General features: G+C 35.0%; 1 protein-coding gene across 3 annotated transcripts; it reads left to right on the plus strand.

Annotated features, from left to right (window-relative positions):
- Window positions 1–7,938: 7,938 nt before the first annotated feature.
- LOC149556000 (MA3 DOMAIN-CONTAINING TRANSLATION REGULATORY FACTOR 4-like) lies at window positions 7,939–31,809 on the plus strand. Of its 3 annotated transcripts, none has more exons than XM_089830119.1 (5): window positions 7,939–8,063; window positions 8,157–8,402; window positions 8,536–8,832; window positions 27,819–27,913; window positions 29,624–31,809. In XM_089830119.1, the coding sequence occupies exons 3-5, from the start codon at window positions 8,607–8,609 to the stop codon at window positions 31,415–31,417; spliced, it is 2,115 nt and encodes a 704-aa protein (XP_089686245.1). In that variant the 5' UTR covers window positions 7,939–8,063; window positions 8,157–8,402; window positions 8,536–8,606; the 3' UTR covers window positions 31,418–31,809. The 3 variants fall into 3 exon arrangements, with proteins under 3 accessions (XP_089686245.1, XP_089686244.1, XP_089686242.1); XM_089830118.1 differs by having other exon boundaries at window positions 8,225–8,402; XM_089830116.1 differs by having other exon boundaries at window positions 8,314–8,402.
- Window positions 31,810–72,089: the final 40,280 nt, after the last annotated feature.

The raw sequence follows: 72,089 nt of genomic DNA on the forward strand, positions 1-72,089 counted from the left end.
CCATGGATTTGAAATCAATATACCTTAAGTCTTCCAAATTGTCTTGCAATTGAATCTTGCATGATTCAAATGGCCTGTCATACGTTTGCTTTAAAATATCCCAAGCTTCATGGGCATTAGTGCAATGAGAAATTAGAACATATAAATCTGGGTTAAGAGATATACCAATGAGGCCAAGGGCTTCCTCATTTTTAGTATTTCATGCATTTTGTTCATCTTGTGTAGCTGAGGCACCAGGAACTACAGAAGGGTCAGTAGCAACATCTAAAATATGCTTAAAACGAAATATAAATGAAAGATGAGTTTTTCAAGCATGATAGTTTGAGTTATTTAACTTGATTTCAGGAATTAAAGTTGACATGATTTAAAAATTACGTTTAAAATTTAAATAATAGATTTGAAATAAAAAAGTGAGACTTATTATCCACAAGAATGTTAAATAATTATTAAGAGATTTAGAGAGTCAAAATTAAAAACTAAAATGTTCCCTGCAAAACCACTGGTCAGATTGAAGAAACAGGAAAAATAAAAATTTGAAAAACTGAAAAAATGTGTTACACACAGAGAGCGATAAATTTTTTAATTTAACTCTATTTTCAATAAAATTTAATTTTTTTTTTCATTTTTATGTTTTCTAAATGCTGTTCAAATTTCAGCCAAACCCAGATCACGGATTGAGAGATATCATAAAAATACGAACTGCTGTCTTAAAACTTGAAAAATAAATAATATTGCACATACAGTATAATAACTTTTGCAATACTATTCTGATACAAATAAAATTTAAAGAGTTTTTTCGTTTTTATGTCTTCTAAATGCTGTTAAAATTTCAACCAAACCCAGATCATAAATTATGAGATATAAGAAAAATACGAACTGCTGTACTTTCCTTTCTAAAACAAAAAATAGAAAAAAAACTTGAATTTCAAAAAACTTAAAAAACTTGCAACAGAAATAGGGTTAGATACAATAAAAAAAATTAAAAATAAAGAATCCTTTGGCAGCAAGCCTTTCAAAGGAGGTTAGAAAAAATTAAAAAATGAAAAAACTCTTTGGCGGTAAACCTTCCAAAGAGGGTTAGAAAAAAAATTTGAAGATTAAATAAAAAACCTGCAAAAAAAATAGGAATGAATTTTTTTTTTCTTCACTTCTCCTCTCAACAAAGTTCTCCAATATGGTAACCTTCACAAAAGCTCAAAACAAGGATTAGAAGGCTTTGATACCATGTTAGAAAAAGTGATTGAAATGATAAAATATAATAAAATAAAATTGCATGAAATAATAAATTTAATCCAAGAGAGCAAGAAGAGTTTTACCATACAAATGATACAACATCAATGGAGCAATACCAAAGATAAGCAACACAAGAGACAATGATTTGATAAGGGGAAAGCAAAGAAAACCTCTTGTGAGTATTATGAATGAGGCAAAAGTCTAAGAATGAGAAAGAGAGAGAGAAGAAATGCAACAAAATAGCTCATTTACAATAGCATCAAAAACTTGATGTGAATAATAGAGACTAGATGAAAATGAGAGAGAGAAGCACCTCTTTTAAAGAGATGAGAAAGGAGTTGCATGTCTTTGCATGTGTAACTCCCATTTCTATGAATGTCACATTCATAAAAAGTGTGTGCAAAGTGTCAAGTTCCTCTTAAGGAGAAATATCTATTTTCCTTATTAAAGGAAATACAAAAAAGAGTTGTCCTCACAAGTGGACAATAGGACAAGAATGATATGTCCTTTACATGTGGACTAGAGGACAAATAAATAATACATAAGGGATACCTGGGTTTATTCCAATAAATAAATAAATACAATCAAGGAAAGATTATTAATTCTAACATAGACTATGTTGTTAGTAATATGTTGACAAGATCTACAATATGATTCCTTATGATGTTATTTGGTTTAGCTTGCATTTGAGAAAAAGTCTTTTACATCATGATAATTTTATGGATTTAATGATATATATTGTGCCATATATATTGTTCAGTATTTCAGTTGCCTGCTTTCATTGATATGTGCTCAAAATAATTGTAAAATGGTTTATTTAAATGATTCTATTTCACTTATAATTATAATATGGTTATATGTGGTGTATTAACTCACCACACCTTTGTGATGCATTTTCCCCTTGGTGTTTGTATGAATGAAACTGAGTCATGGTCACTTGCTTGCAAGATCTACATGATGTCCTACTCTCATTCAATGCTTGATGTTATGTGTATTCACATTCTTTGGATATTTATACTGTGAGTGATCATGCTTAATGTTTGCATATTTTAGTGAATAGTTAACAAGCACATTCATCAAGTGAGTTGCAAGGATTGGGTGTGTGCTTATGTCCTTGATAGTGGCATAGGAGATAGTAGCTTTGGCTTTGCATACTAAGCTAATATCGTCCTTATATGGGCATTTCACCCATGTTATATTATTATCCCTCCGGTACATGATTGTTAAATCTGAATTCATATTGTACTTGTGATAGACTAGTGAATGTTTGCACATTAGAGTTTCCATAGTTGTTGTAAATAGATTTTATTAAAATGTGGATTTAATACATTTTGGGGATTTTAACTATTCTATTTTAATTATCAACTGATTTACTAATTAAAATTATTTTATTTTATTTTATCTAGGGAAAATCTCAAATAGATTATTCAATTATTTAAATATTCTATTTTGAAAGTTACTTTTTAGAAAAGTGATTATAATGTCAAAAAGTGAGTATTATTCACACTTCTCATTTTATGCTATGAGATTTTAAGATTTTTCTCCAAAACCTTATTGAAGAAAATTGATCTTTTGCTTGTTGGGTAAAACCCAAGTGTCAAAATTGTCTGTAGAGCGACTCTTTGGATCCATGTCAAAATCACTCCACTTCATTGATGGTTTCAACTAATGCAGTGTAGTCTTTATTTATTCCATCCATTTCTTTTTTTACCATTCGTGTGAGGATAACTCTTCATATCTTTTGATCTACTTCATCTTTTTAAACGAAGTAAACTGCTTTTAGTTCGTGGGCTGAAAATGTTCCCTTACATATTTTATTTCTTTATTCCACCTAATTGTAAATATGTGAGTAATTATTGTTTGCCCATGTGGGATTTGAAGCTTGCAATGTTATGTTGTCAAATTTTTGTGAAGTGCTCAAATATGAGATTTCATTTGATAGTGTGATGTTGGATGGATTTAGACCAATAGATTTTAATTTCATCGATTTATTTGATGTTTGATTTTTGGGCTCTTTCTTCACCACATTGTTTTGTGTGCCACCCATAACTTGTTAGTTGTCATGTATGGTTTGATTTAAATTAAGATATTCATAGTATTTGATATAAAGAGTAGGATCATGAAATCAAAATAGTTAGAGGACATTCCAAATCTTTTTATATCTCGATTCAAAGGTTTCCTTTTATCACTAAAATGTTGATTTTTTTATCTTGCCAAATTTTGCTAGAAATTGATATTTTGATGCCTTGAGCTCCTTAAATGATTTTTCAATGTCAGGTGTATCTTGGTATATTCAGGGATGTTAATATCTTGTGTATATATGTTGGACCATCTTGGGATATATGCTCTTAGCAATGAGGTCAATCGAGTGCGCTTGTACACAGATTCCTCTTGCTTTAGATTTTCAATTTTTTATGCTTGCTTCACATTTTTCCTTGGCTTTGTTGATGTGTTTTTATTAGACTGCATCTCTGAGCATCATTTATCTGTAACTACTTGACAGGATCTCGAGTGACCCATACTCTTGGCTTGTGACCAATTGAGTGCTTCTCATATTTGATGGAGACTTGACTTTGAGCATTTAGTGCTATTTTTCATTTGCATTTTCCCTTATGTTGGCACACTCTATACTTGAGGTTGAGATCACATGTAATATGTAGGTATATGGTGTTTGAGACCACATCATTTAGTTGAGCTATTCTCCTATGTCAAGTTTGAGTGAGATATACTCTTGGTGCTTGAGACTAATAAAGTTACCATGTTTTGTGGCTTACGACTTTGAAAGTCTTTTATGGATGTTGCCTTATTATTTTTTTCTTATTTTTCTTAGGCTTTGTGCCTCGTTGTTGTAATGATATAAGCTTGTTTTATTTGAGAAATGGAGTTGGGTGGCTCGCTAAGGTAGGCTAGGACACAAAGGTGTCCTAGGGTGTCCCTTAGTATATCTCTTAATAACTGATAGCTAAATAAGTGAATAATATCAAAATATAATAACAATAGATTAATGTGACTTATGTGACTACCTTGTTGTCATTTGAGGATGTTGATATGGTATGTCTTTACCTTGCCATAATTTGAGGACTTTGATATGACACAATACCTTGCCATTTATGGATGTTAATATGATACAATGTAGCCTTTTCATATACAAATGTTGATATGGCTCAGTAGATCTTTCTTGTAAGAGAAGAATTACTCCAAGCCACATGGTCCCCAACATGGCATGTGATTATACTCCCACTCTCGAGTCTCCATGCTAAACCTTTGTTAGTACTTATTTGTACTTGTGGTATATTATGATTATATGGGTAACTCTTTATACTTGGATATTTGATCTCACATTGAGTGTTCTCCATGTATGATTGTATTATGTATTTGTGTACTCCATTGGACCTTGTGTGTCATATGAGTTTATGCATAGATTAGTGTGTGTTGGAGCCACTCCTTTCTTGTGTGTATGTCTTACATTTGTGGTCAAGTTACTATCTCCATGAGTACGATGAGTTGATCGGTTACCACATAGTAGGGAGGTGTTGCTAAACTATACCATTGTTGGGGATCAGTGAATAGTGACAAAATTCCTCCAACTATAGGATTTGGAACTTGTAGGATCACTCTCTCTATTGAAAAAATATTTGATGGTATACGTATTGATGTTTTATTTAACATTAATACTCATGCTTTCCTTTCCATAAATATTGATGCAATCAAGTGACTATAGCTTTGATATGTGTGTATTTGATACTCCCCATCGTGGAGCTAGCTTTCTTTTCATGTCATAAGTTGGTTTTGGAAAGCCTACTCTTTTGTTGAATGAAGAACCCTATTTGTTGCATATTTTGACAACAATGACTTCTCGTCTTAGACTATGCTTGATTATTTTGGGCGGTGACAAAAATGTTGATGTCCTAGGATGTTTTTAAGTTCTATATGGCATAGAGCTCATCAAGAGTTTTCCACTGCCTTTTCAATGAAGTCAATTGGATGCCAGATGCAAAGTCATGGCTTCTAGAGTAGGCTCTATATGAGGCTCCATACATTTTCTTACGACCCAAAATACACTTTTTTATGGAACCAAATCTTGTGTTGTATGAGACACCATACATAGTTGTATGAGACCCTCTCTTATGTCATACAAAACTTTGATTTCTTAGTATGCCATCAAGTGTCATGTCAGGGATAGTGGGCACCTCCATCCATCTCTTTAAAAACCAAACTAATGTTTTTGATACCCTCTTTCGAGTAGAGACGACCCCATTCATAATATACCTACTTTGTATTCGCTAGTGAAGCTTGTCTCCTTCCTGCATGTGGAACTCATGCTTTGGTTTATGGATGTAATGATAAATGTACCTATATGATTAACCAATGTAGGAATTGTACTTTAGACTTAAAAAACTCGACTGTTGTTGTTCATAGTGTTTTCTTCTCCCTCTTTGATAACTAGATGTTAGTTGGCTTGGCCACTTGTAATCTCTAGATGCTATTTGGATCCTTGAGAGATGATCCCAGGAATGTGTTTCTCCATTTCGAGTATCTAGTTTGTAGCTTGAGAATTTGTAGAAGTGTTAGAAATACTTCTTCTTGTGTAGGTGAACATGTGAGATATGCCATGTTCCTTGAGATTCATATCTTGCTTAGATGATCACTTATTGGACTTGGCTACTATCATGTTGTTAGGTGACTTATTATAAGAAAAAATATTTAGTCCATGTTTTATCCTTGTGTTCCAAGGATTCTCGCCCCCCTTGCATTTCAGTCCCTATTTCATTATTATCATCTAAAATCTTAGAGGAGTTTCGAAAGCATCAACGTGCAACAAAATATTATAATGCCATATTAAAATTTAAAATTGCATGAATATCTTTGATATTTATTTTATTTGTTGACTTAGTCATAGGGTTTGACCAAATGTGAACAATTTATAACCTAATAAGATTCTTAATGATATTTTTATAGCTCAAACAATGATGTGTACTTGGGTAGTCGGAATGATACTGTGGCTAAGTCTGGTAGCACAGGGAGTAATGTGGGTTCCCCGAATCCCAAAAATAAGGATCCAGAGGTCTCTTTGAACTCCTCAAAGGGTAAAGACAACAATGTGAAAGATAATATGCCTACCCTTGAAGCTGATGAGGAGAAGGGGCAAGCGATGTATTCTAATAAGGATGATAAAACAATCCTTATTACCCAAGAGCCAAATATTGCTGATACTATCTAGAAGAATGACACTGAGGAAAATAATTTAGCGGGGGAAAAGGACTTAATGCCTGAAGAGGTCCATATTGATACTGATCATCTCGAGTTGAATAGTGTTGATGAGGTGACTGGGGAGAAGAACATCAGTGGAAGGCCTATGTTCTTAATAAAGCCAAATTGAAGGCAGACACGATTTGTACGTTGATACTTGGCTCTATAATGAAATCATGGCCTTAAAGAAAAGTATTAAAGAGTTGCAGAAGAATCTGGATAATAAAAAAACCAAAAGAATTGAGCTAGAGAGTAAAGTCGGGAACATTCCTAAAAAACTGATAACGTATGAAGTTGGGTTGCGGCAATTGGTTAAGGATAGCGGCCAACATATGGACATGATCACTTCCAACCTATGTGCAACAACGATTAGCATTCTAGTAGGAGGTGCAATGCGGAAATTATTTCCCCTATGCCTTCCTAGATGACTGGTGGACCTAGTAGATAGACTAGGCTGAGCACAAAAAGGGCCATTGAAGCTGCCCTTGTCTCCAATGCTGATGGTCTCCTTCAGGATGTTGCTAATACTGCCAAAGAATTGATTAAGGCTATGGAAGAGCTAGAGTAACAAGGTAATTTCTTGGCTTTGTCTTGTTGGTTCTGGTTTCTGGTTCTGTCTCTCTATGTTGAGTGTTTTTTTAATATTATTTTTTCCTTCCAGCTAGTTTATGTTTATATGCTACTTTTTAGGTTCCAGGGCCTTGCAAAACCCGAGTTTGTTGTTACTGTAGATTCTAGGTCCTTGTAAAACCTAGTGGACTCTATCTCATTTATCTTTTTTGTTTTTGTATGGGGTTTTGGGTTCCCTCAAAACCCGTTTTTATCGTATTCCAAAACGATATTTATCAAAATTACTTTATTTTTATACATATTTTGAAAACATAGAGGAACACACATTCTTGATATCAAAATTTGAGATATTATGTATTTATAGGTTCAATTCATATTCACTTACACAATTCAGATTCAAAGACATGTAAAATTAATTCCATAATTTCTAAAATAAACTAAAACAATAAATACTAATTTTCTCAATGTCACATAAATGATTTACTCAATAATTATATCAAATTATTAATAGATCAACTACAACGTCTAATCAAATCTACATCAAGTTTATCATTATTTTATATATTTTTATAATTTTATTTTCAGAATATACTCAATCCGATAAGATAATTATATAAAGACCCTACTCCTATATTCTAATACTTATCTGTCAAATATAATTATTAACCTTGGATATTTTGGACGAATATTTTTTATTTTCTTTTTAACTCCAACAACCTACAAAAGTAATATTGTAGCATCAGGTAAAAAGTTTTTTTTTTTTTTTAAATTTTTTTTTTTTTTTTTTGGCTTTTTTCAAAAGAATTGAAATGACACAAAAGTCTTCGAAGTGGATAAAGACAAATCACTCCATTATATAATATCGCTTCGCTGTAACAAGGACGGTTTTCGTGGAATGCATCGAAGCTGCACTCTTGCCCGTAGTGGAATTTTGCATCTTTCCCTGAGTTTTGAAACGAATTTGTGTCTGGAACTAGTTTAATTGGAGAGCTCTTGCTGCAAATTACAAGGTGAATTTTGGTTGGATTTATAAGTTAGGATCCGTTATTTTTCTGCTTTTTATTGTCAATACAGATTAAATCTTTGATGCATTGTGTGTTAAGTTAACTGCAAGGACACACTGAAAATGGAATTGAATTGCGGATTGTGTTGATTTCTTTGCTATTTGAAGCTGAAATCTGAAAGGTGGAACCAGACAGAGGCACAATGCTAAGTGTTTTGCTTTGATTGTCTATTGATGATCTATATGCGGTTGATCAGGTGCTTACCTTAGACGCGGCGGACTTTGTTTCAAATCAGATTTCTATGATCGGGAAGGAAACAAATAAGCGTGGATTCGTCCTGAGCAGGTCGATATGATCCCAGCCTTCCAAATTGTTTATTTTTTCACTTTTGGCCGAAGATACCTGGATTTTTATATGAGCTTCAATTTTGTCATATGTCATTCAACTTTAATTTGTATTTTTCGGTCAATATTTGCAGATGACAGGGCAGATATAGAATATTGGTTCTGATTCAATATATTTGCCTAGTATAAAATAAAATATTGTTTAATGGCCTTCAATGATGGTTTCCTGACGGAAGAACAGCGACAGCTCTTAAGATCTGCATCCCAGGGCCGTGATTCTGCTTGTTCTTTAATATCACCCAAGTCTTCAGGATCTGAACAGGAACATCATGTAAAATATGGTGCAGGAAGTGCAAAGAATCATGGAGGGGTTCCTTCAGGAAAATATGTGAAGCGTTCCCATTCAGGAAAACTAGGCTGTCCCAAAAAGGGTATACTCTGTATAATCCTTATCTTTTATCTTTTAACTTTTTTCTTGTAAAGTTGTCAGATTTCCACAATCCAGTAGCTTCTGGTTGTCAGATTTCCACAATCCAGTAGCTTCTGGCTTTTATTGTGTATGCATTTTTTAACATCAATGTTTCCGACCACATTGGTGAGCCATCATCAGCATGTAAAAGAGTGAAAATGCATTTTCTCTCTCTTTTATATCCTCAAATATTTTTTGAAATCATCAAGTGGTTACTTTAAAATGTGTTGATACATGAGATATAAGATTGAAATTTTTATCTTCTGTTAATATGAAAAGTTTTCTAGGCAGTCATTGTTAACAACTTAATGTATTTGGATTGCATAGCTGTTGAACCAGAAGTACAAAATGAAGAGTACTGCACAAGGAAAATAAAATAAAAGACAAGCTCAATTGTTTCTTACATCTCTGACATCAATATAAACACTGTATTAGTTTAATAGTTCACCCTTCATGCTCTCTCATTCAAGTCATCATTATAGTTGCTGCGCTTCATATGAGGCTACTTTGTGTTTGATTCCTTGGTTGGGCCTATTGTGTATTGAGTAAAAGGATGAGATTTGTAATGCATAACTGCCACATGTCAAATACATCGTACACAAAATGGTGGCCCTTAACTATAGCTCAACATCATACCTGAAACCTGATGCTTTCTAAAGCTTGTACTTATTTGACAAAAGCCTTAGATATTTCCAAGTTTTTGAATAAAAAATGATATCTTACTTTGGTATGAAATTTACTTTTCAAAAAAGAAACTATTTTATGCAATTGATAAATGAGAGGTATTTTCCTCATTTCATGAGCGGTGTTTCACATGAACCTTTCTTTCACTAGAATTAATGGCCCTTTGTTTAGTACTCATTGCATCAAGGTGATGCTCACATAGGTGAAGTAGTGGGATTTCCAAGAAGTTGGTCGTCCAGTACTACTTTGACTTCCGATATGCTTAACTATAGAGTATTCCCCCAAGGTCAAGCCACCCGTAGCTTGTTACCCCATTTTTTGAAACTTTCAGCAAGTGTTGTGTACTACAAATCATTCATTATAGAGCCCCTTTAGCTCACCCATTGATAAGTAGGAGGTATTTCCTACAGTGTGTCAAAGAATGATATATGAGGTAAGATTCATGTAATATATGACGTTTAAAATTTGTCATTTTGAGTCAAATTATTGTTGCATATTTCATGAGAAATGATCACATGAATGCACCTCTCACGAGAATGAATAGTTCCCAAAACTGACAGTGATGCTTACAAGGGTGAAACATCTGTGGTCATTGCAAAAATGAATTAAACACCTATAAATCAATTATAGTTAAGGTGATGCTCACAAGGATGAAGCATTAGAGCTGATTGCTAAAGTGAATTGAATTCCTATAAACCATTACAATTTTGATATACTGCAAAAGTACTAATTAAAAGCTGCACACCTTTCAAATCCTGTCAATGTTTTTGTCAAATGTATCAAAGATCACTTCAAAGTAACTGTTTTGGATCAAAAGAAAGGCAATGTACTAGAATGCAAAATCAAAGTCAGAAATATGGGGATAGTTGTGCTGGTGGCATCTTTTAACAGTTGACTGTTGTTTTGGGCTGGTTGATGAGTTTTACCCATTAACTCATGTGTACTTGCTGGGCTGTTTTAGCTCTTCAGTTGGTGAATTAGTTGTATCAGCTTTTTTATTTGGCAAATTGCTGTCCAAGGGGGACAGCTCCCATTATATCTATGAAAAATAAATAGCTGTATAAATTTTAATCTATAGTAACATTATTGATTTGTATATATCATTAAATAGCTGTATAAATTTTAATCTATAGTAACATTATTGATTTGTATATATCATTACATAGGATGTTTTGTTTGTCAGTTATGTGCTGGCAATCTGACTTAATCCTCAATGCTTAAATTGATTATTAATTTTTGATCTAAAACAAGGATACCAGTAAGCTTGCACTAATCAAATCTAGGCGTTGTTTCATTTGTGTGTCAAGACAGGCATTGTTGAGGGAGAAGCTCTAGAAGCTACAAATCTAGAACAGATTGGGTGAACACGATAATTACCTAAAAGAATGATGTGAAAATTGTTGGAGTTGATGGTTAAACCCCAACTCCTAAAAATCAACTGCAATCAAAAGACCTATCACATCTGAAGAGAAGAAGCCATGATTGTATGTTATGCAACCTTGAGAGAGAATCTAATATTGAAATTAACTTTAGCTTGGATAGATTTCAAAGAATATAGTGAATGCTTTTACAAATATAAAAATAAAACCCTAAATCTAAATCTAGGTGGGGATAAAATAAGTAGCTTAATCTAACAATAGAAGAGCACTCCTAAGTTTAACTTCAAAGTATAATAAAGTAGCGATGGACCTAATAGAGGTTATTAATTAGATGATTATCCTAATACCCTCTCTTCAGATTAACTTAGGGAGAAACTAAAAACCTAATGATAAATGCAATAACGGATGCATGGATAAGTCTTGGCTACAGCAGTTGATGAGGTATCCATGTATATACAAGTGCAATATCTCATTAGTGGAGAAGAGGAGAAAACCAAATGGGAAAAAAACTCCTCTTCAAAAAGGAGAATACATAATTGCACCATAGAGAGAAGGGTAGGACTCAATTTGACCTCCTAAGAATTGCTTGTCACACAAGTACATAGATGGCCCTCCCATGAGAGAGAAAAAGTAGATATGATGAGAGAGAAAAAGTAGATATGAATCTGCTTATAAAGAAGTAGCTCTTATGCCAATGATGAACACCTAAAGATGAATTAAGGTCCACTACTTGCAAACATGATTTCTCCCCTTTGGAAGAAATAGATCCATTGGCGATTGACGAAGCCACTCCTATAAATTGAAAGAATCAAGAATCCAAACCCAAATGATGTTTGCCTCTAAAAATTGCCTAAATGTCCTCATGTCAAAAGGAGATAATGTCAATCTTGAAACTTTTGAAGAATAATGTAGAGCAAGCTGTTGGCAAGTATAGATGCATGGATGTTGTCATTTATAGCAACACTCTCACAAGGCAAGGTCTCATGGAGTTAAAGTTCAGTTTTGGTTTTGGTTACAGAAATTTAAGTATATTAGAAGAATATTATCAGCGGAAGCACAATTTAAGGCAGCAAGCTTCACTGAAGTTATATATATGGCCACTATTTTGGATCAGTAATATAGATTCTGTAGATGATAAAATTATGTTCCCTGGTTATAAGTTTACAGTTGGCATATGTTTTTGGATGGAAAATGTGAGGCAGGTTATTATTGCAAAGTACAGAGTATATGACAAAGAATGGGTAATTTGGCTAAGGAATTGAATTGTCCCATCAATTCAATTACTTAGCAATGTAGGGACGACTTGATAATATGTCTTGGATAAGTGTTTACACGTTTCATCATGAAGGCTGACTGGACAAAATAATTTAGATGGGTATATAAGAAGATACTTTAGATATGTGAAGTACAACTATTGTGATATGTGAGCTCTATTTATGATGGTATATTGATGTATTGATGCTTAGATGCGTTCAGATGTTGCATGGGCATGATCAGATACGAGGAACACAAAAGGACTAATCAGATATCGAAGATACCACCAAAGTCAGTTTTGGTATAGCATCTATATGTCTTGTATATCATTGTATGAGCAATGAGCTCCTTTTGTAATGCAACTCCTATCAAGGTTGAGACCTCTAACAAGGTCTAGTCCTCTAACAAGAACTGATGTGCTAAATCCATGTAATAGACTCCTAATAGAGTATTTTTGATTAGTGCATTATCTTGTGGGTACCATCCCCACCGGGGTTTTCCCTTGGCTAGGGTTTCCGTAGTTAAAAAATCACAGTGTTAAGAGTTTGATTGTGTTATGTACTTTACTTTTCAGTTATAAGCAAGCATATGGTTATGTGCTGAGATCTGTTGTTGTACAAAAAATGTTTGAATACTGATTCACACCCCCTCGCCCCCATAGTATTTTATATTTCTAACAATTGGTATCAGAGCTTAGTTACTCAGAAGAAGTTTAATAGCTTGAGCAAGATCGCAATGGACTCAACAGATTTGCAAAGGAACTATGAAGCAACACTTGAGGAATTGGATCAAGAAAATGATGAGAAGAAAAGACTGAAAGTTAGACTCAAGGATGCACAAGATTACATTAAGAAGCTTACGGATCAAATTGACGTTTCAAGAACTAAGAGGAAAGAGCTAGCCGAGTAGATCAAGGAATCAGATTTGGTTATGAAACTGAAGAAAGAAAATCAAACACTCAAGCATGAACTTGAAGTTACACCATTTAAGTTGGTCAATATATCATATGAGAGAAAATAAGAGAAAGACAAACTTGAAGCAGATCTGAAAGGTAAAATTAGTGAGTGCAAAGATCTGAACACTTAACTTACAGAGGTAAAGTTTTAACTTTATGATTCAAAGCTTAAGTACAAGGAACTCGAGAAGTATAATAATATTGAGAAATTGAACTTGTTGAGACTAAGTTACATCTTGATAAGTAATATAAAAGCCTAAGGCAAGAAGGGAGTTATGAAGTCGTGAAAGCTCACCAGGTCAGATTTCAATCAGAATATGGTGACCTTATTGTGTTTCTCAGCTGGATCATGGGCGTGGCTCAAGGTATGCAATTCGAGAATTGGATGTACTATTTTATTGATGAGATTGAAAATTGAAAGAGAAAATCTGATTGGGCTAGGATTATAAGTGAAAATTTAGAGTTGCAACTTAGGACAGTGCAAAATCAAAAGCAATTCTACATGGGATCCTATATTTTCTATCTGATTGCAAGACTATATGAACATCTTGGACTTAAGACCTTAGGAGTGATTGGTAGTGGGTTGAGGCAATGTTTGGTGCATGAGTGCTATCCACAGCTTCATTTGCACAACACCAAAGATTAAAAGATGTTTTATGACGCCTTTTCCATGAAGACGGTAAGGATATTACAAGAACAACCTGCTAGGAGGCTCTCATCGGAAGCAGAGGCAAAAGTTAAGAAGTATGGGAGTTGGTTCATCCAATTTCTGTAATTCACATATATTAGAGTAGCAGGAAGTACAATTTGCCCCAAGAGACTTCCAAGGTACCCACCTGACAAGATAATTTTGATGGAGTTGGCTAGGCAACTTGAGCATTATGACAAAATGATGAAACTTAAAGGTGAGACAGGGATTACCTTCTCATTTGGAATAGGCAATTATACTTGCCCCAATCCTGTCGCCTTTGCAGTTGCAGAGGAGTTAGAATGGTATCATCTAGGATGGTATAGAGCAAGATAGGGATTTGATCCTAATGGTCTTATCAAGGCATCTCACGAAAACACATTCAAACATATTTGTACTATACAGGATTTTTGGGCCAATGCACAGGATGACTTTCATTTGAGGAAGCTAGCTTTCTCAAGATTGTCAGTGGGCATAATGAGGGCAATCAGATTGAGAGGCCTTGATATTCCCGATCAACTGGAAGATGATGAAAATGTGCTAAGAGAAGATTATGATTCAATAGATGGAACAAAATTAGGTTCAGTGGATTGGGATGATCACCAGGATCCTTCCTTAGAGGCAGTTACAAGGATAGTTGATCTACACAGTGAGTCATGGTACAATGAGAAGTTAAGACAATTACAAAGTCAAAAGGTATGCCTTACTTATGAGAAGATGAAACCGAAGGAAGAAGGTCCAGCGGAGTCAGTCGGACAGAAAGGTGGGGGTAGTAGCTGGCAACAAAGAGTAGTTAAGAGCAAAAAGAGAAATTTGGAGGTTGAGAAAAGTAAAGAACATTAGGAGCCTCCAACAAAGAGACAAAATGCAGCACCGTCAAGGGAGAGCATAATTGAGGCTAGGAGCCGAGAGGTTAATACAATTGGACAAAGGGTCATGGTAGAGCTGAGCTCTGATTTAGAATCAAGTGGTTATAGTGATAGTATCGAGTACTCTCCTCTCTTGGAGAACCAACATGGAGATGATGTGATAATCTTCGGTGTTGTGCAAATGAAGTTGAGGATAGCACTCATGCACTAAACATTGTCCCGACCCATTGCTAATCACTCCGAAGGTCTTAAGTCTAGGATTTTCATATAGTCTCGCAATTAGATAGAAAAGATAGGATCCCGTATAGAATTGCTTTTGATTTTGCACTGTCCTAAGTTGCAACTCTAGATTTTCACTTATGATTCTAGCCCAATCAAATTTTCTCATTCCATTTTCAATTTCATCAATAAAGTAGTACATCCAGTTCTCGAATTGCATACCTTGAGCCACGCCCATGATTCGGCTGAGAAGCACAATAAGGTTGCCATACTCTAGTTTGAAATCTAACTTGGTGAGCTTTGACGACTTGGTGACTCCCTTCTTGCCTCTGTGTAACCAATTCTGCTTTAGATGAATGAAGTAGGCCTCCTGATTACCCTGAAAGAACTTGGTTGTTTGATCCATTGTTACTACTGTCATGCCTCTATGTTGGGGAATATTAAATACTTCTTCGACCACTTGTCCATTGATGTTAGCCAACACTTTCTTCCCTTCATCAAAAATGATTTACTTGGTCACAATATCAAACTTTGATGCACACTCCATTACCAATTCCAGACAAGGCAAGATAGGAGGGAAAGCCGTCGCGTGTACAATTCCGCTCTTGTACATCTTCTTTGCCATGGGGGATTGTCCTTTCTTCAATCTATCTTTCAATTGTACCATGTTCACCGTGTCAATATTAGTATCACTTATTTGCCTCACTTTCGAGAGGAAGATGGTCTTAGGCATCATGTCTTCCTTGTCTTTTCTGGTATTCGTTCTTTTTGGGTTCTTACTTGCACTAACATCTACCATTCTAAACACTTATTTTTGCCCCTTCGTTCTAAATGATATGGATTACACTTATCAATCTCCAACCTTATTTCTATCGATGGAATCCAACTTATTTCTACCTCTCCAAATCTTATCTCTACACTTATCAATCTCCAAACTTCAATCCTAGGGGTGGGACTAACACTTATTTCTGTCTCTTCATTACCGTAGAATGGACTACACTTATATCTCCCAACTTCAAACCTAGGGTGGTCTAGCTTATTTCTGCCTCTCCAAGTGTCCTATCATGAAATCTACACATATATCTCCCAACTTCAGCCTGTCAATGGAAATGATGAAGTGGTGGATGAAAAGTGCAAGAAGAATATAAAGGGAAATGAACAAAGCAAGAACAAGGAATATAATCCGCCTTTAAAACCAATCTTCACCTCTAAAAATGAATGAGATTTCTACCTTAGATCTGCCTTTACCAATGACTGGGTCTCTTCACATTTAGATCAAATTTTGGAAATTTCAATCCTTCTCCAAAATATGATGCCATAGCAAATGAATTGCTTGCAAAATCTGCTCATGCCACTGAATTTTGATCCTAAATTGCCTTGCCAATTCACCAAATAAAATCGCCAAGTTGGAAGAAGAAAACGCTGCCAAAGAAGGAAAAAATCAGACTTCAAAATTATTGCCAAACTCGTAGAAATCAGACCTCTTCACAAATTCGACCTAGGGCAGAAATCGCCCAACCAAGGAAAAATTGGATCTGCTTCTCCAAATTGCCCTAGGGCAGAAATCGCCCAACTTTAAGGGAAAAATCGCTGCCAATCAATGAAAAAATTAGACTTCAAAATTGCTTTAGCTGGAAACTTGCTCAACTTGAAGAAGAAATTTGCACATCCAAGGAGGAGGAAAAAAGGAATGAGGAAATAAGAGGAGGGGAAGCCCCTCTTATACCAAACTTTTGCCTCCAGAGTGGGCCGACTTGCCTGAAGGGAAACAAAATTTAGTCCCTTAATTAATGGCCCAAATTTAAGTTCAACATTAAAATTACTTAGCCCTATAGGGAAAGGAGCCCATTTAATTGCCAGTTTGATCCGGATTTGCAAAAATAGAAACAAGGTAAGCCTAGGAGATGCGAAAATTTTCATTTAACAATGCTTTGGTAATTAAAATATCATTAAAATCAAATCTAGCAAGCCAAAATTGATTTTCAATTCCAAATTACCAATTTCTTGTAACATTTCTAAAATCCTTTAGGCAAAATTTCAACCAAATTAATGCAATTTTGCAATTTAATTCAATTTCAATCTTGCAATGCAATTTCAAATTTTTAAAAAAATAAATCCTTTTTCTGGCATTCAAAATTCAAACTCTAATTTCAATTTCACTATCAAAAATTTTCTTTTCACAAAAGAAAATTCAAGATTTTCCAAAATGACTAAATCTAACAAATTCATTTTGAAAATGCTCAAGCTTATACAATTATTTCAAAATTTCAAAAAAAATCCATCTAAGTCCAAAATTTGCAAATTTATCTTGCTAGATATTGTTTTAACCATCGGAAAAATGTTGTTGAATTTTGTTTGGCCTAAGGACAAAATTACATGTTCCAGAAAAATCAAGTTTCGCACCAGGTGAAAAATAAGCCGAATTCCCTCTTGGCGCGAAGGCGTAAAAATTGTCAATTCAAGAAATCTCTGGACAACTCCAAATTTTGCTTAGGCAATTGAAAAATTCCCAACAATTCGCAAAAATTGCCAAGGCTTGCCTGAAAAAGGGGGTCAAAAAATTTTGGGGCGATGGTGTGAAAACCTCACAACAACATGGAGTGTGAGGAGATCCAGGAAGGCATGGTTTCAATTAGAGAAAGGTTGAGGAAGGAAAACGATAGGATTGTAAAGTTGGAGGCCGAAAACAAGTATTGGAGAGATCGCCAGCTTGTCTAACAGTTGCATCAGGCAACCCTTCCGCAAGACAACGGGAGCAACATAGAAGAGATATTGGCTCAGCTACATGAAATCAAAGATTGGATCAATGATGTAATTCAAGATGGGTGAAATTTCTTGCCTTCCTTTATCTCGACATTCAGGTCATTGGTGGCTACTAGAGACAAATTCAAAACATCTGAAGGGGAGTGGAAGGATTTCCTTCTAGTCAAGGACTTGGCCATTCCTAGGCTGCGAGCATTTATTGGGCTACTAGGGAGATATTTGGAGAGAATCAAGTTGGTGGATGAAGGAGGAGTGAGTACAGTGGAGTCTTGATATGTTGCCTTGACCATCAGATTAAGGATACTTGAAGAGATATGGAATGAGATTGCACAACATTGCCTAGGCGTTGACACTTGTATTTCAACCATGATGAACGATGTTGGGGTTGCACTTGATTTTTAAGATATCAAAGAGGAGAGCGTCAATGAGACAGAGTTTGGCTTGAGATTGGATGAGTTGGGGAAGGTTGCCATCAAGAAGTCGGTTATGTGAGAGAATATGAGAAGGATCATGAGAAGACATTGCAAGCGGTGAGCAACATGATGAATTCAGCTGAGCTCAAGATGAAGCACATGCCTTGCGCTCCCATGAAAGAAATTAACGACAGCCTAGCCAAGTTCATTGCCTTGGCTAAGAAGATGAAAGAAAATGTAGAATTATATTAGAGGATCATTTGATGTAAGTCCAAGTGGCAAATTCTCCTTTCTTCTTGGGTAGGATAGGTGTCTAATTTTGATTGGCTACCATTTTTGTGCCTTCTCATTGGTTGCCTCTTTTCCTTTTTTCATTGGTTCATTGATGAGGTGGCATCTTCTCATTGGCCAATGGGGTGGCAACCCTAGTTAGGGTTTCTAGGATTTGATCTGGATCGTTGATTTTGCCTCTTAATATTTATTGTTGGTTGTAATTTTGGCCTCTATATAAGGCCATTTGCTCTCATTTGTAAAGGGTTGAAGAAAATTGTTGCTTAAGATAATACCAAAATTGCTTCTCTTTATCATTGTTGTGACTTGCATGGTGATTAAGTGCACTTGGTGTTATTGCATGGTTTCTACTTCCAATAGTTAAAGTTAAATTTCATTAAAGTTGTTAAAGTAGATTTCATTTCAAGAAAGTTGTTTAGCAAAAGTAAGAATAGATGGATAGTTGTATGGTGATATTAGTGGATGTTGATAGGGATCTATAAACTAGGCCATTAGCATCCTAGTGGTTGGTTAGGAAGCCTTGCATGGTAATCTGCTCTTTTTCCCCTTGAATCATTGCATCTATGGAGGTAGAGCCACTAGTAAGCTTTCATTAGATTTGATCCCCGTCCATTTCCTAATCTTTCCATTCATAGGAGTAGAAGTAATGCAGCGAGTAGCGTAGTAGTTGGAATTCATTCTTGGAGAAAGTTTGAAAATTAGAAGCATTGTTGGTGGACATTCCCTCCATCATCACCATGAACATCATTTGGCGCTAGTATACATTGCAAAGCTAGATTCATCACCATCACAGCTGAAGTCCAATATCCTTGAAGGAACAACATAAGGCCGCCTAAATGATTAACCAAAAAATCACATTAATATAACTGAGTTAGTATCCATAGGTGTAAGGAACCTTGGAGTTTTTCTCATGTTCTTCATGAGTATTTACTTTTCAAGAGAGGGTTGAGTGTTTGATATTTTATATCAAATATTCAATTCCTATGTGTTATGTAGTGGTACAAAACTAACATCAACAAGCAGAAATTGCTGCATATGCTATTTGTGGCATCATACAAGTAGCATAAAACATGAAGAAAACTTGGGATATAGAGTTTGAGACTCTAAGAAGAAACTTTTTAGATGTTATGAGTATGATAAAAGCACTACAATTTTGACTTGTGTATAGTTTACTCACCTTTTCTATTGATGTCAAAGGGGTTGTTAAGGCAATGGAAAATATGTATGTAAATGAGGCTAGTACAGTAGGAAGTAAGGGGGATTATAGTTTAATCTCACATTATTAAGAATAAAATATGGGAATTTTGTTGTGGATAAAGTTTTTAATCAGTTTTGTAGTTTTGAAGTTTTGGCACTTAGTCAAATTTTCACTAAGTGTTGCTATCAATGCCAAATGGAGAGATTGCTGCCAAGTTGACAAGTATGGATGTGTGAATGTTGTCATTTATGGCAACATTCTCATAAGGTAAGGTCACATTGAGTTAAAGTTCAGTTTTGGTTTTGGTTAATAAGAAAATTACCTAAGCATATTAGAAAAATATTGTTAGCAAAAGCACAATTTAAGTCAGTGAGTTTCAGTGAAGTTATATATGGCCACAAATTCGGATAAAGGTATTATAGAGTCTATAGACGATAAAAATATGTTCGTTGTTTATAATTTTACAGTTGGCATATGTTTTGGATAGAAAATGTGAAGACTGTTTATTATTGTAGAGTACAAAGTATATGGAAAAGAACATGTAATTTGTCTAAGAAATTGATTTGTCCCATTGATTCAATTACTCGGCAATATAGGGACGACATCCTAGATGTTAACCCTTAGTTACCAAGTTTTGATGATATGTCTTTGCACACTTCATTGTGATTGCTGATTGGATGGAATAAATCATATGGGTATATAAGAAGTTATATTGGATATGTGAACTACAACTATTATGTTATGTGAGCCTTATGTATGATGGCATATTGATGGTTAGATGCAATCAAATGTTGCATGGGCATGATGAGCTGTGATGAACACGAAGGGACTAATCAAATATTGTAGATATTGGTAAAGTTAGTTTTGGTACAGTATCTATATCTCTTGTATAGAGTGTATATCATTGTATGAGTAGTGAGCTCCTTTTGTAGTACAACTCCTAATAGTGTTGAGATCTCTAACAAGGCCTAGTCCTCTAACAAGGACTGATGTACTTAATGCATGTAATATAGTCCTAACCATAGTTAATAAACTCGGTTTCAAAAATATCTCAGCAAGCTCAATCTTTTTGAAAATCTCGGAATTGCCAAAAACTGTGCAAAGAATTCAGCACTTTTATCGAATATTTGAAAATATATAATTTTTATAAATATATATTAATAAAGAATATTAAATGAATAATATAAATTAAAATATTCATTCTCTATAATGAATTTATATTTTATAAACACTCCAGAAACTTATAAATATTGTTAATAAACAATGCATATGTGTATTAGCTTTAAGAATAAATACATAGTATTAAAATTTATTATAGATATAGTTAATAATTTATAACTTTGTATAATGAAGTTATCAATATACAATATTATACTAGTTTAGTATAGTATTTATATACAATATTATAAATTTATAATACAGTATTATAAATTTACAATACCGATTCGAATAAATTAAAATCTGTATATTATAAACTTATCCATAAATTCACGATCATCAATTCATAACTTATAGTTCTATAAATTTGCAACTTAGAGCTCTATAAAGTTATATATAGTGATGTTGATGTGTATATAGGAGTATAATATGAAACAACATTAATCTTTGCCTGGGACATGAGGAGATTTGACTACTATGCATTGACTTTCCAAGTCATTCATTGGGGATGAAATTTGGCATACTTTTACAAATTTACATTACATCTCCAAAAATAATTTTAAGAACCTGTTGAAGAGCGAAACCATTATGTGTGTATCTTACAATTAGCACTCCATGTGAGGGAGGCATGTCGTCAAAATAGTTCCCGTGTCTGAATCTATGCTTCTACGTTTTCTCAGCAGTCCTCAGCAGTATGAATCTACGAATATGTCTGTCTAAATATTCCTCAGTAGTCGTGCCTTTCCTCAGTAGTCATTGTAGAAAATGAAAAAACTCTAAACATTTTTTAGAAAACTTTATTTTTTTCATGCTGACTTTAATCTGCAATTTTTTGACCCAAATATCGTAGAAAAGTGCAAATTTTTCATCCCAAATACGGTGTGATTTTAACAAAATATGGCTAGTGATTTATTTGGCAATTATATTGCCTGACAGTTTTGCTCGCGATATCTCATGATATTAGCGATATATCACCATTTTTTTAAACTATGCTCCTTACAATTTATTTTTGATTATAGCATTATCTTGTGGTACCATCCCCATAGAGGTTTCCCTAGTTAACAAACATGGTGTTATGAGTTTCATTGTGTTATGTACTTTACTTTTCAATTTACTCGTTTATTCAAGTATATGGTTATGTGCTTAAATCTATTGTTGGGCAAAACGTGTTGGAATACTGATTCACGCCCCCTCCCCCCCTCCCCATGCTAGTATTCTCTATTTCTAACACAAGCTCCTAGGGCTATGAAGATGGGTTGACAACACTTATATGCCTATCATGAAAGAGGAGATGAACGTCTTCAAGATAATCCTCAAATTTGCAATCCATGACTCTACAAGACAAGGACGATATGTCAACAATATATAGGAATCCCAAGTAGCTATGTCTAGAAATGATGAAGATGACAGGTAATAAAGATCATTTGGTTGTCAACACATAGATGATTATAATCCTCCAGATTTGCAATTTGAGATTCTACAAGTATATGAATCCCAAGTAGCTATTTTTGGATGGAGATATACTGTCTATTGCATTGAATCAATGTAGGCCATGATTGTTTTAATGTCAAGTTGATTAGGCACGATAGAAGTTAGAGATAGGGTCTCAATGTGAGGAGTAGGAACTAGGAGACAAGCCTTTGATTAATGGTAGATGCCAGACTTGTGATAAGCTCAAAATCCTTTGAAGCATCATCATCATAGGGTATACAATTTGTATGTGCAGGGCGATGAGACAATTTCCTACAAGATCCTGTGGGAATGAAGATATATGATGGTCTCCATATATCTCCCAAACTCTAGTCCACAGGGTGCGGGGACAATCAATATTCAATATAACACAAAATGTCAGGGTCAGCACTAGAACAAATTAATCCTACGGCGTGGTTGATAATAATATTTCATGTCAATCTTTCCCTTGGTTTGGCTGGTTAAAGTACGAGTTCATACAATTAAGGAAAAATATTTAGCCAATTGAGATGTGTCAAGGTCCCACTTTTCCAAGAGTCATAATTATTTTCTTGTGGGATGACAATGAAAGGATGAACATGAAAATCCATGGTAAGTCAAAGGAAAAATAATTTTGAGACCAATAACCTAAGTGCATATAAATTAGATCAAATAAATTTATCTAAAGTCCTTTCTAGGTGCCAAAATGTCCAAGTAATTGACTTGAATATGAAAACACAAAACTTTGAAAAATGTACTTGGGACAGGTTATGGGAAATACACGTGCATGGATCAAAAGAGCTTTGAGTTACCTTTCCAACACCATAAGATCTGACTTTTACTTAGAATAATAACAAAATATAAAAAAAAGACTTGCACCACTAAGAAGTGCTTGGAAGCAACTTGTTGACGATATTTTGTTTGCTTGATTGTGATTCCATACGCCCAGTGGCAGAAATAAAGTTATTGCTTTAGAGGTACATGGGGTTGAAGAGGGGGCCAAGGACAGTGTACGTGTTGATGTTACATGATGTCAGTGGATATTCATCATAATATTCTGCTTGTTGAGAAAAAATGCCTTCATTAGGAAATTAATGACCACTTGAATATGCTAGTATCCTATTGCAATATGCTTTGGGCCATTAAGGAATATTTGCCAAGATTCCTTGATAGCTAGTATTGTGTGATGAAATCTTTTGACATAATATTTAGAATGGGGAAATATTCTTTAGAGAGGTTGTTGTCATTGATTTGTTGGGTGGAATATGTTACCAGTGGAAGTTTATGAAGGTGGTGTAGTTATTAGGGTGGAGGGGATGATGTAACAGGAAAAAGGGCTGTTCCTAGCACCTGCTATATGTTACTTCCTTGTGCATGTTTTGTGGTCTTTTAATTTTTCTAGGAAAACAATAATAAAAAAGAAAAACAATAATAAAACAAGAAAATTTGAAAGTCGCACCTATTTTCAATGTGCAAATGGGATTTGCACATATTTGGCAACTATATGATTATAGGGATTTTTCCTCAAGATTTGTGTAAGCCATTTTATTTATTTTTGGCAAATTGAGATGCAATTCTTAGATTTTTGGTCCCTTTGAGTCCAACGACAATATACATTTTGCTTGAGGATGAGCCAATTTTTCTCTCAAGGCTAGATCTCTAAGGAAATGGACAAAAAGTCACAAATCTATTGCTTTGATACCATGTTTGAGTCAATAGTTAAACCATAGCTGCCATAAATCATGTGCAATCAAAATGTCTATCACATCTGGAGTGAAGAAACCGTGATTGTAGGCTATGCAATCTTGAGAAAGAAGTGATTCAAGAGAGAATCTTATATTGAGATTAACATGAATAACTTGGATAAATTACAATGAATACAATGAATGATTGTAAAAGCATAAAAATAAAACCTTAGATCTAAACCTAGGTGAGGATTAAGCTAGTGCATACAAGTGTCCTCATCCTATGTAATGAGACAGCATTACCTATAATTAGCCCAGTCTATTAATAGAAAAGGTGACTCAGTTTAGCTTAAGTTAATAAACTAACAAGCAACCTAATTAGAGATTATTAATCAGGTGATTATCCCAATTACTCGAACAAAAATACACAAATCACAGGTAACCAAAAAGGATTATTACTAAGGATCATCAGGATCTTCTTGCCAATGTTCAATGGACTAAATCTAAGTTTCTGATTCTGGTACAAATCTTGATTTAGGTTCATGGATGCATTGATTTCATTTTTTGGGTTTGTGGAGTTAAGCTTAGAATTATAATACCACAGAGTTCAAACTTTGCTTCAATATTAAATTAAAAATATCAATTTCAACAATCAACATTCAGCATTAAATGGATTTTCTAAATCACTATTATATCATCACCGTCATCATAGGAACATTTGAAGAACTGCAAGCAGTGACATGGTAATCCTCACTAAAAGTGTGCTTTCAAAATCCTAAAGTGCAATATGTTGGGAAGTGGAAGCATTTAAGTCAATTTGCTTTGACTTTATATTTGACAACTTCATGCCACTTGTGTTGTTTGTGTGAAAGGGGGCACTAGTTGGAATGCATATACACTAAGTTTTCTGTGCAATTTGTTGTGCTTTATTGTGTGGACGAAAGATTGCCTGCTACAATTTCTCTCAGATGTAAATGAACCAGAAATATATGAAGAACAAGCGGAGATAGAGCTGTACATTATAAAAATAAAAAATTCAAAATCTAAATGAAAATTAAAATAAATAAATGAAACTAAATAGATTAAAATATAAAAAAATATTAAACACGTGATAAAATTCTGATTGCAAGGGGTTGTAGGTGTTGACATTATTAGCAATGGAATAACCACCAATTGTGACTATCCTTTTTGAACTTATCATGAAGAGCCTCAATATTTTGTCATTGGAGTGTTCCAAATCAATAAACTTGCTTGTGACTACATTCTACACATTAAGACTTGGCAACAATCTACAAAATGCTTTATGTACCTTTCAACAACTTCATAATGTCTATATGTGGCTATCCTCATCAATAAAGAGGGAATCTCACAACTGTAGTATTTTGGGCTCAATGCAAAGGCAAGAAGATGTATCATGAGGGTTTCTAGGGGGGGGGAGGAGTCATTGTTTTCCATTTTCTTCAATAATTTGTAAACTTGTTTGAAGAAAGGTTTTATAGGGTTTTTCTCATTTATTGTGGTGTTCATCTTCTCAATTATTGACTCGAGCCATTATATCTCTCTTAAGCAAGCCTTGTTCATGTTAGTATAACGATTCATTCTCAAAATTGATGAAATGAGAAAGATACTCTACACAATCCCAAAAGCCATCTAGGATCATTTGCTTAGTTTTTTTTTTCCCTCCTAGTGTTGCTTTGTATTCATATGGACCAAGTTTGGCTAATGACCGTGCTAAAAAGTGCCTCTTAAATCTTCACAAGATTTCTCATGATGATTGTGGTAAAGGCAAAATGAGTCTCAATGATTTGTTAAAAAATAAAAAAATAAAAACAAATTCTAAACAAAAAGTATAATACACAATTAAAGTGAAACCAAAATATAAGATTACCACTTTATTTACCTTCAATAGCTCCAGTTTTGAAAATGCTCTACATATGCCTTGCAACATGTGGTGAAGGGCGATGAACATTTGAATCTCCTCAGCTTTTTCTTACAACTTTTTGATTGAATAAATTTTGTTCCCAATCCTTAGTGGAGTGCACAAGGTGTTCAAAGGATGTGTGAATAATGTTCTTTAACCAACAACTCAACAACTATAATTCGTTGTCTTGTCCATTATTAAATTGAACAAACGTTCTGAGCTCCCATTTTCTCAATGGCTCCAATTAGGAGATAATAGTAAATTGGCCCTTTCGCCAGCCCCTCACAATATGACTGTCAAAAAAAATACTTCTTTAGGGGTCACTGCTGCGACATTGCTCAGTAGCCAATTTTAAGCATCTTTCTACCCATCAAAAACAATAGATGAGACTATATCAATCCATGAATCCCCTATTGGTTTCAATGAATTGTCTACAAACTTGATCTCTTTGCTCAATAAGGTACCATGCACCTTCTCATAACCTGGTCTCTTTTACTCTTTTGGAGCCTCATTAATTTCTTTCACTATTTCATGCCAATGTGGTTAGGAAATGACATTGAGCCAATCCATTTGCATAAATACATCTCTTTATGTGTGAATTGGTTATTTCTCAAGTCCTTGTGTTTTCCAAAGCTCCCTCTGTTCTTTCATCTGTGGTTGGTTCTTCACTTTCAGGAATAGTAAAAAATGGGTGGCTCTTTATCACAACATTGAAATTAGATGGGGGCATAGGAGATTTAATTCTGTTTGATTTCCTTTTTGCTAGGGGATGATTTTCTCTATTGCTCGTTCATCTACTTGCTCTTGCTCCATAATGTATGTTATCACTTGCCCTGATCACATTGGTACAAGATTCTTTGTAAGAAATGCAATGCCTAGTCCGGAGATTCCACACAAATGGGATGCCACCTGACTATATGAACTTGAAATAAAACATCACATCCCTTTCAAATTCAAACATAATCTCCAACATCTAGAACTTTTTCTTATATCAACTATACTTCTCTAGAGGATAACTCAGATCTATTTTGAATTTAAGTTGATTTGTAGAGTTAGAACTAGCTGCCATTGTAACTCCCACGGTAAGAAATTTTATAAACACTGTCAATATTTTTTTCTTCAAAAACATAAAATAGATATTCATATAAATAAACTTAGCTACTTTTGAAATTTAAGCATAATGATGCTTTTATAAAAATAATGAAAGGAAAGCAAAGCAGATAATTTGTTTCATATATATCTAGGTTGCATGGGTACGTGATAGCTACTTTTTAAATTTTAAACATAATGATGCTTTTATAAAAAATTAAAAATAATGAAAGGAGAACACAGCAGAAAATTTGTTTCATATTTAATATTTATTAAACCAAATGCAAGAAAAAAACTAAAAAAAGTTGCATCTTTGCAAAAATATTCTCCTATGATCTTGACAGCTAATGAATACTTGCAAATATATAGAAGTGGTAACACAACTATTATACAAGCCCCAAGGATCAATCGTCAGCCCCCTTTGTTGAATGACAAGCAATAACGGAAATTTAGCTTATTGAAATGGCGTTTGTTACTTGCAAGAAAAATGAGCTAAAATGAGTTCGTTTTGGTTTCATTTTAGGGTGGCTAAGTCAAAACCACCCTTGGGTTCAGGTGGGTCGATATTGATGTTGATCCTCTCTGGGTTCACCCTAGACAAGCCCAACTCCCTAGATCCGTGTCCTATTTGTATCCACAAGCAGACCAGATTGGATTAAGTTTCAGCTGAATGTGTTTTGATTTTCTGATCAGTATATTAGTTCATTGTTAAAATTAACAACATTTTTTGATTGTTCTAATAATTCTTTATCTTTATGTGTAACTAGTTTCTTTTAAAACTTGGATTAGTCTTCAATTATATTTTGTTTATGTGAAGAGTAGTAAAAGGGGGAAGTCTGTTGCAACTGAATTTTGTGATGACGTTCTGATCAATGTGAAGTATTCTCTCTTCTATTCATGGTCTTATTCGGATGCTTGGTGTTATTTTGGCAGGTGGATCTGGTGGCAAAGGCACCTGGGGAGGATTACTTGACACTGCTGGTGATTTGCAGGTTGATCGTAAGGATCCAAATTATGATAGTGAAGAGGTAAACTTTTTTGTATCAGTTCTTTCTCGCTTTATCTGGCTAAATTTGTAAATACCTTTAAATCAATTTCCTCAGTCTTAAAACGATTTGAAGTCTCACATATTGTTGATAAAGGAGATAGCTGCCTTAAACAATGTGTAGCTGCATTTTCCAGTATGGTCAAAGATAACGTGTATTCACTCTGCAAAAAACCATAAAACATGTAGTCGAATGTGTATAATGCATAAGTGGAATGTATATGTTTAAGTTGCCTTATCTTTGTAGGTAATATGTTAGCTTTTTTTCTCCCATCTATCCAATTAATTGCTTAAGGCATTTTTGTGAACCATTTAGCTCTTTAATATCTTGTTCAATAATTCTGATTCACTTGGCTGGAAGTTGAATAGGCCATGTGCCGGCCTTTGGAAATTGTTCAACCAGCTTTTAAACATTTAATATTTTTTTAAAAGGCCCTTTTTATGCATCCCCATAGTTCTTAATGTTTTATCAAGTAAATATACACTTCCTCAGGGTTGTAGTGTTCTGCATTTCTAATTTTCAATGAAAAATAAATTTCCAGATAAAATTGTAGCATTTTGAGGCATTCCTGAAAACCTTATTCATCTTATTTATATTTTTAATTGAGGAGGATTTTTTACCACCTGCAAATCTTGTTGCCTCAAAGTCTCAAAGATTGTTTAGCAATCTTCCACTCTTTACGTTGTATGTTCTGATTCCATCACTTTTGTTTGTCTTCTTCATGCTCATGGAAAAGATAAGTGTTTGAGAGCTGTGGCAAAAGCTATCACCAGAAGATCTCAACATATGCAGATGAGGAACTGGAATTTTATCTTCTAAATCACTACATTTTTATTTTACTAATGCACCCCACCTGGAAATGCCTCTGAAATTAGTAAATACGCTCATAATACAAATCAAGAGTGGTGCTTTGTCTAGAAATAGATTACAAATGTTGTTGATGGTGTTATTAGTATGTTCAATTAAGTTTTCACTCTTTTTTACATTAATTTGTCTCTCATTTACTGTATGTGTTTCATGAAGTCGGAAATAGTTTATAATTCTATGGATGTCTCACCCAAATAAATTCTAGGCAGTTCCTTTTACATTTGTTAAAAACTTGAAAAACTATTGATGGCATTTTAAAATTTTGATGAATACTAAAATAATGTTATCAATAATCTGTAGTTAACTTGAATCATTAAGACTTAATCCATACGATCATTCCCATTAAGGGGCCACTTTGGGCAGGGAAATTCTCCACTCTTCAGTTCAATGTATGCTTATCCACCTGCTATCACCTTACAGGCTTACAATGTGCCTATTGGCCTTTGTTACCCATGGGGTCCACAAATCGATCTTCTCAAATCACAAATTTCACAAAGTTCTGGTTTTATCACGGCTTTAACTATCTTTTCCATAAGCTGGTTGCACAGTTTTAAGAATCTTTACTCTGGTTTCAAAAATTGTAATTTGAAGTCGGAATGACTTGGGTTTTAGTATTATTCATATTAATGATGATTGTGTCATTGACCTTTGATGCAATATTTATCATAGAATGGACATGTGGAGAGGTTTCCTCCAGGGGACCATGTGGAGAGGTTTCCTTTAGTTCATAACTGTAATGATACTGTTCCTGACTATTGCAAAGCTTCTAGTTAAGATACTACTACCCATTTGGAATCACTTACAGACAATGAATGTGTCTTGTAGGAACCTTACCGTCTGGTGGGAACAACTGTAACACAGACTCTAGAGGAATTCAAGGGCAATGTTGGGTCAATAATAAAAGAATATTTTGTTACTGATGATGTGGCTGCAGCAGCTGCTGATCTTACTGATCTTGACTGTCCAAGCTATTACCATTATTTTGTTAAAAAACTTATTTCAATGGCCATGGACAGGCACGACAGAGAAAAGGAGATGGCTGCAGTCCTCTTGTCCTCACTGTATGCAGATGTGATTGAACCTGAGCAGGTTCGCAAAGGTTACAGAAAATTGCTGGACTCGGCTGATGATTTGGCCCTGGATATCCCTGATGCAGTAGATGTTTTAGCATTATTTATTTCTCGTGCAGTGGTTGATGACATACTTCCACCTGCTTTTCTGACAAAAACATTGAAATCTCTTCCTGATGATTCAAAGGGGGTTGATGTAATTCAGAAGGCAGAAAAAAATTATTTATCTGCACCTCTCCATGCAGAAGTTATTGAACGTCGATGGGGTGGTAGTACCCACATTACTGTAGAAGAAATGAAAAAGAAAATAAGGGACTTGCTAAATGAGTACATTGAGAGTGGAGATAAGTCTGAAGCTTGTCGGTGTATAAGAGATTTGAATGTTCCTTTCTTTCATCATGAAGTTGTGAAGCAAGCTTTGATATTGGCAATGGAAAGGAGAAATGCAGAGCCTTTAATTATGGACCTCCTAAAAGAAGCAGCTGAGGAAGGTTTGATATCATCTAGTCAGATGTCTAAGGGTTTTGCTAGGCTTTCCGATACTGTTGATGATCTATCACTTGACATACTTAAGGCCAAGGACATGTTTCAGTTATTAATTTTGAAGGCAGTAGAAGAGGGTTGGCTTAGTCCAGAATCTCTTAGGTCCATTCCCAGCCAACAAAATGAAGCTGTTGAAGATAATAATGTAAGGCTTTTCAAAGAGAGAGCAGGAGCTATAATTCAAGAGTACTTTTTGTCTGATGACATCCTGGAAGTTATCAGGAGTTTGGAAGATCTTGCTGCCCCTGATTTTAATGCACTTTTTGTTAAGAAGCTCATAACATTAGCTATGGACCGGAAGAACAGAGAGAAAGAAATGGCTTCTGTTTTGCTTTCAGCTCTCTATACTGAGGTGATTCCTGTAGAGGATATTGTTAGTGGTTTTATTTTACTGCTAGAGTCTGCAGAGGACACTGCATTGGACATACCTGATGCCTTAAATGAACTAGCCCTTTTTTTGGCTAGAGCTGTCATAGATGATATTTTGGCTCCACTGAACTTGAAAGAAATAAACAACCAGCCAAAGCTAGGTTCCATTGGCAATGAAATTGTTTGCATGACTCGTTCTTTGCTATCTGCTCGCCTTGCTGGGGAGCGAATTCTGAGGTGTTGGGGTGGTGGCACTGGCTGGGCAGTTGAAGATGCAAAGGACAAAATCAGTAAGCTTTTAGAGGAATATGAAGCAGGTGGGGATCTTGCAGAAGCTCGTCATTGTATTCGAGATCTGGATATGCCATTTTTCCACCATGAGGTTGTGAAGAAAGCGTTGGTCATGGCAATGGAGAAAAAGAATGACAGGCTGTTGAATTTGCTGCAAGAGTGTTCAAGTGAAGGCTTGATTACAATCAACCAGATGGTGAAGGGTTTCACAAGAGTTGCAGACAGTCTTGATGATCTAGCCTTGGACATACCTAATGCAAGTGGAAAGTTTGAAACTTATGTTGAACAGGCAAAAGGGAATGATTGGCTGGTATCATCTTTTCCTCACAGCACAAAGTCTGAATGACCAGAAACAAATGGGGATATATCAGTATCTGCATGTTCATGATGAAGCATTTCTTTCTGGTCAGAATGGTTCACGTTGCCTTTTAGTAAAAGACAAGTGAGGTGTTGTGCATCATCATATTCTGTTGATTGATGAGTTGTATGTTTTTGTATAGGTACTTGATATTCTTAATGTGGGATCTAGGATTATAATCCTGGAGGTGGTTGTAATTTGCTAACTTCTGCATCTCCAAGATCATAAAGTTCCATTGAGGCCCAAAGAAATGGTAGCTGTAATGGAGGTGGAAGTGTTGAGAGGGTATTTTCCCCCCCTGAATTACGTGCTTTAATTGCTTGCTTCTCGTTTTGTCATTTCATTGGGTTTTTATAAATTGAGATTTTGGTAGTTGTGAAGTGGATTGATGTAAATTCATGGGGAGTCTTGCTCAGTGTTACCCAAAGATGCATTTCCAACATAATTTGACCCGTCCTGAGAACTTGGAAACTTTTGGAAACCCCTCCCCTAGCTGTCCCATAATATTAATGTTTGAATATTGATAATTTGTTTGACTTCCACTCTCATGTGAACTCTCAATTTAATTTATTTAACACAAACATTATATGTTAAGGTTCTACAATGTATAAAGCATGCTTTATCCAGGTTTTCGTACGAATATTTCAAAATTTCTTATATATTTAAATATTCCTTTAATTATATATAGCTTCCCTCACTGCCATCCTTGCTGTGGGAAAACAAAATTCATCCCAGAAACCCGTTTCCCTGTCCCCCTCCCCCGTCCTGGAAACCCGGGGTAACAGAGGGTCTTGCTACATCATTTTGTTGCTTTAGCTCGCATTAGAAGTTGTCACAAAAGTTTCATTTTGAGCAGGTTTGTCCTTTTACAGTTTTATGAGTACGTTTTTCACATCATTTATGAATTGTAGAATTCAGTCTAGGAAAAACTTATTTCAACTGAAAGGCATAGAAATGGGACTATCATACAGAAAATTTTAATCAACCAGTTTTTTGTGCATGTCGACTAGTTTTTTTTCATATCTCTTTATCTGGCATCATACATCTAGTTTTTTTTAGTGCTAAATCTACTACCAGCACTTTACACATTCGACCATTTTTGTTCAGTCAGAGTGAACAATGGTTCTTAGTACCAGTTCAAGTTTGAAGAAGGGGGCCAAGAGCTTTTAGCTTCACTCTGAAATTATGCCAGTCATAAATTTAATTTCTTCTTCTGCCAGTGCAATATGTTCTTATTAGTTGAACAACCTTCGATTGGCTTGAATAACAGTGGTTCTAAATCAACTGATCATCGATTTATTTTTGAAGAAAGGTGCTGAGGGCTACTGGCTGGCTTTGGAAATCGTGGTATAGTGGTAATATTTGTCAATGCAATATCTGTTTGCTTGGTATGTGTTGTTTACATTGCATGTACTTAAAAAGTTTCGTATGGCCTGCAGCCCACCTTGCATAGAAGTGGCCCAACCTATTCAACACGAGTCATGAGAGTTTGTGAGCCCACGTGTTCAACAGAAGAGTCGTGTGGGATGTGAAATTTTGACGAGTTATGGAATGTGAAACTGTGATTTTTTACATATGCAACATGAAAGTGTGTGGGGAATTTGAGGTCAAGAGTATAAGAAAAATGAGGAATGTGAAGGGTTGTAGTCCATGGTTTTGAACCTGTAATATTGTAAAATATGGAATAGTTTTTATAAACTTGGTGTTGACATTAGAAATTGTCTTTTCTGTTGCCTTCAATTCTCTTCACATCTATCTTTTAAATTTAATTGTTCAATTTATTTAATTATTTATCTTGATTATCCATTAATGTTAATAAAATGTTCACAATTAATTACTTAACTGTTCTTCTAGGATTTAAATAAGTTCAGAAAATTTATTTAATGTCCTTTTAATAAATTAAGTCAGTCTCTATTTATTTAGGCTCACCATTTTTTCCCTTGAAAATTACATTAATAAATAGATTATATTTATTTATTTTTGTAATAAAATCATAATTTGACACAAATCAATTATTTAAATTAATCTAAATCAATTATTTAAATTAGATCATCATTTGAGCAAGTCAAATCATGATTATTCAAGACGGGACATGAATTGGAGAAAAATGTGTACATGACTTCATGTTTTAAGTCTTTTAAATTCACATGTCAAATATTATAATAAGTTTACCTTCACATTTTGTTTTAGAAACTTGGTTTTTTGAGCTTAACGTTTCAATTCCCCAGATTTCCACCCTATGGATTCTTTGGATCGTAGAATATGCTATGTGCATTAGTCTCAAAGTGTAGTCTAGATATTTTTAGGGTTCAATATTTTTCAGTCAAACTCTCTCATTGATCTTTTAAATCAATTTGACCTCTTAATTCTGATCCCTTAAGTCTATTAGGAATTCATGATAGAAGCTATTTTTAGTGATTGGATAGAATGCATTGTTATGTTGTCAATTTCAAAACTTACACCCAATATTTCATATATTAATTAAATCTTACATCCCCACATTATGTGCAGTAAGAGATCTATTGGTTAAGGTTTTGTTATAGTCTTTCGTCTCTTTACGTAGTCAAAGTTTTGTAATCAAATATGAACAGGTTTAAACTATAGTTTTGATTTTTTATTCATATTTTGCTAATTGTATATATCTTGGGCATGCTTGGCATAACCCATGTAGCTCTCAACATAACTTTCCTAGTTTTGTCGATGGCTTGTGAATTTCAAGTTGATTGTTCAACATGTGTTTCTTTGATTTTAGTGCATACATTTAATATTTGTGGTACACGTCCATATTTTAGAAACTTAGTTCTTGACAACACCCGTTTTCCTTTAAAAAGAAGAAGAAATATTTTTCCTCTTTGTTGAAAATTACAATTGGAATAATAATTATATTGTAATTGATGTCAAATCTTACTGGTAAGACATTTGTTAATAGTGTAGAGTGTCATGTCAGTTGATTGATGCAAAGGTTTTGAAAAGAGAGATATCAAGATGAATTAGTAAAGTTGTTGAATAAAGAGGAGTAAGTATGATGAAACTTGATCAATTAATAGTTGACAAGATAATATGTTGTTTGATCATTGTATTAAGTGGAGAAGAAAGATGAGTTGAAGTATGGAAGAGATATTTGATAAAAGTCAAGAAGTTAAGTAAAACACTAAGCTTGACCGAGTAACAGGTTACTAGGTCAATGAAGAATTTGAAGCAAAAGATTAAGGAACTTGAGTAATAGCTGAGTAAAACAACATTAGCTGAGTGTCGGTAATGATCGAGTAAGATGAAGGTAAACTGAAGTAACGACCAAGTGTAATGAAGGGCAAGCGAGCCAGTATAAGCCGAGCAAGACAAATCAATAATGATTGAGCTAACTAGTGATGACTAAGCTGAAGAGCATAGTGATGATTGAGTGTCAACAAATTAATAGTTTGTGAAAGTGTCAAGATTTGAGTCCGACACATTTGAATTTACAGATTGGTCAAAATGCATTAAAGATAAGGATTGATGAGTTGATGTATCTAATGCATGAATTGAGTTTATTAAGTGATTTAAAACGAGGTTTCAATGAGAAGTTTCCAGAATTTTCAAGAAAGGAGGACAAAATGATGAGAAAATTTAACAAATTTGATCAAACCCTAAGATCTACGGTTATGTTTAAGTGGCAAAAGATTAAACCCTTCTATTTAAGGAGGTGTAGGAGATGGTTATTGGTTGTTGGTGTTAGTGTAAATAAGTATTTACTTATTACACTTTACTTAAGTTTACTTAAGTTAATGCATTATTTTATTATTTCTTAGGTGAGACACTTAGGAGTTTGCGTACTCTTATGAGTTGTCATGTTGACAACACTGGAGTAAGCAACTCTATTCAGCACATGGTGTCTACAACACTGGAGTTTGCATCAGTAATTGAGTTGTCATGTAGATAACATAGTTATTCACACTCCTAATTTAGCACATGGTGTCTACAACATAATTTTGCATGCTACACCTTTGTAGGTTTATCCTCTCATCATCGCACTTACTCTTGTGCTTAATGGAGGATAACTCATATCTGGTGGACATGTGCCTGGTTGTATGACTTATTGTGTTGCTGATTCCTATGCATTATGTTGCTGATTCCTATGCATTCTAGAAGCATTCCAGAGGCCTTTATATATGGGCACTCCTAGTGTACTTTCATTCACATTGAATGAATATTATATTTTCATTCTGATCATACTCTCTTTGGTCTACTGTTGTGCTTGTGCTTGAGTTCGTTGGTCTTGGGTGAATTTTGCTCTAAGGCAAATCCTTACGTGGTATTAGAGTTGAGGGAGATTCTCTTCATATAGCTGTTCGAGACCATTGTTGCTTCAACACCTTGACACAGATCCAAAGAATCCGCAAAAATTGGGAGCGTCTAGAGCCAAATCAAGCTTCGCCATTACATTTGGAATATTGATTTGGTGAAAATCGACTATAAATTCGCCTATGTTGGGCCAATGTCGATTTTGAGGCAATTTTTTTTTTACAAATTGGCACCTGAAGGCCCAATTTGCAAACTGGGTATGGTCATTTATTCAATCTGCTAATTTATTGTTCAGATCTAAATTTAAATTGTCTCTACTATCATTTTTGTCTGTATTTTTCGAATTTTTTTTCCGGCCAGATGGCCTTGTAGAGAATTTTTTTTGCAAAATTGGGCAGTGACACCCTGGCCCTGCAAGGAATATTCTGTCGACATAGTCCTTCATACAAATCCAGGTGGCTACAAATTTCTGGCGCATCACTGGCGGCATAACCCAACATTTACTAAATTCAGCTGGCCATATTACCTTCTGGTGAACAACAAGCAAACCAACCGAGCAAGCCCTTCCCTTATGGCGGCCTTTACATTAAGCCCTGCGTGGGGTTCATTTTAAATAAGTGTGAGAGCTTCTTTCCCACCAATGTGGGATAATTGGTAAGTATCCCGTCGGTATTTAAACCACCTTCCGATGCATACCCGTTGGCGGTGAATATACTCAGGCAATGATTTTTTAAAACCGCCAACCCTACTACAATCTCGACAATGACAATTAAGTCTCCAGCGACGAGTTACAACTCGACGACCATTGGGAAATCTCTAGCAATCGTAGAACCCTCCGGTAGTGGATATAGTCACCCTCCAACGACACATTGACGTCTTGCCACGTGATTCTTCTGCCAGCTGCCACCTCTCGTAAGCGCATAGACCTGACCAGACACATGGATTTCGACATCTCAACTACCTTCACCCACGTCAGCACCTTGTAGGACCGACACGTGGCCAAACAACATCTGCCCAGGCGACACGTGGACATCTGACTCAGTAGTCTCATACAAGTACAGTCAGTCGATCCATACGCCAACTCAGTAGACACATCAAATTTTTCCATATTGTCCATATTGTTTCGTACGGTGTTGACATCATCATTACATTAGTGTGACGTCATCATAGGAAAACCAGCTAACCATCATCCAGGGGCAAATTTAACCCTGTCTTTTGCTGATCCAACCGCTCTCTAGATTGATTTTTGATTTTGCAGTCCGACTTTGGGAGGCCATATCTTAGTCATTTGGACTCCAAATCAAGTGTGATGTTTTTTGATTTTGGGTAGAATTTCCTAAAATTTTTAGTGGTGCAGCTCTTTTCTGGTTTTGGTGCATGAATTTGTCAGAAATTGCATCTTTTGGCGACTGTACCTGTCTAATCCTACATTTTACAACTTCAAATGCTTTGTACAAGTTCATTTGGACACGAAAACAGGTTCAGTTTTTTTTGAAAGTGAGTTAATTTTTGTCTACTTTCCAAATCTACAATTAGATTGTAGGGTTGTGTGGACAAAAGTATCACTTTCAGAATTAGGTCATTTGCTGCATTGTAATACTTCGATATATCTTCAGAATTTTTGTATATCTAAGATACGTTGTAATGTTCCAGTTTTGAACTCCATTAAGAGGTTGTAAACAAAAAAGTCAGAAGTCGACGAAGGCCAAAATTGGCAAGTGGCCATTGTAAACGCACTACATATAAAGTGCCAAAAGCTTTTTTTTACATAACTATGCTACATGGTCCATTAAAATGTGGTTTCATTTAATGCAGAAAGGAGTTTCTCAATATGTAGATGGTACCCTTCCTAAACCAACATGTGATCAAGTATCTGCCAATGAAATCACTAATTGGCAAACAATGGATAGGAAAACCCTAGGTGATATTTATAAAGGTGAATGAATTAAGAATGAAGCTTGATGATTGTGGGAGTCCTATTAAAGATGACAGGTTAAACTATCTCATTCATAATAAGTTGCCATTTGAGTACTCCACATTTGTTTCTTATTATAACACCTTAAAGACTACATTAGGGTTTGCCTATCAGAAAGTCTTTTTTGATCGTTATGCTATACTTTTGGATGAAGAAGAAAAGAAGTTGAAATCAATGGGGATTCTCAATCCACCCAAATCAAAGGCATTGGTGGCAAATAATGAGGGTTCTCATAATTAAGTCGGTCAATCTTCATATAAAAGAAAGGCCAAGAATAAGAAGTGGAAGAATAACAAATCGGAGGATGTAGAAAAGACAACACCACAATCAAATCAACAAGGCAAGTCTTCCTTGAATTCAAATAAGGAGGGAGACACTAATAAGGAGAAGAAAAAGTGTGCTTATTGCAAGAAGTTGGGTCATAATGAACATGAGTGTTATCATAAAAAGATTGATGAGTTGACGACCATCATGAAGAAACACAATGTTCCATTGCCTAATGCTTATATGGAGAAAGGATCCTCTTCTTTAGAATCAAAGGGCAAAGAGCAAACACTAATGGAAAATTCAAGTTCTTCAACGGAATGGATTCTTGACTCAGGTGCCTCATATCATATGGGTTCTTTAGAAGGAGTTTTTTCTTCATTGAAGTAGTCTAAGGTACTGCACATCTTTGTAGGAGATGATACAAAAATGGAAGTTGAAGGGAAAAGAAATGTGGAGATGGACAATGGAGAGTTCAAAGATGTTCTCTATGTTCCAAACCTAAGTTCTAATCTCCTCTCAATTTACCAAATCACTCACCTTGGAGATGGTCATAAAGTTGAGTTCCTGACTCAGTAAAGGTGCACAATCTAAAAGATGATTCAATGGTTGCAATTGGGAAAGTTAATCATGACAAAAGATTGTATTCTTTCTCCCACTTTGTGCCCAAGTCTCCTTCACAAGCCTTGTTGACTCAATCCAATCCACAAATTAAATTATGGCATGAGTGGTATAAACATCTTGCCTTCTGCTATCTTCATCAACTTTGCTCAAACAAAATGGTCAAAGGTCTACTTACAATCAATTTTTCCAAAGGTGAATGTTCAACATGTACAATGGATATGCATCTAGAGGAGAAGTTTAATAAAGGGAAGTCTTCAAGAGCACTAGTTGTTCTTCATATGATTCACATGGTACTAGTAGGTCCTTTTGCAGTGACATCGGTCAGCCAGGGTCGCTACATACTTACTTTCATTGATGACTTTTCACAGTATACTTGGGTCTACTTTCTTCATCACAAGAATGAAGTGTTGGATAAATTTCTAGCCTTCAATGCTCATGTTGAAAAGAAAACAAGGAAAGCCATCAAAGTTCTTTGAATGGACAATGAAAGCATATATGTGAATAAAAGACAAAGACTTTTGCAAACTTGAGGGAATTGATCTTCAGAATCCACCAGCATTTAGTCTGTAGAAGATAGATGTTGCAACATTAAGGATATGAACTCTTAAGTCCATGGAAAGTTGCATGTTACAAACCAAGTCTCTAGATCCATCACTTGAAGTCGAAGCAATCAACAGTGCCAATCACATACTTAACAGGTCTCCTCATCCTGCCTTAGATGGAAAGACACCTTTTGAGGCATGGTGTGGCAGAAAACCAGTTGTGAGTCATTTCAAAGTCTTCGGTTGTCCAGCATGGGCGCACATATCTTCCAAGGGATGCAAGACACCACCACCTAGGCCTTGTACCTTCATCGGATATGAAGACGGTGTTTAGGCATATAAACTTATGGATCCTGAGACACATGAGATCTTTATGGAGAAGGATGTACACTTTGAGGAAAGTTCACCAAGCTTATCCTTTAAACCTCTCCAAACATCATACATTGTGGAAACTGATAGTGACACCAGCGATAGTGCTTCAACAGATTTAGATATGTGGGGTTCTATCGAAAATTGCAGCAAGAGGTCATGACATTAGAACATTCCACATGTATATATAGCCATAGTGATAGGTCCAACACATTAGGGTACACCTAGTCTTCTAGCTTCAGCATTAGTGGCAGATTTGGGAGACATCATTGATGATATACATCTTCTCTTTGATGGAGAAGATCCTTCTTCAGTTGTTGTGAGGGCTCACTTTGTCCCTCATGTCCATTCTCTACATGATCGATCTTCACAGGTTGATATGATTGTGGATACTTATGTACAACAGTTGCAAGAGGTCTCTTTATCATTTGAGGAGACAATATGTTCTTTGGAACAGGTTCTACATCCATCCTTGCTAGATCCGGCATTGTTCTTTTCAGCAACATTGGATGGAGTGACAATTAGTATCGACATAGGGACAGTTGAGCAGGTTTCAAAGACATCATCAATCATTGGGATTCTTTCCACACACAGTGGAAGCATCTCACTTGTACCTAGGGTATTGTTTCTTCCAAAGGAGAGGAACACTATTCATCAGTCTTGGATCAACTTCTACATTGGAGCAGCTATCATTGATTGTCACTCTTCATTTTGGCCGCGGGGGGGCGGGGGGGATGGGGACTACCTTGTCTCTCTTATGGGGTTTTGTCCTTCTCATAATTCTCTATTGTATATACTTAATGTATGTCGTAATGGGGGGGGGGGGGGGTGGTCTTGATTACTCCATCCATCCATGCATCTAGTTTTTTCATGTCTCTTTTTGGGGGAGGGTTTTTCCCATGAGGTTTTCCCTCCTCCATTTTATGAGAGATTGCATTTCATTATGTACATGGGAACCTAACATGGCCTAGTAGCTGGGACCCACTATGCATTTCTTTCTAGCTTTCATAAGCTTAAGTGCATTCCCCTAAGTTGCACTTAAGGTGGGGTGTTGGTGTAAATAATTATTTACTTATTACACTTTACTTAAGTTTACTTAGGTTAATGCATAATTATATTATTATGCATTATTTTATTATTTCTTAGGTGAGACACTTAGGAGTTTGCGTACTCTTATGAGTTGTCATGGTGACAACACTTGAGTAAGCAACTCTAATTCAACACATGGTGTCTACAACACTGAAGTTTGCATTATTAACTGAGTTGTCATGTAGACAACACAGTTATTCGCACTCCTAATTTAGCACATGTTAGCTACAACATAATTTTGCGTGCTACACCTTTATAGGCTTATCCTCTCATCATTGCACTTACTCCTATGCTGAATGGAGGATAACCCATATCTGGTGGACATGTGTCTGGTTGTATGACTTATCATGTTGTTGATTCCTATGCATTCTAGAAGCATTCCAAAGGCATTTATATACAGGCACTCTTAGTGTACTTTCATTCACATTGAATAAATATTATAGTGTCATTTTGATCATACTCTCTTTGGTCTACTATTGTGCTTGTGCTTGAGGTCCTTGGTCTTGGGTGAATTTTGCTCTAAGGAAAATTCTTACAGTTGGACAACCGAATTTGTGAAGAACAAGAGTTGCTAAGGAAAAGTGAGAAATTAGTGTAATGAGATTGCTTGAAGAGTTGTTGAATAGATTAGTGATGAAGAATGTGATGAAGTCCAGTCAATGAACCAGGAACAAGCCAGATGGATATTTGAATTTGCAAAGTGAGTTGTATTTTATCAGATCAACCAAGCTGTTGCTTTCTAACAATCTTGGCAATAAAATCTTTTAATCAAAGTTGAGCTAACAGTTATATTCTAAATCCTTTAATCAAGGTGACATTCTAATGGATTTTTTTGAAGACCTCTAACAAGACCACTCCTAACAAGGTGATTAAATCCTTTAACAGGGTCACACCTAACAATGTGTTTTGTAATAGTAGGGTTGAATCTTAACCGAGCTCACTTCAGAAGAGTGAAAAGTGGTAGCAAGCATGTTACTTGTTGGTTTTTCCGAAATTTGGTTTCCATGTAAATCCTGGTGTCATACTTGTGTGAATGTTGTTTTCATGTTTCATTCTATTTACTGTTATATGTTAATGTTATTTGACATACACTAAACAGAGAGCTAAGTGTTGGTATGAATAAGTTGGATTACTGATGAATTGCTATATTGGGTGAATGGATTTATGAGTTTGATTAAGTTGTTTGAAGTTGTTAAAAATTTGAATTGGTACACTTGGACTTGAGAATAAATGATACACCCCCTTGTAGTTATTCTAATAATTCTAACAATTGGTATCAAAGCTTTGGTGCCTTTAAGGAAAGATTGAAGGGACTTAAGGTAAAGATCAAGATGTACAAGAGAGGGGTACCCAAGCCGAACAAAGAGAACTTCCCAACATGACATCTAATGAGATTGCATCTATTTGGAGCTGGAGATTCTACACTAGACTACTTGGACAATGAAAACATAGAAGTACCTAGATCCATGACAATTGAGCAAATCAAAGAGAAGCAAGAGCACAATCAAATGATGATAGATTTGACATCTTCCCTAAGTTATGTTGAGTTTGATGATGTGAAGTGATGAAGGGTGCTCCCCTTAATACTAGAAACACATAAGAGAAACAAAGAAATAACAACAATTTGCAAGAACAAAATATGGGCGTCTTATTATCGCCGCAAATGCAGAATTACATAATTTTGAAATACAATATGCTAACCCACATGGGCGCCTTCCTTACAATAATTTACAACATAGAGCTATGAACTATCCCCCAGATATGTCTTAGACAATGTACATACATTCTTTATATAGGCATTTTTACACTGCTCGAAAAGTTTCTAGACACTAAACCCTAACCCTCGAGACCGTCCAACCCTAAAGTTACATATAGAGTTGGCCTGATACACCTTTGACACTTATTTTCAAAATTTTGGTCGGCCCAACTTCCGAAGACCATAACTATCAAATCGTTACTCCAATTGACTATTATAACCCCTTTTTAGAATCTCCAGCTTTAGATCTATAGGGCCTAATTTGTGTGAATTCTAGTTGACCCTATTTTGGAACCCATCCGGGGCCTCTAAGGTTTTCAAAACTGAGCCTAATGTTTTATACCACAATTGCACATCAAAAAATCTGTAATAACTACACTAATCCTCAATTGGTAGGCTAATATATCCAAGATGAACATCCATCTCTGAAACTAGGACATTTTGAGCTCCTATGACCGACTTACTAAGTAGCAAGCCTTTAGAGACAACTCTATATTGGGACAACCCTTATTCAAGAAACAAAAATGGAATATTTTTGGGTGATGTAAGATTTCTCTTACACCCAAGATGCTCTTGCATTTGACACCCATGGTAATTTGAGAAGTAACCCCGTTACATCTCTAGCATTCAGAGGAAAACTAAGATGATTAATCTCCTCCCTTGCTAGCCATGATGAATCTTCTACTGGTCTCCCTTTCCATTTGGCCATCAACACGACTGTCCAATATCTCCTCAATCTCCTTTGTAGCTTAACTAGTTGCTGGAATACTCCATTGTGCTTTTGCAACATCTTCTCCATCACCCCCTTCATGACATTCTGTCATATTTGAAATGTTAAATACTAGTAAAATATTCAATTTAGCAGGAAAATCTACCTCATAGGCATTTTCGGAATCGTGCCTCTTCATTATGTTGCACAGTCTAAACTTCTTCATTTTTTAGCTTATTATATGTACCCACTAGAAAACACTCATTTCTCAAATGAACCATGACTTCATCTCCAATCTAAAATTTCTTTTCACATTTGCCTTAGCCTTGTACTATGTATTCATCTTTATAATGTGCTTCCTCACCTCCTCATGGATATTCTTCAAATGTTTGGTAAAATCTTCTACTTCAGCTCTACTTAATTCTCCTTTATTTGACCAACTCAATTCAAAAGCACTTCTGGGACTGATCCCATAGACAATCTTGGATGGTGATTTACCAGTACTCCTATTAACATAATTATTGTATGCAAATTCTTCCTGTGGTAAAATCAAATCCCACCCCTTTGGTTTATCTCCAACTAAGCATCTTAACAAATTCCTCAAACTTAGCTCACAACTTTGGTTTATCCATCGGTCTGTGGATGATGTGATGAACTAACTTCAAATGTGTCTTTAATTTCTTCTCTAGTACATTTTCAACCATTTTGCGATGGCTGTGTTGCAGTTGCGACACTTGGTGGCATCACAACAATTCCATTGCAACATGTGACACTTGTAGTGGTCCATCGCAATTGCAATACACACGAGTGTCACAATTTGGCTACACACTTGCTTACTCATGCCGTTGTAATCTTGGGATGGGTGTTGAAATTGTGACAATTTCTTGTTTCCACAAGAGTTCCATCATTTGCACAACACAGTCATGGGAATTGACATCGCAATATTTTAACTCGTGTCACAATTGCTATGGTTTTATGTAGAAACTTCCCACAACCATGTTATCATTAGCACAATATGACTATGGGAAGCAGTGTCACAATATGTTTACTAGTGTTTCTATTGTGACAATTTGATGGAGAAAATTCCCATAGCAACATCGTCATTTGCACAACGCAGTTGTGGGAATCAACGTCACATTATTTTAACTGGTGCTGCAATTGCGATAGTCTCATGTAGAAACTTCCAGAATCGTGATATAATTTGTACAAAAAATTGTAGGAAGAAATGTCGCAAAATAAGCTTGATTGTGACACAGATAGCTATCTGCCATTAGTTTTCGATCCTCTTCGCAATGGTCAAAATTCGAGAGTCGCGAGAGTCATTGGCTCTCATCTGTAAGTTAATAATCAAATCAACAAATATGAACACGTGTTCATATTTGTTTTTGCAGTTTTTAACTTATGGAAGAGAGTGGATGAATCCTCACTCTCAAATTCTGGGAATTGCAGGCAGGGGGGGTCAAAGACTAATGATAAAGACCTATCTTTGTTGAATTCAAGGTAGGCTTGTCAAACGTGACCTTCAAGAAGGCAATGACCCTACCAAAGACCATAATGCATCACCCAAATTATGTCAATTTTGCAAGCATCCACAACCACAACCAAATTAGAGATTTTTTTTTTAAAAATATTTTCAATCAATGGAAATGAAAATAGAACTAAATTCACTTACCTAGCTAGTGGCAAGAGTAACTCCCAAGTACTCACGACTCTCGACTTAAGATTATTCAAAAACACCTCAATCTAGTTGAGACTAGATATGATAAATAAGGCCATTGATTCTATATTCTATTAGTTCGGGTCAAAGACTAACGATAAAGACCTATCTTTGTTGCATTCAAGGCAGGCTTGTCAAACGTGACCTTCAAGAAGGCAATGACCCTATCAAAGACCATAATGCATCACCCAAATTATGTCAATTTTGCAAGCATCCACAACCACAACCAAATTAGAGAATTAAAAAAAAAAAAAAAAATTTTCAAGCAATGGAAATGAAAATAGAACTAAATTCACTTACCTAGCTGCTGGCAAGAGTAACTCCCAAGTACTCACGACTCTCGACTTAAGATTATGCAAAAACACCTCAATCTAGTTGAGACTAGATATGATAAATAAGCCCACTGATTCTATATTCTATTAGTTCAATAAGAGTGTCGTCATTTGCACAGTGAAGTCGTGGGAATTGAAATTGCAATATTTTAACTCGTGTCGCAATTGCAATGGTTTCATGTAAAAACTTCCCACAGCCATGCTATCATTAGCACAACACAACTATGGTAAGCAACGTCGCAATATGTTTACTGGTGTTGCTATTGCAACAATTTGATGTAGAAAATTCCCACGATAACGCTGTTGTTTGCACAACACAGTCGTATTCTTGGGATGGGTGTTGAAATTGTGATGGTTTCTTGTTTCCACAAGAGTGCTGTCATTTGCACTACACAATCATGGGAATTAACATTGCAATATTTTAACTAATGTCGCAATTGTGACAGTTTTGTGTAGAAACTTCCCATGGCCGTGCTGTTGTTAGCACAACACGACTGTGGGAAGCAACGTCACAATATGTTTACTAGTGTTTTGTCATGTCCCCAATTTTTTGGTGACAGTTCGATTTAATTAATGGTTGTCCAAGGACGATTAATTAGTTATTTTAATTAAATAAATAAATATTAAAAGATGACCTTGTATTTAATAAAGTGACTTTAGTATTTAATAAGTGACTTGGAAAATATTTAATAAAGTCACTTGAGGGATAAGATCAAAAAAAGTTCTAGAAGTCTCTGGAGAGGATGGAGGGAAAAGAATAAATAGGTACCCCGGGACTCCATTCGAATCAAGCAGTTGATTATTTCTCTTTGTATTTTCAGATTGTGATTCAATCACGGGTGCATTGTGGAAACCTAGGGTTTCGGCAATTGTCACAGTTGGCCATTGAGAACGATAACTCTCAATCGGTACGCAATTTTGAGGGTGTGAAATATCATCCGAATTATTGCAGATTGGAGGTGACGCTGCAGTCATTTCATCAGGGCATTAATTAGGGTCTAAGACCAATTTTTGTGGTTTTTGCATCACTAGTTGTGGAAGGATCAACGAGTGCGGAATTAATTGCCGCCTACACAAGCATTGCAGAATTGAAGACTTGTAACTCATTGATCAGTCTGAGGGTTTAAGGAAATTATAAACATCAATCTACTCTACCAAGCAGGTAAGAACTTGTTATCCATAATAATTCCGTTATCTTTTGAAGAGCAGCAGGGCATCGCAGGATAGGAGAGTTTGTGGGCATTTGTATTGAAGACAAATTCCAGTCATCACATCGGCGCATAGATACGGGCCTAAGGTCGGATCGCTAGATGGAGACTGCCGCATAGATACGGGCCTAAGGTCAGATCGCTAGACGGAGACTGCCGCACTTGAAATGTATATAACCATCGATCTTCATCAACAGTTGACGTGCATCCTGGGAAACAATGATTAGATAAGGGTCGGAATACATGTTAAGTCTGTATCATCGCAAGCGGAGGTGTGTGCGGTCTCACATATCAGCTTCCACTTGACGTCCAGTGGATTCAAAGACCAACAGTCCGGGGAGCCCCTCCGTAGGTCGTGATCACATACAGCAGTCGAGAATCAGTCCGAGAATCCTTCTTGACAGTGATAAGGTGACCCGGTGGAGAGAGATTCAGTTGGCTCATTGAATAGTTGGAAAAAACTCAAGAATTTCGACCAAGTCAGCTCACAGGCCTTAAGCGGCAGAGGTCAATATTACCTAACGGATGCTTTGTGGATAATTGCAATACCAGTAATGGGACTGCGACGATCATAGAAGAACATGGAAATGTCCATTTGAAGGGATGCATATTAGCTTCCTAAGGCAGATTGAGAGTTAGAATCACATCCAGTTTGTAGACGGTTTGGATCAAGCTCTACCCAATTATCAGGTCCTTTTTGTACTCAGTTGTAATTCTCCAATTCAGTAATTCTTCTATTTATTGTTATGATCATATCTCTTGCTACTGAATCACTTCCTGAATTCTGTCATTAACTATTGCATAAGGATTGATCTTGTTCATGTCAAATACTTTGATGAGTAATCACTCTCCAGCATAATTACTTAGTGTTTCAATTCAGTAAGGACAGAGCTTGTTGACTAACTGTTTGACGAAATGCCTAACCGTTGAAGTTTTAAGTTTTGGGTGTTAAAAGAAGCAATAACCTGTCAGGGTTATCTCAGTGGTATCAGAGCATGTTTGCAAATTATTTGACGAATTGCCACATTACAACATTGGGATTTAGTGCCCTTTATAGCTAGGGTCACTACATGTTTCTATTGTGACAATTTGATGTAGAAAATTCCCATGGCAGTGCTGTCATTTGCACAACACAGTCATGGGAATTGGCATCACATTATTTTTACTGGTGTTGTAATTGCGACAGTTTCATGTAGAAACTTCCCACAATTGTGATATCATTTGCACGACATGACTGTAGGAAGAAACGTCGCAAAATCAGCTTGATTGTGACACAGATAGCTATCCGTTGTTAGTCTTTGATCCTCCTCGCAATGGCTAGAATTCAAGAGTGGAAAGAGTCATCTGCTCTCATTTGTAAGTTAATAATCAAAGCAACAACTATGAACATGTGTTCATATTTGTTGTTGCAATTTTTAACTTATAGAAGAGAGCAGATCGATCCTCACTCTCGAATTTTGGCGATTGTGTGGGTGGGGGGGTTCAAAGAATAAAGACAAAGACCTATCTTTGTTGCAATCAAGCTAGGCCTATCGAATGTGACCTTCAAGAAGGCAATGACCCTATCAAATACCATAATGCATCACCCAAATTACATCAATTTTGCAAGCATCCACAACCACAACCAAATTAGAGATATTTTAATTATTTTCAATCAATGGAAATGAAAATAGAACAAAATTCACTTACCTAGTTGCTGGCAAGACTAACTCCCAAGTACTCATGAGTTTCGACTTAAGATTATGCAAAAACACCTCAATCTAGTTGAGACTAGATATGATAGCTAAGGCCACTGATTTTATATTCTATTAGTTTCTTTTGTGTTTATTGATTTGGGATTTTATTGCTTGATCTTCTTGAAATCATTTTTCTTATGTCTTATCATCCCACTACAAAGAGATTGAATTGAAGCTTTATTTCCTAGGATTGTTGTGCTATTTAAGAAAAGAAAGATCCTATTGGACAAAGGTTTCGTCAATTCCTACAGAAAGTTTGATAGTCACAATTGTTTAATATAGAGGTGGAATTAAATTTAAAAAAAATGGAATTTAGGTGTCTTAGAAGTGTCTCCTTAAACATTACAATTCAAGGGTAAAAAGTTGATTTACTAGGTACACTTCTTGTAGTGACTAATTTTAGCAAACAATGGGCGAAATTTAAGTTTTCCGTAAACAATACTAAAAATTGAGCACTCAAAGATCCCAAGACACCTGTGATATATTTCAACATCCCCAATACTAGTAGGAAAATGATCTAGTAGGAATATGATCCTCATTGATCTGAATGTGTGTGGAAACTCTTATGCTTCCTATGATGGGAACCAACAAAGAAGGTTTTGATTCTTGAATGGATATGAAAATGATCTTTTTCAATGTTGCCAGTGGATGCATAGGAAAAACATCATTTTCTTCTTGGTGACATCCAAATGTCCCCTGATTTTGTACTATTGAAACATCAAAATAAAAATGAAAATCAGCTAATAAGAAATGTGGAAGACTTAAGGTGAGAGTTGAATAACAGGGTAAAGAATCTAGACTACCTTTCAAATATAACAAACCTAAATTGAGATTAGTCACCCGCTGTAGTTTTTCAAATATGACTTAGACTATTCCTATGTGACAAGGGGAAAAAAATTCCACATGTAACCAAAATGCATTCACAAATGAAATGATAAATAACTGTTTCCTTGGCAATTATTTCACTATAACACAAAAAAGGGCATCACTATTTAGAAGGAAGGAATGAAATGCAACCATTAAGGATAGTTGGGAATTTGTTGAACGCGGAGATTCAATTATAAAGGATATTTTCAATATGTCTGAATTAATTTTTAATGCTTTATGGTAAACTAATCAATATCACAAAATTTTATGACCAAATATTTTACCTCTATTTTTTTGTCCAGTGCAATTATATACTTTTAGAATCTTTAGTTTTAAGCCCTATAAAACTTAAGGCTATTTTAGCACTCCCTAAATCTATTGGCAAGTAATTTTAGCTTTTGTTCCATCAAAATCAATTCTAGTTAAATTCACTATCATTATAATTAGATTTGGACTGACATTGACTAATACACCTATGCAGTTGCTCCATGTCAATTTTTTGTATAGTTTGGCAATTATTAAGAAATATAGGCTTTGTATGAAATGTTGTATATTGTTAGTCTATATATATATATATATAGTTGTCAATGTTTTAAAAAATTATTTTTATTATTAAGTCATTTTTTCAAACATTCTAGTGGATAGTGAGATTGTTAGCAAATTGTACTTATTAACCAAAATAAATGCAACGCAAAGGATGCTAAAATATAACAATGCAATAAGCATAGAACATGAACATTGTATCTTATTTTTTAACCCCTTACAATTGTGATAGAATATCATTTTGAGCATCCCACTTTGGAATGAACCTTTGGATATTCCAAATATCATTTTTTTTTTTGAAAGTTTGTAACATGTTTAGACATCTCTTCTTAAGGAAGGTTACCCATGTTAGCTTTAGAAGAGATGTATAGAGATGATTGTGTCATGATTTCATTCAAATTCAATTGGTTCAAAGGATTCAATCAATGCTATTTTTTCCATTGCTCTGACTTGCTTGGGTTGCCATTGATTAGAAGGGTAGGGTGACACAAGGCGACATGCCTGAATAGAGCTTTTGATCCTAGCTAGCAATTAATGATAATTGATGAATCACTTCTAGGTGGCTTGGCCCATAGATTTCCATACATGGCTTGACCACCTGCGCACACCAATAGTGAATGTGTCACCGACTCCCACATGAAACATGGATGCAACGTTCACTCTCGTTCACAGTACTTCTTTTTATTACCGGTCAAGTTATCTGTACTGATCTCACCTAAACTGGTGAGAAATTTTAGACTTGTGCTGATGACAATTTGTCAAATGGTTGGTGTGTGAATACTGTTTGAACTATGCAAGTCACTAGGAAGTCCGAACTTTTGATGTAAAATTCTAATATGATAAAGTATGAAGGATGTAGAACACCAACACAACAACAAAGTTGGGAAATATATTGATGAATTAAAATCGAATACAATAGTACAACAATTCAACTGAAAGTATGATAAGATACCAGATGGCATTCAATTCAATATATGCACACAAGATTACAATCTTTAGAAATAAATGAAGGAAGGGGAAACCTAGAGTTGGCCGCCTGAAGATATTCTGCAACATGGGTTAAAGTTGACTGTCTGCTGTAAACTGTGACTATTCTGTAGTTAGCCGCTATATATAACCATCCATGTGATTTGGTAAGCAGAATCTACATTCGGTTGTGAGTCCAAGGGTTGCCAAAGTCCAACTCTCTCCTTGTCGTGGGATGAAAGATCTCTGCTGCCGTATACTCCTGGGTGCAACTGTAACTCTTATTGCGATTTAGTGACTACACTCTGTCAACTTACGTCTGCGGATTACCCCCACTTCTCACAACGCCTTTCAACAACGATGGCCGGGAGATGTTAAGAAAGGTTGGAATGCATGATGGATGATGCCATCTGTATTAGGAGATCGCCGTATTCCGATACTGTTGGTGAATGAAGTAAAGGCTAGTTGTGATTTCCTCAACCATGAATCTTGCTATCCGCCCAACCCTAGGTGTATTCTGCTTGGGTATGAACTACAAATGAGTTCGATATAGTACCAATCCAACCTTAATCTGCAATGACTTATTGCCTGCCGCCAAACACAATCTATGTATATCAAACTTAGGAGCTGGCTCGAACATTTCCATACATTCAGAATGAGGCCAATGCTATGATCCCTACGCAACTTCCCATTACTTGGCAAAGAAAGTCCGATTTACACTATGTACCCTACCAACATTAAACATCCAACACTGACCTATGTATGTTAGATGATCTTCAAAAGTCTTGGCTATCCAATAATCTTCTAATCTGATGTAGATTTTATAAGAAGACTGGGGTTACGTCCAACTTTTGATTTCTCAAGGGATTTCATCATAAGAAAAGTAAAGTCACATTTAAGCAACCATTCATGATCCTTATAATATCATATATTTGTTGTTTCTTTCTCAAGACTGAGCCTCTTATTTATAATCTCGAAGTGAGGGAAGAGTGTTGGAATAACAGATGTGGGATAGAACACCAATTTCGTCTTCTAGTCACTTAAGTCACTTTATAAAGTGAATGTCTTAATAAAACATAAAGTAACTTTATTAAAGTACTTTAAGACATTAAAGGATGAACTTAAGACAAATCTTCCCTTGTGACTGGTAGGCATCCTTACTGTTAATGCCGTTAATCTATCTAGTTGTGGAGATAGATTAATTAGGTGCTAAAAGAACTAGCATGCAAGAGGGGACATGCCATTATCTTACCTAGGTAATAAAAGCGAGCTCTAAGTCATGGTTGGAAGCTATGTTTCTTGAAATAGTTGAATTTTATGATGATCTTGTAGCTAAATGACTCATATTATTGGGATCAAAGGATCATGTGTTTGTTACATTGATGATTCCATGTTATTACATGGTCCTCTTCCTATGGTCTGTACATAACTTATAAGTCTATGCATCAAATTTTAATTTGTATATCAATTATTAATTTGCATATTAATTGTGAATTTACATTTCTGTTATGAGTTTGTGTTGAAGTCAACATAAACCATTAGTAATACATGGTAAGTGTAACTCTCTAACTTTTAATCATAAAGCTCAAACTATTCTTGCATGAAAGTTACCTTTTATGCAGAGTAAAGAATTTACTTAATCTACCATAGATTGTGAACATTCAATATTATCACCATATAAAGGTTAATCTAATTAGGGAATTTGTATCCTAGAAAAGTACAATACATAAATGCAAATTGGACACAAGTGAATGCATCCAAATACAATGTATGGCATGCCAATCACATCACCCACAAGGAAATTGCGTTAGAAGAAGAAGAAGAAGAAAGCGATGACAACATAAATATGGAAAATAATGATTAATGAAGTTTCTCAAGGGTCTCAAGTAACCATTTTCAGTTCAAAACTACCTCCTCTCAACAAAGCATTGATTATCAACAATAATGTGATGAGCAAGTAGCAACGACCATTAATTTGTACACCCTTTTTTTAGAATCAAGCATGCAAAATACAAAGAGCAGTACAAAAATTACGAAATGGGCTCACAATCACTAATGACATTGCTTGGCTCGATACATTAATATCAGATAGCTTTAACCATGAGGCATGAGCATGTCACTCTGTATTGGCTTTCAATCTCATTATAGAAGTTGGTACCATTTGTGTATTATAGTGGTTGCTATATTGCATGGGTAAGTAGGATAGTCATCTACTTTTCACACTATAGAACTTTTAGGCTTTCTAATCGACCTATATCAATTAAAAATAATTTTTTAATTTTCTTCTCTCCTTTAACATTATGTGCCACTCTAGAAGATCTTAATCAAACTGACCTAGCATAACTCTAATGCATAAATTTGAACATAAACATAGCCCTCTCCATTTTTGGCACTTACCTAATGTCAAATCCCAACAATGACGATTAATAGTGATCATATTCACAACTAGGTACAAATGGGGAGTTTCGTGATTAGAATTTGTAATTGTGGATATAAAATTTAACAATGTAAGGTTTAGGGTTTATATTCTAACCTTGACATTTGCTAAGTTTTGCATCATAGCTATCATCATTTGAAAAATAATTCCAAACGTCAATTCTAAACTTTTAGTGATTTTTCTTAGTAGCAACAATGCCAATTAAATACCTATTCGAACAAGGCTAAGGCATAATGGCCCATAGATTGGCATATTATATCAAACCTTAACTTAAAAAAGAAAAGATATTAATTAGTTTGGTGTTAAGAGACGCCTTATCCCTCAACTAGCTGACGTATCTAGGGATGGGGCATGATAATCTTGTCTTCTTCAAATTAGTTGTCCTCGAGTAATTTAAAACTTGGGTGCTAAAAAATCTCTATTACTTATGTAGTTTTCTCAAGTGGAAGATTCTTTCATTTCTCTTACACCCATGATTGTCTGATGCTCCAAATTAATTTTATTTCATCATCAAGTGTGTAGCTCTGATGAAGGATTGTTCTATTGTCCAAATATTTTCTTTAGGCATGACATATGAAAAATGTTATAAATTTTGCCTTTCTCTTGAAATTCCACTTCATGAGCCACCTCACCAATCTTCATTATGATCTTGTAGGGTCAATAAAATTTCAACTTTAACTCTTAACATCACTTCCCTTAAGGGAATATTGTCTATAAGGATGGAATCTCAAAAATACCATGTCTTGCACCAATAGAATCCTTTTAGCATGATGACAATCGACAAACTACTTTTTCTCATTTTGGCGCTGTGGTAGGTTTTTTGTTGTTGCTGCATTTACAATGCCTAGATTTTATGCAATCAAATCTCTATCCCTCAAGACTCCACTATTTGAGAGAGTCCTTATATTAATGAATGAAACATCATCATAATGATAGGGTGCCTTTAAAGGAGACATGCCTATTGACAACTGATGGCTATAATTGTAGTATACTTCCCAAGATGTAGCCAGTTAACATGTTGACAACTGATGGTTAGACTTGTCATATACTTCCCAAGATGTAACCAATTAACATATATATATATATATATATATATATATATATATATATATATATATATATATATATATATATATATATATATATATATATATATATATATATATATATATATATATATATATATATATATATATATATATACTATTTTTTTGTCCATGATTTCAATTTGCATACCAGTTTGTGGACCCTCAAATGCTCATAGTGGGTCAAATTTGGTCATACTGGTCAAATAGGTGTGGATAGCATAAACATGATGTTTTTTGTTCTATTGAGACATGTTAGGCACATTAGTGGTGTAATAGGGCTCCTTGGATGTTCAAGATGATAAGATGTCAAAAAGTTGTAATATTATTTAAAATGTTGCTTGACAATTTTTGCAAAATAAGTTGTCATTTGATGAAACAAAGTCCAACTAATTTAAAATTAGTTGAAGGCAATTGAAAAAAATTTGTATGAATTTAAATATCCCACTAGTACATTTAGGGTTTTATTGAATAATTATAATATTTTCATTTAGCATCTCTAATTACTTTTTCTAACAATGTCAAGAAGTTGCTTTCTGAATTTTAATTAGGATCATGTTGAACAATTATAGTATTTCTGTGTTTATTGCTACATGCTATTTTTGTTACTTCTATGGGCCATTTTCATTGCTAGAAATTCATGGAGTGACCCCCTAGAGTATGGATGTCCTCATAAGCTGTAAATTCCACGATGAAGTGCCAATACATTTTAGTTGTTGCCTTATTACAAAATATGCTGGTTCTTTTCTCCCAATGTTCCTTGGGTATCTTCCACTTACTGGTTTCACACCTAAAGTTATGTGATGAGGGTTTTCAATTATATGACTAGCAACCTTGCTTTCACTTTAATAACAACCCCCTTAATTGGTTAAAATTAACAAACAAATAAATTATATGATATACATAGAACCTAAAGGTTATAGAAGTTCATTACTGAAAGTTCAGAATCCTAGAACCAAAATAATAGAAGTATATTCAACATCTTGAGTAAGGATCGATATCAATATAAAGATTAAGGGAGAAAAGAGTCAAAAAGTAGCAATTTTAACTTAAATTAAAAGGCAAAGAAGAGATAGTGCAAAAAAAAGAACAAGATGTCGAGTACCTTGAACATTGTACCAAAAATTGGTTGTCATAGTTTACATCTTGGATGAAAGTTCTTAGTAGGATCTTTTAGCACATGATATGGGTATCTTGTGACTTGCTTCTCAAGATAACAAGATCCCACAAGAATGCAATTTTAATATCAAGTTAGAAAGTTGTGATGCAGTTAAAGGTTAATATTGAACTTCACTTTGTTTCAAGAATAATTTAATATTATCTACTAAACAAGGCCAACCACATGAAGGTGGAAGCTCATTTGACCCCAACACCCCCCAACTCCCCAACCCCCCCACCCAACATGACTCTAAATTCCCCATTAACATCTACCATTAATTCATTCTTTCAACCATACTCATTCATTACTAAAATGTAACATTTATTCATTATCACATGATAACATTCATTAAGACATTTGATTCAATATTAACACGAACATTCATCAATTTTCATTAGCACATTATATAACTCATTAACATTAATTAGCTGCACATAAAAAAATTCATTGACATAAAATTTAGTAGCCATCAAATAAGGTAAATAGATTACAATAAATTTTTCCCCTTTGCTTCACAAAATCCCTAAGAGGAGTATTGACATCATAATCATTTCCCCCCTGATTAGTTCTTCTAACCTCTTCTTGTGATCTCATTGTGTGCCTATTGCTATGACATTGCATAAGGGAGTACTCTACAATAGAAAATAAAAAGGTTAAATTATTAATATTTTATTATAATTGTTACATTTATTTCATTCCCTTAAAGAACATAACTTTGGTGCTATTTACCTATTTTGGCTACATCATGTTGTCTTGCCTCAACTTCAACATGCTCCTGAATGCTGACCTCTCGATCCACTGGAGTATTGTAATACAAAATGTTACATTAATCCAAACACCAATTGCAATTGAATTTGTGTTACTACACCACAAACAATTTAAGATGTTACTTGTACTAATTACTACATTAGGAATTTTGAATAGAAAATGTATACCTCCACCACTAGTATTCATACATTTGAAACATCATCATCGACAAATTCTATAGCAAGACTCTCAGACTGTATTCCAATGTCATGAAAATTAGGATAACACTTTAGATGAGACAAGTGAAGGCAATGAACTTGAGATAATCGACTACTTGATAAAGTATTAATTTGAAATTTGAATTTTTCATTTAGCTCACTTACTTGGATAGTCACTAATCTATCATTAAAACCTTGGGCACTCATCTTAGCTTTTATCCATTCAACCTCGGTTTTAAAGCCATGCTGGAAGCCACTCCTCTTGTCTTCTTCTGTGAGAGCTCTATGGAACTCCATGCCTTGCATTTTTGCTTTATATCATCAATTTTACTTACATTATTTCATCAAAACAAAATTGATTGCAATTTATAAATATTTACATATGGTTTTTCATTTTCTAATACTTACAACTTGTGTGACAAGTTTGGAATAACCACTAGAGTCTAGTTTGTGTTTCCTGCATTTATCTATTCTTGCTTGTGTTGCCTTTGATGTATTAGGCAATCTATGAAAAGTTTGAAATATGTTAGATTGTAAAAATATAAATACTTATTAGTACATGATTACATTCTAAATGTTATTGCATACCTTTTTACCATCTACCAGTGTACCTTTCTCCTTGCCATCCAAAATTAGAGCATGCCACTCGGCATTGAGAATTTAGGACAACTAATCAAACTTGTGGTTAAGCTTTGTACTTTTCTTATACTGATCCCTGATATATTTAAACCATTGTTTGACTCTCTCTAGGTGCTTGTTTTTCTTGAATGCGGTAGGTTCAAAAAGTTGGGTCATACTCTTTGCGAGGTCATCCTTTAACTTTAGATCTTGTTAATTCCACCTTTTAAGTAAAAAAAACCTATTAGATTCGTAAATGAAGTGAAGCTACATTTAATATAGTTTAGGAATAGATCAAAGGGAAACAATTATAGTAGTGATATGAAATAAAAATAGTGGATAGGGGTTTTAACTAGTTTTGACATGATGTTCCACCATATATGAAGGGTGGGTCCAAATATCTGTAAAGACTCCTCACCAAGTTTTTTTAATAACAAATATCATTCCCTACAAAAAAAATCATGGCATCATTAGTCAAAGAAGATTGGTGAATAAGTAAATCACTATTTTCTAATAATAATAAGTACTTTATAGGAAATGGAAGCTTGGATATGCCATCTTTGTCACTCACAATCAATTTGGAGTTCTTAATTGTTCCTGAACTAGGAATAAGGATACATCCAAGAAATGAGTCTACATCATCATGTAAAGCATTATGTATTTTATAAAATGAAACCATTATCAAATACCTCCAAGAAAGAAAACTTCAAGGGAAATAAACTAGTGCAAGGGAAATAATACATCATAAACACATAACACTTAAAAACATAACAAAAGAGAGGTAAAAAGAGGAATTTTTATACCTTTGGCTGGTGAAACATTTGATGTTTTCATGCCACGTGTTGCTGACATTGTAGTTGACAATACATTTTCGGATGTCCTCATTAGCGATGTTGTCGTCATGGGAGTTGAAGAATAAGATTGTTAGAGCATAGGACATGTGATCTACTTGAACCACATAGAATACCCTTGTCATGAAAAGATGAATCATAATTACACAAATAAGGCTAAAAAAACAACACATCTGTATTTTAGTTAATGAAATAAAAGAGCATAACATAAAAACCATTATTGCACTTTTATTATAATTAAAATTTTCATTAATTAATACTTACTTTGAAGCTTTCAGAACAACGCAACAATTCATCAAACCTCACTATTATCTCTAGACTTTGAGGCTATATTGTTTGACGGACGAAGGATTTCTAGTTCAATTTTCTTGATCGACCTTCTAATGGAACTGATCGGGTCATCAGTCTTCGCTAAATCATGAAACAATGGGTCCTAGACAAGGTGGGGGCTCAGGCGAAGGTTCCTTTCCCACTCTTTGAGCATGCATATGTGACACTTGTATTATTAGTTATATCATAATTACTCCAAAACAATGATGATCATAACATAAAAGAATTATATTTTGCTTCTATCAACTTTGTACAATTACAATGCAATTACTTGCTCATGGGTAGAAGTGTCAATATCATCACCGTGCCTTCTATGTGGTTCATCCATGTGGTCTTGTGACAAAAATCAAGTATAAGAACATTAGCTAATTTTTTTAAAACTTAATAACTAAATGGTGTGTTTGAGTCATTAATTGGAGGTTGGTTTAAATGGTGCATATTATGTACTTGCACCCACATCATAGTAGCTTTGTTCGTATCTAGGTGATTCAAATTGTAATCAATAAGCACCTCTTCCCCTGCACATATGGATTTTATGGCACATACAAATACTCAATTTCCCTCACGCACCTCAAATATGTAATTGGGTCGCTTAATAGTTGACATAGGTCGCATACTATTTATAAAACTTGCAATACTCCCTGTTGCTTTTGGTCTTCCATCAATGTATATAGCCATAACTTTAGACTGATTATTGTCTTTTTGTTGTATATAATTTTTCGATATGGCTTACCTACACATGTTTTTTATATATCGAACAATATGCATCAAACTTTGGTAATTGTAACAAGGTCCAACATACCACTAGTAAATTTTGACCCATTTTTCAACGAAACATGGTTGAAATTTTGACCCATGTTGGTTAGATTTGCGACCAAGTGGTGCATCGCAAATTTTCTTGTCGAAATGTTGATGAAACCTCAAATTTGTCAAAATTTTGACCAAATACTTGGTCGAAACGAACCACATTTGGTATGACCATTATTGGTGGACATTGGTTGAAATTTCAACCAAGCTTGGTCAAAATGGTAGCTAATATTGGTTGAAATTTTGACCAATCTTTGGTTGAAATGGACAACACATTGACAAGGATGCCATACTCATGACCAAAGAATTGGTCAAAATTTTGACCAATCTTGGTCGAAAAGGCAACCAAGATTGGTTGAAATTTCGACCAATCTTTGGTTGAAATGGACACCACATCAACAAGGATGCTGTACTCATGACCAAAGAATTGGTTGAAATTTCGACCAACCTTGGTCAAAATGCCAACCAAGATTGGTCAAAATTTTTACTCAACCAATCTTTGGTTGAAATGGATACCACATCAACAAGGATGCTATACTCACGACCAAAGAATTGGTCAAAATGCCAACCGAGATTGGTCAAAATTTTGACCAATCTAATTTATTTTAAAAAAATACAACAGAAAATGCATGACAATACATGCAGATGGATGGAAATAAATTGGTCCACCTTTATTTAGAATAGTAGGGGCCTCTGCTCTACCATTTTATAGGTAGACGCACCACTCGTCTATAGAATGGTAGGCCTCCCCAGCCTATCATAGATTTGTCCTCTGCATGCATGCAACAGAACAACTATCCACCCACATTAATTGCAGGGGGACAATAGGAAGGGTTCAACCCTACAATTCTGTGGTGACCAAGGCTAGACCCCCTACAGAGTTATGGCTAGAACCCCAACAAATCATAGGGCCCAACCGGACCCCTACTATTCTAAAAAGGGGGTGGGATCTGATGGACCCTTTGATTGATGGTTCAAAATGAGTGATGATTGGTTATGTGTTTTAAAAAAAATAGAGTAGAGGTCCCAGGATACAAAATAAAAGAGTTATGAGAGAACAAAAACATGGCAAATAATGCGCATGTGAAAACCTCCAAAATAAATAGAGAATAATTTAGAAATTAAACAATTGATACTTTTAGATTACATGGTGTTAAAAAAGGATGTGATATCTTTTATAATGAGGTGTGCTTAAATAGATTGAATGTTCTTATGAGGTAACAAGATAATTCTACGGATATCTTGACTTATTACCATCAAGCCGGTTATTTTGTATGGCTAAAGATGATGCCCTAGATGCATATACCTTGTATGCATCAACACGCAGTCCTGGTATAATAGCATTTTAAGACCCCAAAACTTCATGCCTGGTCTGTAACTTTGCATTTAGCACATTTTTGACATTCCTCAACTAACCTAATTGGTTTCATGTTTTTAGCATGTGTGAAAAGGGTACTTGCTTTGTAATGCTGGCCTAATTAACACTTTAGGCCTAGTTGCTGTCCCATAGGTTATGACAGTTTTCTTGCTCATGGGATCTTTGCACTTTGGGATCTAATAGTACATAAAAAATAGCAAATATCCCTATTGATTAGCTTCTTTCTTTTATTCAAAATATATAAGTTACAGGTCAAAATCCCATTCCTTGGGCTACTAGGAATTCAAGGGCTTAATGAAGGAACTATGCCATTTTCTCAGTTTGGGGTTTTCAATTTTAGTCCACACGTCCATGCTAATGTAGGAACAACATTCCTTGAGTCAGAGTTCTTGGTTCCATGTCTGGAGTAGATTTCTTGTGTTAAGCCTTTATTGTTGTCAAGGTGCAAGTGCAGGGTCTTGGATCTAGTTTAGGCTTTCAAACTTTGTTAAAGTGTTCTTGTGGGTTGTACTCTCCCAACTTTCATTGTTAGTACCTTGATCATTTGCATCAAGTGCGTGACCAGGTTCTTTGCCTACTAATGAGCCAATTTGAGGCTTCACTTCACATTGCTCTGTGGACAATTCTATAACACTTGTTACTTCTCTATTTGAATTTTTTTGTGTCTGTCTACATGTGCACTCTTTCCCAATAGCTATAGGTTTTGTCTCTTCATCCTAAGTAATTGGCATACCCTAGATGACACTAAGATAACCATTTTCTTTTGAAATGTCCTTTTCTCTTAGATTAATCTCTCTATTAAGCAAGTTTTCTATATCTTCTTTGTATATTTAATAGATGTAGCTACAATTCCTTTCTATATTAAGCTTTCCTCCGTATGAATGAGAAGGCATGGGGAGTGAGGCCACCTGTTAGTCACTGTATTAAAAAGGTAGTTCTTGATCATGCCGCTGATGGGAATCATTTCAATCTTATTTTCAGAATCCGTACCTCATTTTTCTTGAAAAAATAATATATATTGTTTTCAATGTCTTTGAAATATCTATAGCTGGTATCCAATTGCTTATTCATTGTCTTTCAATATTCATGGGAAACTAAGGTATTTGGTTACCTAATAGGTCCTAGGAATCTTAACTAGGGTCCTAGAATAGTCCTAGATGGACCCATTTGACCTAAATATGTAAAGAGCAAAAATTGCTCAAAAGTTGCAATGTTGCTCAAAAAGTTGCACTTCTGCAATTTTTGCAAAAAAGTTGCAAATGGAAGTTTGGGAAGTTGTAACTATCCATGCTTATGTATATGAGCATGGGAAACATTTTTTCAATGGTTAGAAGATTTCCAGTCAGATTTGCATTTTAAAGTAACTTTTACAACTTTTAGAATTTTGCACAAAAGTGCAATTAATGCAAAGCTCACTAGATTTTACTTCTAGGACTTGGAAAAGGTTCCAAACTATTAAAAAACAACTAAAAACACCTAATCCTAGGCTATCTTGACCAAAAACTCAAAAAGACTCAATTTGGCCTAATTAGCAACTTTTGCTCATATCTTGCACAAAGTGGCCTAGGCATACATATCTTGCTCATATCTCTCTCATCGTTCATTGTGGGATCGAACTATCTATTCTGTTAGTTTTGGGTCCTATTGAGCACTCGAACGTTCTTAGGCACACCGAACCAAAACACCCCTAAGTCACTAAATGCCATAGGGTAGCGATCTTTGACGTGGCATATCTTAGAGCTCATGCAAGGTATGGATGTGATTCTGGGTGCTATAGGATTGTGTTGTAGAGATCTACAATAACCTCTCTTTCTTTTTGGAGATCTTACTCTATTTTTATTTTGTGACACCATCTCAGGTGATGCTGAAACTTGTAGTGTTGGTCAGTACAAAGTTGCCAATTGCCAAATCTCCCTCATTGTTCATTATGGGATCGAACTGTCTATTCCGTTAGCTCCAGGTAGTCGAGTAAACCCTAGCCCCAAGCTCATCCCATCCTGTTGAGTGCTTGCACATTCTCAGGCATGCTGAACCAAAACGTCCTTACGAGTCACCAAATGCCATAGGGAAGTGATCTTTAACAGGGCATATCTCGAAGCTCGTGTGAGGTATGGATGTGATTATGGTTGTTATAGGATTGTGTTGTGGAGACCTACAATAACCTTTCTCGCTTTTTGGAGATCTTACTCCATTTTGATTTTGTGACGCCATCTTGGGTGATGCTGAAACTTGTAGTGTTGGCCGGTACAAAGTTGCCAATTGCAAAATCTCCCTCATCATTCATCATGGGATCAAATTATCTATTTCATTAGCTCTAGGTGGCTGGGTAAACCCTAGTCCTAAGTTTGTCCCATCTTGTTGAGCACTCAAACATTCTCGAGCATGTCGAACTAAACATCCCTAAGAGTCACTAAGTGCCATAGGGTAGTGCTATTTGATGAGGCATATGTCAGAGCTCGTACGAAGTATGGATGCGATTCCTAGTGCTACAGGACAGTATTGCAGAGACTTACAATAATCTCTCTCACTTTTTAGAGGTCTTACTCCATTTTTATTTTGCGATGCCATCTTTGATGATGCTAAAACTCATAGTGTTGGCTAGTACAAAGTCACCAATTGCCAAATCTCCCTCATCATTTGTCGTGGGATCGAATTGTCTATTCTATTAGCTCTGGGTGGCCGAGTAAACCCTAGTTCCAAGCTCGTCCAGTCCCATTGAGCGCTTGCATGTTCTCGGGCATGCCAAACCGAAATGCCCTTAAGAGTCACTAAATGCCATAGGGTAGTGATCTTTGATAGGGCATATCTTGGAGCTCTTGTGAGGTATGGATGCGATTCTGGGTGCTATAGGACCATTTTGTGGAGTCCCACAATAACCTCTCCCTCTTTTTGGAGATCTTTATTTTTATTTTGCGATGCCATCTCAAGTGATGCTAAAACTTGTAGTGTTGGCTAGTGCAAAGTTGCTAACTACCAAATCTCCCTCACCATTCATCGTGGGATCGAACTATTTATTTCGTTAGCTCCAGGTGGCTGGGTAAACCCTAGCCCCAAGCTCGTCCTATCCCGTTAAGTGCTCACACGTTCTCAGGCATGCCGAACCAAAACGTCCCTAAGAGTCAGTAAATGCCATAGGGCAACGATCTTTGATGGGGCATATCTTGGAGCTCGTGCAAGGTATGGATGCAATTCTGTGTGCTATAGGACTATGTTGTAGAGAGGTATAATAACCTCTCTCACTTTCTGGAGATATTACTCTGTTTTGATTATGCGATGCCATCTCGAATGATGCTAAAACTTGTAGTGTTGGCCAGTACAAAGTCGCCAACTGCCAAATCTCCCTTATCATTCATTGTGGAATCAAACTGTCTATTCCGTTAGCTTTGAGTGACCTAGTAAACACTAGTCCCAAGCTCCTACTATCTTGTTGTGTGCTTGAACGTTCTCGGGCATGCCGAATTGAATCGTCCCTAAGTGTCACTAAATGCCATAGGGCAATGATCTTTGATGGGACATATCTTGGAGCTCGTGCAAGGTATGGATGCGATTCTAGGTTCTATAGGATCGTGTTGTGGAGACCTACAATAACCTCTCTCTCTTTCTCTTTGGTGATCTTAATCCATTTTGATTTTGCGACCATCTTGGGTGATGCTGAAACTTGTAGTGTTGGCCAGTACAAAGTTGCCAACTACCAAATCTCTCTCACATTTCATCGTGGGATCAAATTGTCTATTCTGTTAGCACTAGATGGCTAGGTAAACAATAGCCCCAAGTTCCTCCTATCTCGTTGAGTGCTCAAACATTCTCGGGCACGTTGAACTGAACCATCCCTAGGAGTCACTAAATGCCATGGGGCAGTGATCTTCGACAATGGCAACTGGATATGTCATCTCATCCAATGATGGAGACTCATGATTGAAGGTCAAGGGGTGATCATACACATCATTTTGAACATGCTATTTTTTTTATGATAATAATGTAATCCTTGTTTGTCAGGTCAAGGAACTTGAGGTCACCTATAAACCCAAGTTGTGTTAGTCCTAACAATTTTCCTTTTTTTGTTGTTTTTGTTCATAAGTTGACTCAATAAGTGTTTTGAGAGTCATTACACCTTATATAGCTGCATGTTATCACTAAATGGAGTTAGTGAAAGATGTTAATGATCTTCTTGGTTGAAAGATAACCACTTCCCTTTGTGAAGAATTGTCTGAAAATCAACAAATTACATGTTGTTGCAAAAAAAATATAGTCATATGATAACCAATAATGTCATACATGAACAAACATATAATATATTATGATAACCAATAATGTCATACATGAACGAACATATAATATATTATGATAACCAATAATGTCATACATGAACGAACATATAATAAATTATGATAACCAATAATGTCATACATGAACAAACATATAATATAAAATGATAACCAATAATGTCATACATTAACAAACACATAATATATTATGATAACCAATAATGTCATACATGAACAAACATATCATATATTAACCAATAATGTCATGCATCAAATATATGTCATACATCAAATATAAAATGTCACATATACATCAACTATATATCGAATATGCCACTGACATAAAATCCAACATATATGTCCACTAATGCCTATACATGTGTATCTATCAACTATATCTTCTCCTTCCCATGAGGGGAAGGAAACGAATCCCTAGAGGTCTTTGATCGTTGTGTGGAGGGAGATGATGGGGATGATGAGGATGATGGGGTCTTCCTCACACGCTCACTCGTCCTCTTGTTTAGGCTCTTCTCTAACTCGAGCTGATACAAACAAAATAGATATGAATCAATTATTATTATACATTGAAATCAAATATATATATGCACAAAATTAATTATTTTCTTACCACCATCAAATAGTCACTCTATATGTCCACCTCAAAGGCTCGTAGATGATTGGGTGTAACAAGGCCCTACAACAATTCAATCAATATAATCACTTATAAATAACATTAGAAATTTTGATACTAACTATTATGAATAACAACTAAAACTAAGAAAATTCTTTCATACCTTAGTCAATGGCTTTGAATTAGCCATTGCTGCAGCAACTCCATGATCGATGGTTTGGTGAAGATGAGGAGGAGTCTCAAATGTCAAGAGCTGCATGTCATACAATACAAGTTACATGTAACATGAAACATGAAACATGAAACAAATATAATCAAATGAATTAAATAACATGAAATAAATGTACCTCTACAAAGCTTGTATCACGCATAGGCTCGGAGTCCCTAGTGAATATTGATGGTCTAGTAGAGAACTGATGCACATGGATAATTTTTTTTGTCAATCCTTCATATGATTACTTAATAAATATATGTATTAATTTAAATGATTAAATCGATACATACCTCTGGACTTGTTGACATGACGAAAAATGGGGCCAGGGGATCTCTACTGGGGCTAGCAACACTCTTACCCTGAATTTTGAACAATGTTAGTACATGCTAATTAATTAGTTATTCACTATACATATGAAATGTGATCAAATTTGTTTATTATAATTGTAATTTACCTATGTGTCAATGCCAACTATTTGATTCAAGAACTGATCAACGACTAGCCCATCATCTATACTATCTCCAACATTATTGCCAAATGTGCATAAGGATCCACGTGATGTGCACATGTGTCCGCGATGCATAGAAAGCTCCTCCTCAACTAATGGACTCGTGTAATGAATGAGGGTCTGCATCAAAGCATTAATAGTCCCTAGAGTGCTGGTCTCTACTTGTTCCTTCACAACTGAAGGAATAATCACATGGTCACGTTGTGGATTGACAACAGGTGCCCTAACTACAGTAGGGTCACGATGTGCCCTCAACCTCTCAAATGATGACCCCCCACCTCTACCTTGAGATTCTAATATATAAAAATAATTGGGGATCTCCCCAAGGGAAAATTCACAATACAATTTCTTTAAGAAATACATTCGAACCTCATGATTATTGCAAGGAGGGGCATCAAAGACCATCCACCATCTATCCCAAAAGTTATTTCTAATACCATCATGTATGCACCAATGGATGGGGAACCTTTTAGTTGTTTCTCTAATAGTATTTTGTTCACTAGGATTTTTAAATAATGCACAAATGCTACCTTTTTTTTTTTTTTTTAAACATCTTAGTATGATAATTTGTTTGCATAACATTTTCTTTGTTCATCCCTCTTAACATGCCAAATATCCAACTGACCACTAACAGAAGCTACATGGGTCATAATGGACTCGAGGGAGGATAGCAATTGTGCTCTCATCGAATCGATTTGTCCACAAGATTTCAACCTACCAATGAGTGCTTCTAATTCATTTTTCCCTCTTTCTATTTCATTCATAATGTTGTCTTGGATACCATGAGGAGGCCTTCCAATTAGTGCAGGTTGCAGAATTTCTTGCTCTTGTTGTGGAGGGTTTTGATTTTCATCTTGTGGAGGGTTTTTGTTTTGATTTTGTTGATCTTGCTGGGGATTTGGTAGATGATTATTTACATTTCCTAATAAGAAACCAATTGCAATATAAATAAATAAACAAATTTAAAGAAAAATTGAAAAAACCTACAAAACAATGTAAAAACTTGGAAAACAATGCAAAAACATATAAAACAATGCAAAAAAGAGAGTAGAAAACATACTACGCAATCCTAATTTTGAACTTCGATGACGAGGAGGCATTTTGAGGAGGCGAGTGATGAAATTCTTTGACTTCTTCAATCGACATGCGCGCTATTTCTAAGAAATGGAAAACCAAATGCAATGGTAAAATGGGCCGTGGATTTGTAGCCCATTTATAAATTTTTTTGCTTTGTATGCGCTTTGCAAAAAAGAAAAAAGAAAAAAAACATTAGGTGTCATGTTTTTGGCACCACAACTTGGTGCACATACCCCTCTGCCATTGTATACTGATTTGGTGTTATCAGTTACTAACTTCTTGACATTATTTTCATTCACAAGAATGCTTCCCTCATTACATAATTTTGTCACTTCATGGATCAAATTTGCAAAAAATCACTACATTATCATCTAGCAAGAAATTTACATCATGAATTCTACATAGGATTATTTTTATCCATTCCTCATTGTCAAATTCATATTAAAATAGAAACCTTATTAGGTCATTATCCCTCAAATACTCAAACTCTTATTTGTAACTCATGTCTTGGTTATAAATGTTGTCAAACCCCTTCGATATATTCTCTTCTCCAACATTTTCAAACTTACTTCTCAAATAATTGCTAGCATCTTCCAAATGAAGAACATTTTTAGGCGTTCTCGATACTGCATAGTTGGGGTTATTAGTTGTATCCCTAACTAGATTAATCTTAAGTTTAGGTCTTGCAACGTCTTCTACATTATGAATCAATGATTTATCCATGCTTGCAATAGAATTTTGCTCACAAGTCTGAGATTTAAAAATGTAATACCTCATTAAAACATGTAGCTAGGGTTCTTTGAACTTCACACTTAGAAATACTTGAAATCTCCTTCAATTCGCTATCAAATCATTCTTCAAAGCTTCTTAACTCTTTGCATGGTTGAATAATACCCACAATCATGCTTGTATGACTTATATCTTTCCCTAATGATCTCCATATTAATTGCACAACTACTCAAACTATAAAAATTGTTACTCTATTAACCGATAGGCTTGTTCTTATTCGTACAACTTTATACGATCTCCAAATGTCTTGCACTCATAACTATATCTTCCTTGTGATTTGATTATCGCTATATTAACCTTGCAACATCTGACTTGACCTCTAACTTATGTTCCATCTTTTTGATGCTTTATATTCGATAGAAAGGTGCTTAATTCAAATAACATGAATTAGACACTATAACTAATATCAATCTTTCATCATGTGCATCAAAATATTGTTCTTCTAAAATTATGTGTGAACTTTCTGTATCATTTTCTTTCACAAACACTTCCTTAAATTCTTCAAGTGCCCCTTTTAAACTGTTATTGCTACTGTTATCATTTCTTCCAAGTCATTTATGCTATTGTTCCTTTTGTAGTTTGGATTCCTATAAAAATTCCTTCTATCCATTCTACAAAATCTTTTTGTGTCCAGAATTATTGCACAACTGACATAATAGTGTATTCTTTCTCTTATTAGGTCCATTCTGATTATTTGGTGCTCCGCAATTTCTCACAATGTGTCCAAAATTATTGCATTTGTAACATACAATTTGGCTCCTTGGTCCATTAGATCTTTCTCTATCATTGGATAAGCTTGAGGATCTCCTTCTTTAATTGCCTGCAGGGTTAGTATTCCTAAACATTCTACTATTTCCATTATTACCATCAAACTTAGGTTTTCTACAATCTATTGCTTTATGTTCAAAACCATGGTAATTATAATAATATAAATTAGTAATAGGTTTGAAAGAATTACATGTGTAATCTTCATTGCATATAAAACATCTACCTTTTAATTCATGTCTAACTTCCTTAGGTGGCTCAACTTGTTCTATTTATTTGGGTTCATCAAATTTCTTAGGTTGATTTACCTACTCAACTTCTTTAGGTACTTTTGTAGAATTTTTTGGTTCAATCCTATTCTTATTATTCTCCTTAGGCTCAGGGGTTTCAACAACTAGATCTAGTTCCTTCCTAACTTCATTTTTCTTTTCTTCTTTTTCTCATATAAGATATCCAAGACATGTCTTATCATAAGATCTCTGATAGAATAAATGTTTATCAACTTTCTCACTACTAGAATATAGCTTCTCTAACTATTGCTTAGCCTGGGTTAATTCTCCTTTCATAATGGTATTGTACTTCTCTAATTTTACATGCTCTATTTTGATAATATCTAATTCAAATGTCACTTTTGTCAGATGAGATCTTAGATCTGCATTCTCATATTTCAGATCTGAATCAAAGTTGCCATCATCTTTCTTTGGACTCAAATTTAATTCAGCAATCTTCAATTCATGTTTTAAAATTTCATTTTATTTCTTAAGGGTTGCTACCTCATCATTATCACTAGTTTATTCTCTAGGTTCTTTTCTAGATTTGAGATGATTGATCTTATCTTTTAGTTTTTCAATGTAATCTTTTTCATCTTCATACCTTTTTTTCAAGTTGTCTCTTTCTTCTATAGGAAGATCAATTTGTTCAAGGTCTTCTTAAAGATTCCTCTTTAACTGTTCCATATCTATATGGATCTTATACAAGCTGTAAAGCCTCTTCTGAGTAATTGTGCTATGATACCAATTGTTAGAAATATATAATACAAGTTCGAGGGGGGGGGGGGGGGGTGGTGCGGCGGGGCGGGGCGCGCTGAAACAATATTCTAAAAATTTTTTCCCACATGTGGATATTATTAATTACTTTTACATGCATATGACAATAAACCAGTTATGTTGAATAGTAAATAAATCCATACACAAAGAGAACTCATAACACCATATTTTGTTAACTAGGAAAACCTTAGCCAAGGGAAACCTTAGTGGGGATGGTACCCACAAAATGACCCACTAAACAAAAGAATCATGTTAAGGATATTGACCCTGTTAGGAGTCTATGAATTATATATAGTGTCTCAATCCTTGTTAGAAGACTACGCCATGTTAAAAGTCACAACCTTGCTAGGAATTGGTAGTACAATTACAACTATATATAAGAAGAGCCCATTACCCTAACATTCAATTATACAATGCAGTTCCTTTACACAAAATAGAGATGATGCGAAAACCTCTCACTGATGTACTTTGCTTTCCTTATAATCATTCATCAGATTTCACATTATATAAATTTCACATATCATATATACAGTCCTTGCATAAGCTTGCATATCACTCTTATGTCATTACAACATCCACATTACAACATAATTTTGCAAGTTATGATTTCTTACTTATACCTTTACTTTAAAAAAATTATTGACTAGTCGACCTTGATGCTTCCACACGCTTGACAAAATAAAAAATTAACATTTTCTCTCTTAGGGTTAACATCTAGGATGCCATCCCTAATTAGTTAAGTAATTATTTTGTGAACAAAATAATTCCTTAACCATTCATTGCTTTGTTTTTGATGTGCTATGTTCTTCTCTACTCATTGCCTTTACTGGTGTTTGACTTGTAACTTGTTCTGTATTGTTTGTACTAATAGGTGCACTTAGGTACGTCATCAAGATACTCTATTCTATGTATCCTTAACATTGCACATGTTGATTATCATTGTAGACTTCACAATATCAAATAACTAACCTTGTACTAATATTAAACTGTCTAAAACTTAGATAATTTTATGTCTTTGATCATAGAATCTTCAACTCTACAATCTATCATCTCTTCAAAGATATATTTTGCCATAAATATCAACCCTTTTTGCAAACTACTTATCCATATTGTCAACATATCATACTAAAGAGCAAGGATGTAGAAGATCAAATTGCACCATCTTCATTTCATGAACATCAATGTTCTACTCACAACATATGTAAGTGTGTATTTAGATGTTCAAATCTAGGATATTTGTGACAATGAGATGTGAGAACTATACAACTCATTTTTCTCAGAAGGATCCCTGGAGGAGAAACACAAATATTTTCAAGATTCCATGCTATGTAGAGAAATGGACATACCCAAATTATTTCATGAAAATATGTATGTTTGGACAAACTGTACTAAATCACAAAGGCCCTAATTGAAAGGGCAAGTGGCTTCAATGCACTTGACATTAATCTATCAATGAATATTGTTTTGGAATGGAAAGAAACTTCATTTACTAAAGGAAACATGACACAAGATGGAATGGGTTGCATAGTGGATAAAATCCAAAACCCTAAGTAGAGGTTTGCGGCCATGGTGTTGGTATACAAATTATGCCACATGAGTAGGACAAACTATGTCCATAGCAACATAGCATACAAAGAATTTCAAATCATCCACAAGTCAAAAATTGACCTATGTGGATATCTGCACCAACAGATAATGGAGAACTTGGGAAAGATTGTGAATTATCATAAGGATCAAACCCTACAGTTTGGACACATACTTGTATGCATGATCTTCTACCTAAGGGGAGAATTTCTTAGATCTGCAAACATCGAGTGGAGTGAAGAGCAACCGATGATGGCACAAATAAGTGAAATGTATAGGAAACTAGAAGGAAAATTGAATGACATGATATGATAAATTTTCAAAGGATTCCAAAAGGAGATGAATCTGAGAGAAAGGATACTCACAAGTCTAATGGAGAGCTATAATGATGAAGTCTTCTTTCTAGCAAGCATAGAAAAGTGCATTGTATGCACAACTCAACCAAGAACCCTATGGTTGACATCATTTGGATATGAAGTGAAGGATAAAGAGGAACAAACCTAAATAGAATGGTTAGTAGCATAAGATGAAATCATTATCCCAGTGGGGTGAAAGCACAAACTTGTGTCACCCTTTTGTAAAGGAAAAGGCTAATAAAAGTATAATCGTTCACCTTCAATGGCATGAAACTAGTATTATTATTTAGAATTTGAAAATAAAGTAAACTAACAAAATGTGCAAAAAATAATGAAGTTTAGGACTATAATTTTTAATAATTATTGGGAATAAGAATTTAAATATTTTCCTAATTTTTATAGGTAATTTTTTAGTTGCTTAAAAACATAGAAAATTAGGGGTCTAGTTCTCACCACAAAACTATATGGAAATAAACTTATTTCCCGTTGAACTCAAACTATATTATAGATAACATATAAAGCTAGAACAATCAAAAATAAAAATTGGCTTTAGACCTATATTTTCTCTTTTATAATGATTCAAATTTCCACTCACCTGGAATCAATAGTTTTCATCTTGCACCACATTTTTCACAATAAATCTATTCTAGCAAGAAGAAAAATTATACTTTCTGGAAGAGGGATTTCTCATCAAGAACACCATATTATTATTATTTTTTTTTTGATATGATTTAATATTTTTTTCTTTCTCAAAATTGCCATCCTTTTGAGTGTTAAAATATGTGCTTATAGAATTTTTAAAATACAATATAGTATA

Source organism: Cupressus sempervirens, chromosome 5, assembly GCF_028749045.1.
Source record: "Cupressus sempervirens isolate cs-2001-9-10 chromosome 5, ASM2874904v1, whole genome shotgun sequence".
NCBI lineage: Eukaryota > Viridiplantae > Streptophyta > Pinopsida > Cupressales > Cupressaceae > Cupressus > Cupressus sempervirens.

Bases quoted from the DNA above. Each gene is read 5' to 3' on its own strand.
- LOC149556000 (XM_089830119.1), top strand. From the start codon at position 8,607: ATGGCCTTCAATGATGGTTTCCTGACGGAAGAACAGCGACAGCTCTTA. The intron at 8,833-27,818 runs GTATACTCTGTA...TTATTTTGGCAG, and splicing joins ACTAGGCTGTCCCAAAAAGG to GTGGATCTGGTGGCAAAGGC. The intron at 27,914-29,623 runs GTAAACTTTTTT...TGTGTCTTGTAG, and splicing joins CAAATTATGATAGTGAAGAG to GAACCTTACCGTCTGGTGGG.